The 72089-nt window shown below is 42.0% G+C and overlaps 3 protein-coding genes across 12 annotated transcripts in view; 1 reads left to right on the top strand and 2 right to left on the bottom strand.

Annotated features, from left to right (window-relative positions):
• Positions 1-15966: 15966 nt before the first annotated feature.
• On the bottom strand, positions 15967-61703 carry gatad2b (GATA zinc finger domain containing 2B). Of its 7 annotated transcripts, none has more exons than XM_034601170.1 (12): positions 61537-61703; positions 32262-32566; positions 32078-32225; positions 30118-30247; positions 29478-29609; positions 26152-26280; positions 24415-24585; positions 22538-22901; positions 20063-20265; positions 19206-19337; positions 18872-19079; positions 15967-17799 (listed from the first exon to the last, which is right to left on the bottom strand). In XM_034601170.1, exons 2-12 carry the CDS (start codon positions 32563-32565, stop codon positions 17663-17665), a joined length of 2058 nt encoding a protein of 685 aa, XP_034457061.1. In that variant the 5' UTR covers position 32566; positions 61537-61703; the 3' UTR covers positions 15967-17662. The 7 variants fall into 7 exon arrangements, with proteins under 7 accessions (XP_034457061.1, XP_034457063.1, XP_034457062.1 ...); XM_034601172.1 differs by having other exon boundaries at positions 32078-32171; positions 32253-32566; positions 61537-61702; XM_034601171.1 differs by having other exon boundaries at positions 32078-32189; positions 61537-61702.
• Positions 61704-68278: 6575 nt separating this feature from the next.
• On the top strand, positions 68279-69282 carry LOC117770693 (endonuclease domain-containing 1 protein-like). The gene is made up of 2 exons (XM_034600345.1): positions 68279-68521; positions 68683-69282. Exons 1-2 carry the CDS (start codon positions 68279-68281, stop codon positions 69280-69282), a joined length of 843 nt encoding a protein of 280 aa, XP_034456236.1.
• A 1181-nt stretch (positions 69283-70463) lies between these two features.
• Positions 70464-72089, bottom strand: part of pus7 (pseudouridine synthase 7) — an 8801-nt gene continuing 7175 nt past the window's right edge. For all 4 annotated transcript variants that reach the window (XM_034601174.1, XM_034601175.1, XM_034601176.1 and 1 more), the window contains one exon: positions 70464-70978. In XM_034601174.1, the coding sequence (XP_034457065.1) occupies positions 70842-70978 (137 nt within the window). In that variant the 3' untranslated portion in view covers positions 70464-70841. The remainder of the gene's footprint in view (positions 70979-72089) is intronic.

Raw genomic sequence — 72089 nt, 5'->3', positions numbered from 1 at the left:
AGCACGCACGCACACGCACGCACACACACACACACACACACACACACCCTATTGGCTGAAGTGTGCTGCCATACATAATCTGACTGGCTGAGGTACTTGTACATGCATGGAGCATGCAGACAGGCCATGTCTATGGAAGAAGAATTCAGTTTTTTGTTTGAGATGTCAAACCCGATCAACTCTCTCCACACTGTTGCAGAGGCTAGTCTCACTTTTGGTATTTCACTGTGATTTCTGCAAAAACATTTCTGTGTCTGCTGCAAATATGTCGCTAATAAATCTGCTAACTCAATTTCTTTGTTCCATATGTCGAACAGCAAAGTTACTTTTATTTGGAATAATAATTTCAGTTACCCAGTGACCACCGTAAAAGTTATTAACATTCATCACAGCAAAGACTTACTCCCACTGCATGGTCACAAATCCAGTGTGGGAACGGCCTGAAGGTCCCTTTCTGAAGACCTCTGCATGAAGCCATAAAGGGATCAAATCAAATTCAAAAGATACGTAATCAAATTAAAAGATCAGTCCTAAAACATAGACGATGCCCTCTTGCACTGGAAGCAGTGTCCATCCCACTCTTGATGTAGTGGTTAGGCACCAAAATATGACTTGATGCACACATTTTCTTCTTCATGTTTGGAGAGGATGAATGAAGTGTGATACCAAGAGAATAATCTGTGAAGATTAGGTTTTTAATCTACACTGAATTCGAGTTGTTGTCCTGCACATACTGCTCACATGGCGGAGAAGCATAATAAATGATGTGTGAACAAAGTAAAACTCAGTCCAGGTGAATGGAAAATTTCAGCAAAAATATAATTCAGATTTAGAAAAGATTAATCAGATACAAATTCAGATACAATACAGAGATGAACACACATCCTCGTCACCTCACACACATCTTCTCCACCACACACACATGTTCTCCACCACCACACACATGTTCTCCACCACACACACATGTTCTCCACCACCACACACATGTTCTCCACCACCACACACATCCTCTCCACCTTGACACACATCCTCTTCACCACCACACACATGTTTTCCACCACCACACACATGTTCTCCACCACACACATCTTCTCCACCACACACACATGTTCTCCACCACCACACACACATGTTCTCCACCACCACACACATGTTCTCCACCTTGACACACATCCTCTTCACCACCACACACATGTTTTCCACCACCACACACATGTTCTCCACCACACACATCTTCTCCACCACACACACATGTTCTCCACCACCACACACACATGTTCTCCACCACCACACACATCTTCTCCACCACCACACACATGTTCTCCACCACCACACACATCTTCTCCACCACACACATGTTCTCCACCACCACACACATCCTCTCCACCTTCACACACACATGTTCTCCACCACCACACACATCTTCTCCACCACCACACACATGTTCTCCACCACCACACACATCTTCTCCACCACACACATGTTCTCCACCACCACACACATCCTCTCCACCTTCACACACATGTTCTCCACCACCACACACATCTTCTCCACCACACACACATGTTCTCCACCACACACACATATTCTCCACCACCACACACACATGTTCTCCACCACCCCACACACATGTTCTCCACCACCACACACATCTTCTCCACCACACACACATGTTCTCCACCACCACACACACATGTTCTCCACCACACACACATATTCTCCACCACCACACACACATGTTCTCCACCACCACACACATATTCTCCACCACCACACACACATGTTCTCCACCACCACACACATATTCTCCACCACCACACACACATATTCTCCACCACCACACACACATGTTCTCCACCACCACACACATATTCTCCACCACCACACACACATGTTCTCCACCACACACACATGTTCTCCACCACCACACACACATGTTCTCCACCTTGACACACATCCTCTTCACCACCACACACATGTTTTCCACCACCACACACATGTTCTCCACCACACACACATCTTCTCCACCACACACACATGTTCTCCACCACCACACACACATGTTCTCCACCACCACACACATCTTCTCCACCACCACACACATGTTCTCCACCACCACACACATCTTCTCCACCACACACATGTTCTCCACCACCACACACATCCTCTCCACCTTCACACACACATGTTCTCCACCACCACACACATCTTCTCCACCACACACATGTTCTCCACCTTGACACACATCCTCTTCACCACCACACACATGTTTTCCACCACCACACACATGTTCTCCACCACACACACATGTTCTCCACCACCACACACACATGTTCTCCACCACCACACACATCTTCTCCACCACCACACACATGTTCTCCACCACCACACACATCTTCTCCACCACACACATGTTCTCCACCACCACACACATCCTCTCCACCTTCACACACACATGTTCTCCACCACCACACACATCTTCTCCACCACACACATGTTCTCCACCACCACACACATCCTCTCCACCTTCACACACATGTTCTCCACCACCACACACATCTTCTCCACCACACACACATGTTCTCCACCACCACACACACATGTTCTCCACCACACACACATATTCTCCACCACCACACACACATGTTCTCCACCACCCCACACACATGTTCTCCACCACCACACACATGTTCTCCACCACACACACATCTTCTCCACCACACACACATGTTCTCCACCACCACACACACATGTTCTCCACCACACACACATATTCTCCACCACCACACACACATGTTCTCCACCACCACACACATATTCTCCACCACCACACACACATATTCTCCACCACCACACACACATGTTCTCCACCACCACACACATATTCTCCACCACCACACACACATATTCTCCACCACCACACACACATGTTCTCCACCACACACACATGTTCTCCACCACCACACACACATGTTCTCCACCACACACACATATTCTCCACCACCACACACACATGTTCTCCACCACCACACACATATTCTCCACCACCACACACACATGTTCTCCACCACCACACACATATTCTCCACCACCACACACACATATTCTCCACCACCACACACACATGTTCTCCACCACACACACATATTCTCCACCACCACACACACATATTCTCCACCACCACACACACATGTTCTCCACCGCACACACATGTTCTCCACCACCACACACACATGTTCTCCACCATCACACACATGTTCTCCACCACACACACATATTCTCCACCACCACACACACATGTTCTCCACCACCACACACATCCTCTCCACCTTCACACACATCCTCTCCACCTTGACACACATCCTCTTCACCACCACACACATCCTCACCTCTGTATACAGCTTCACCACCTGTATACACAGGTTCTCCACCCCAACAGTCATAGCTTCATAGCTTCCTTGACTGGGACATTAGCCAACCTGCAGTTCGGTGAGTGCGTGTGTGTGTCCTTGTAGGGGCATGTGAGAACAACACAGAGACAGAGGGAGGAGTGGAATGTCTGAGAGAGGGAATATAAATGGTAATGCTCTGTATTTAAATAACACTTTTCTAGTCTTAGTGACCTCTCCAAGCGCTTTACAGTGCAAGCCACATTCACCCATTCACAGAGCGCTACCTATCCGACACAGTCCACACATCCGTCAAGGGCAATTTGGTGTTCAGTATCTTGCTCAAGGACACTTCAGATTGCAAACTGGAGGAGCTGGTTATCAAACTCCAACCATCTGATCAGAAGACAACCCACTCTACCGCTTGCGCAATAGCCACACCACAATGTGGAATTTTTTTGCACACTAAGCTAAAAAAAACTGCAAAACCAGCTTCATGAGGACAGTACTTCCTCCCTGCAACCACCCAGTCAGCTGTGTGGCTATGTGTGAAAATCTCTGAATGATTTGACAGGCAAAAAAACAAGAGAAAAAGGAAGTAAGGAAAAGGAAGTAAGGAAAAGGGATATAACTCCTAAAACCATTAGGGTGAAAGAGGTGTTGGTTTGTTAAGCTAGGCAGGTTTCATGAAATCTTAAAAGTTTAAAAAATATTTCCCAGTTTGTAATAGTTGGCATGCACTGACCTACATGTGTGGAGTTATTGAGATGAGAAATGGTTTGTTAGTGACTGCTCAGTGCTGCTCTTTGTATTTTCTAGATTCTTCTTGTTCTGGGTTTGTACCCTCATGGTTGAATTCACTTATTGTAAGTCGCTTGTAAAAAAGCGTCAGCTAAATGAAATGTAATGCTCTGTTTTCAGGGAAGTTGTGCTCCTTGAAGAAACACCTTTTAAAGGTCCCACTGACACTGCCTGAAATGACTGAGTGAATAAATCTCCCCTCATCAGCAGCATAAACATCACTATTTTATTTCCATGTTGTTTTGCAGGCAGCTCCTCCAGCTGTTGGGCTTGTCCTTGAGGCAGACTTGGGTAAACAGTCATGTAACTTCATGTTTAACAATGTTCCACAGAGTGCACGCCCCACCCACTGTCACGTTTTGTACCGTAGAGCACGTCTGTCCTCCCTCATGTTGTTTACGATCTCATTTCACAGGTCACATGACTGTCTTTGTGTTGTGTAACCTGCTGCAGAGGTGCCACTGTTTGTGTTGCTGCATGCCTGCAAAGAGGCCAGAGACTTCAATGAGACAAATGCTTTAAGAGCCATGATAGCGGTGGCTGTGGCTCAGAGGGTACAGCGATCATCCTCTGACCAGAAGGTTGGCAGTTTGATCAGTCTTCCCCATACAGCATGCCGATGTGTCCTTGGCAAGATACTGAATTCTAAAAGGGCACAAGAATAACTCTCATGACTGAATGATACTGTATAACTCAGTGTTCCACAGAGTCCAACATCTGTAAAGATCCTTAAAACTAAGTGCATGTCTGAACTTGACAATCACAACTTACTAACACACAAGATATGTGCCTTGTGAGTAGAGTGCATGAAGAAATCACCAGGAAGAAAACATGAATGCTTTCAGTGCTGGGGGTAGTGGTGCACTAAGCCTCGTGTGGCTTAAGTGAGTATTACAACAACAAAACTGAAAGAACAGAAAAGAATCAGCTGGCTTCTCAAGTGTTGATGACCTTAACGTGTTGTTAGGAATAGTCCATTAGTCTTCTCTAAAAATTAAAGTTCAATTAAATGAGACATAGTTACAGGAAAGATCGGACATTCCTTCCTCCTCTCGGTGTGTGTTCAGTGAGTCTCCAAAGAGGAAGCACTCTCGGCTGGGCGCTGTCTTAATCACTGGTCACATGATGCGTTGTGGACAGAATTACACAAACACAAATATTTCAAGAGAAATGACTGTATAACTGCGTGTGACACAAACGACTCTGCATGATTACCAGTTGTCACTTTAGGTCCAATAAATAGGAGACCAATTTTGCGATGATTTTTTTAAATGAAGAAAAGAAAAGAAGAATCAACAAGGTCTGTAAAAAAAAAAAAAAAAGCAAGGAGAACACTGGGAAAATACAGTTAAAAAGAGTAGGAAGGAACCCAGGGCCCAACTGCACCAGCGTAAGGTCATACAATCTCTCTGAGGATTTCATCCCGGTACCGAACAGCAGTCAGGAAACCATTTGCTATGACATGGAGGTCTGTGCGACCCTCCAAATATATGCCTCCCCAGACCATCACTAACCCAGCACCAAACCGGTCATGCTGGATGATGTTACAAGCAGCATATCGTTCACCACAGAATCTCCAGGCTCTTTCACGTCTGTCACATGTGCACAATGTGAACCTGCTCTCATCTGTGAAGAGAACTGAGCGCCAGTGACGGACCTGCCAAATCTGGTGTTCTCTGGAGAACTCCAATTGAGCTACACAGTGCTGGATGTCGGGCCCCCATGCTTCAGATGTTGTACTTGGGATCTCCTGGAGCCACTCTCCCAGTTTGGGTGTCACAGCCCCTAATGCTCCTACTACCACAGGGATCACATAGCATTTCACCTTCCACATCTGTTCTAGCTGTTCTTTCAGTCCAGTTCAAGCTGCCAGAAATTCAGGTGTCATTTTTGTACTAAAACGAGTATTTTTAATAATTGGAAATCACACAATTTTACTGACTATCAACATTATATTACTTATTACTGATGGGGGAAAAGGTAGAGCAGAGCGTTTACTAATTGAAGGGTGTGATGGAAATCTGAAAATACAAGAGGCTGGAACACCAAATTTGTCTTTGTGTATTTTAATAGGGGCTTTCTGCAGAAAGGATCAACACAGAGAGTCACAGGGATCTCAGAGTGAAGATGGAGAACAGTCAAATGCAAGGATCTTATATAGGAGAACTAAGGCTGTTTGTCTGAGCCAGTTCAGACTGGTTCTGTAGGAGCAGTTTGAGACAGGAATCAAAACACAGAAAACTGATTTACATATGTTTCCTTTGGAGATAAAGCAGACATAAATTCAGTTCTTTGGAGAGTACACAAGTTATAAAAAGGTCATAAAGGTTTCAGGTCATAAAAGTTCAGATCATAGACAGTTCAGGTCATAAAAGTATTAAGACAGGTTATATATGTATTAGATTTAGGTCTGCAAAAACTTACTTTTCAACTACAAAAATAGGTTTCAACCACACTTAGTTATTAGTGACCCACTACAAGGGTCGGTGGTTTCGTTTCTATCTCATTTACTCATCAGATCCCCAAATTGTGTCGGCAGTGTGTAAAAGATATTTTACTGATACTATAAAGTGCACTTTGAGTGATCAATAAGACTAGAAAAGTGCTATATAAATGCAGTCCAGTTACCATATATTAATAATTCTGGAGAGAATGTTAAAATTTAGCAGACAGTTATCCAAAACCAACCATGAAACAATGGAAAGAATTATACGTTTGCTGTGACCAAACTTTTATTCGAAGGGACTCTATTCATTTAACAGTGTCCATGTTGATGGAAGGACTGATTACAGCCTCTACAGAGCGACAGTATTCACTGGCTCTATTATTGTATTGGCTGTGTACAGACTCTTCTGCTGACATTAACTGCATGTGTTGTGCACCACTTTGCAGGTCAGACACCTGCTCCACTGAAGCTGGAGCTTCACAGTTGCCAGGATTGCGACTGTGGGCAGGACCTCCTCTTTACCTCTGCCTACCCCATGGTGATGCTGGGCACTGTGCCTGGCCTGGCTGGATGGGTGCAGATAGGGAGCGCATATTAGTAGCGGGGAGGGCCACCACTGGCGAGTGGAGAGGCAGGGGTTTGACCTGCCTCTCCACCCTCCTCTTGTGCCGTTGCAAAAGGGTGATGTGGCTGTCCCATTAGTCAGAAGGCTGATTTGTAATATTTTTCAAAATGTTTCCTTGTGTACGATAAGATTCCATCTTGACACTGCGCCAGTCCCAGTCCTCTTGGGTTTTAGGAGGATGATCACAGAGCCTGGCAAATATGTTCTCATTAAGGTGGTAGCAATCTGGCCACAGGGTAAGCGGGACAATGGTGGGAAGTACATGCCTCCTCACACCCCTGGCCCTTGGAGGGAACTCCATTCTTAGGAAACTTGAACTTCCCTGTGACCAGCCTACTCTGGTGTCTGGCACCGAATACCAGTCTCTGCTCATCATAGTCCAGTTGGTTCTGCCACAGAGCCACAATGCTCCTCACCTAAGCAAAGAGAGAACACAGAAGTGCATCAGTCAAAAACATGAGCGGGAGTGAACACGTATGACAGGGCACAGAGGGAAATTAGCATGACAATATATGTCCCTGACCTGCTGGATGGTGAGGGCCAGAGAGAGAAGGTTCCTTAGCTCTGCCAAGCTGTCAACTCTGTCCCAGTCATCAATGAGCTTTGACACAGTATGATCAGGTGTTTGTCTGCATTGAAGCCCTTGACCTTTACTTCCTTGTCCTTATCCACAGTCTCCAGCATGTCATCTGTCTCCTCTGAGACAGGATTCGGCATTTCAATAATCATGTCCTGTCTCAAGAAGATGCAGAGAAACTAGTTCACTCCTTTGTTACATCCAGACTTGATTATTGTAATTCCTTATTATCAGGCTCCAGCAGTAAGTCGTTAAAGACTCTGCAGCTTGTCCAAAATGCTGCAGCACGTGTCCTGACAAGAACAAAGAAAAGAGATCACATTTCTCCTGTATTAGCTTCACTACACTGGCTTCCGGTTAAATCTAGAATAGAATTAAAAATTATCCTCCTCACCTTCAAGGCCCTTAATAATATGGCACCATCATACCTTAAATAGCTCATAGTACCATATCACCCCACTAGAGCACTGAGCTCCCAGAATTCAGGTTTACTTGTCGTGCTATCTGATCGTGATAGTAACGGCGGATCCTGTATCATGTTGGCATCTGATTGTGGATAGTGGTGGTGGACCATGGTCATGTTGGTAGCTTGATGGTGGATCCTGATGGCGGCAGTGGATCATGATGATGGATTGTGGAGGCATCCGATCTTGATGGTGGATCATGATCGTGGTGGCTGCTGACCATGGACTATGATTACAACAGGACTGCTTGATATACAATATTTCTCCTCAGATACCATTACTGACAATAATCCATCAATTCATTGACCTTCCATTATGCTACAAAGTGTTTATTCTAATCAAGGCTGCAAATACCCTTATCTTTCTGATGTTCTCCTTTACACGTGGCATCTATTGCAGGGAGAGAGAGAGTCCTGGGAGAGGGATCCCTCACATGTGGCTCTCTCTGAGGTTTCTACGTTCTTTTTACCCTGTTAACAGTATTTTTTAGTAGTTTGTCCTTACTCTAGTTGAGGGTTAAGGGCAGAGGATGTCACACCATGTTAAAGCCCTATGAGACAAATTGTGATTTGTGAATATGGGCTATACAAATACAATTTGATTGACTGATTCACCTTCAGGTGCTATCCAGTCTGACTCAGCAGGTAGTCAAAACCATGCAGCTCTCCTATGAAAATGCCAATCACAAGTTAGCGGTTTAGTTATTAGTTGTATTCAAAGCATTCCATACAGTTTGCTTTGGCAATGGCAATAGTAAAACTAGAGTCTTATTTGGCTTATTATATAGACATACCAGTGTATGTGGCAGGTGGCCTGAATGTCACCCAGCTAAGCATCTTCAGGCTGCTGGTGGTCACATAGAGGGCCACATCCCTGGAGAGACACTGGTTGTTACTCATCTCACTCAGGAACCAGAGAGAAGCTGTAGCTGCAGCAGTCTGACCAGGGTCCTAGGCTACAGGCTGCAGGCCAGCCCACTGCAGCTGCCTTGGGGCTGGTTTATGGTCATAAATGTCACTAGCTAAGTAGCTAGATACACACACAAGTTTTGCTGTCATTAGCAATAGCAGTTACAATATGTACAGTAGCTGTATACTAGCGATTGCGAGCTTTGCAGACTTAAGTTAAGACGTCATATGACACTCGAACCATCTGATCAAATAAATGTATCATGCAAATTTAAATATTGCTTATGTAAAAGATATTTAACCTCATGTTGATATTTTCTAGATCAAGTTCAGCACATGACACTAAGGTCTTTACTGTTTTAAATTAATGAAAAGATACCTGCTTTCCAAAATGGCCCAAATCTCCTTCAGGACAAGAGAAGACATTATACAAATCTTTCTGAGGGACTAAAAGAGGAAAGCTGAAGCTAAACTGATGTGCTGGCTTTTCAAAAGGTCAAAAGATCAACGTCACGTGACCTCTCATTATTGTGAATGCGATATGTCAGGAATGCCCAAAGACAATTTCATTGTGTTCGCTCAGTGTTGTGTGTGTCTGAGTGTTGACCATTCCGCTCATGTCCAAGGCTGCTGATGAATCCTCAGGGTTCCTGACACAACAGACCCTAAAAGGTTAATGAAGTCACACTTTGAAGCAAATGTTTCAACCTTTATTAAACATAGCTTGCAAGAGATAAATATTACAAAGTTATTTCCTCCAAAATTAGCTTATTTTTTCAATCAATGCATAATTGTCAATCAACTGGCAGTATTCAAACAGCATTATTTTCTTTTACTCTTTTGAAGACCGTTAAATATCAAGTATGTGCAAAAGGTCAGGATTGATGTAAGCAAAACGAAAAAGGACTTCAATTAATATCTGGTCAATTTCATCTTCTGTTTCTACTTCCCAGATGTTTATTTCAACACTGTCATCATTAGACAAAAAGAAACGCTTCTACTGGTAAATCCAAAAATTGATAAAACTGATTTTGCAATTAAATGTTCCCCTGCATTAGCTATAACAACGTATAGAATATAAAGCCAAACAGTAGAGGACCATACATGTTGTATGCTGGTGTTGGCAGGAAAAGTGATCACTGATTCAGGGTCTGTTCTTCTCAGCTCGAGCAGTAGCTGATCTTATAAAGTCAGTCCAGGTTTGATGTCAGAGCTTTGCATGGACACATACCTGAAACATTTAGTGGCAAAGTTCTGTATAAAAGTTACGCTTCTTTGTATTACCTCCAGAAATGCCTTCTTCTTAGTGAGGACAACATGAAAACTATGGTGAAAAGCTGGTATCCTCTCAAAAGCCAATTTACTGAACATTTATCACCAGGACCATTCAGGAAGTCATTGATATTTTGTATGCTCCAGTCATTTCATCAGGACTTTGGAATTCAATAATTGGTTTATCACAATCACAAGGCAATTTACATGTATGAGCATACAGATGATGTTTTCTACTTTCATTTGTCCAAGTTCTGAGATCATAGCACTGAAGGATTACAGGGATCAATGTCATTGTTGACCTGAGTCACTGTGAACCAATGATATTCCTATCTGCCAATGACATCATCGTCATGACAACTGTGCCCAGTGTGTTCTATGGATTCTTCAGAGCAGCAGGACACTGGACACCTAACTGTGACTTTCTAAATGTCATATTTCATTACAGTGAGCAGCACAAATGATTCAGCCTCCACTGTCCAGTTCAGCTGTTAGAAATGTCTCTGTGGTTCAAAGGAAGCCAAAGACTGCCCGGATGTGTGGACATGTGCAAGTGGTCAGCTGTTATGTCATATAGTAAAAAAACACCAGTCTGCTTCTTTTAGTGAGAGGCCGGTATCAGAAAAGTGATGCAACAGCCCGATCCTGGATCAAACAATTACATAAGGGGGGGTCCATTGAATTCAACACACAGTGAAGCATCAAAGTGCTTTTATCTAGAGCAGGTTCAGGAAACCATTCTAAAATAAACAAAGTAATGTTGAGGTGTGTAGTGTGATGGCAGAACCTTTTTGTCTGAACCAATGAGCACTTTCCTGCAAACTCTAACTAGTCCAAAACCGAAGCAATGCATCCAGGGAGATCGTTTCAACAAGCAGGGGAGGGGAAAAAAAGTATCCCAAACATTTTGCACATTAGTTACACAATAATACACAGTGATCACAAAACGAAATGACAAGCTTCACAATATTCATGGCTTTTTGTTTGCTTTTCTACACAATATACAACCATTTAATTTCTTTTTTCAGTACAAGGGAGGAAAAAAATGCTTATGTACAATAAGTCATTATTACTTCAAACCTAGCAAATATCGTGTCATTTATTTCATAGTCAATACATTTGTTTATTTTTTTTTTTAAAACGGCAATATAAAGAAAAGAGAACTTATTTGAGACGCCAGAAAAGAATGACTTTTGAAATCTAAAAATTGACGTTTGAAAAGAATCTGCAGTTCAAATACAAAGGTGTGAGGATGCATCTGCAAAAGAGCAAGAGAGAGACAGGAGCTTTTTTTTTTTTTATCTTCGGCTTCAGCTTGGCAGCTAAAGGAGATGCATGTCAAAAACATAAAGTAAAAATTTGTCCCAGATGTTAAAAATTCATGAAAATATATCTCTACATCCAATTTCAACTCTTCCACCAGAGGGAAAACTGATTCCTGTTTTTTATATGATGAACAAAAATGAACTTCAGTTTGCATCTGTGAATCTAGCCCTAGGTAGTTTCATAGTCGTGGCCAAAGTCTTCTTTTCACTGGGCAGGAGAACACGATCAACCAGAACACACCTAACAGTCTGGCTGGAAGAGTTCACAGCAAACTAACCAACCAACTTACAGTTCAACCGACAACCTCCTTCAATGACTTTCCTGGACACAGTCAGATACGCCTGAAGAGACTGGCTTGGACACAAGGTAATGACATACTGTGGTACGGTCTTGGGTTTGTCCAAAATGGTCTCGGAACCTGTGCCTCCCTGACCTTTGGCCATATGATGTGTTTTTCCCCATGAAGGCTCAAACTATCAAATACTCTGCTGCAGCACCAGCTACAAAAACAACTGCACACTTCATCCGATTTTTCTGTTAAAATGACAGCTTCCCTGCAACAAGGTTAATGTCATGATTTTGCTCACTATCTGAAGACCTGATACTAACTTCAGTATCATATTTTAGCTGAAGATAGGAGCCGTCAATGAAAGGCGACACAGAGCAATAAGTGGAACAGGAGTGAATACAGAGGTGGCCTGTGTTAGCTACTTTAGCTAACTAGCTGCTGGGCTAATTCAACAATGATATGAACACTACTGCTGCTAGCTTCTACTACTGTACATACACAAGACTTGCCAGGACACACACATACACATGCACGCACATTTGTCTTTTTATGGTTGTGAGGGCACTAATTGACTTAAGACATTCCTTTGTACCTTACCCTAACCTTACCCATCACAACTAAAAGCCTAATTCCAACCATTACCCTAACCTAAACATGATTCTAATAAGAACCTTTAAACCCTCCTAACGCTCGGTCCTCACAAGTCAAAATGCCCTCACATTGCTGCTTTTGGTCCTCACAACCATAGAAAGACATGCACATATACACACACACTCCTCCATATGAAGTGCATTACTTTCCCTTTCCATTTTATTTTTTGTGAGAAGCTAAAATGTTTACTTGCTTTGAGAAAGAGCCAGTTTAAGTTGAATATCATTTGTTTTGTAGGTACAGTATTTGCTCAACAACCGAAGAAGTGAACAGAATCCAATTCTGGTGTCTGATAAAATGTGAGTATGAGTTCAAAATGAAGTGACTGTAATGTAGCCAGTCGTATGATTAGAAAGCCAACAAGCAGATATTTTCCAAGTACTAAAGTCGACTGCACAGAAACCTGAGCTGGAATTCAACATGGCTACCAGAAAACCGCATTAGCCCACCTGTACTACTCTGTAACAGTGGCAGTCTCAGGTCAATGATGGATCTGTGTATGTTTCATCAGTATATGTGCACCAGCCTAAATCAAGTCTGACATTGACTGGATGTCATGCTAAAATAAGTCACTAAAAAGATTTAGTGGATAAAGGGTGAAAGTGTGAGACCTTTTCTTCACCTTCTGTTTGATAGCCCACTCAACGCTGTCAACTGGCTGGTTCTCCTGCCTCTAACCCCAAACTAACTTCATAGCCCCTCAGCTCTCCTGTAAGGAGTCACCATGTCAATGAGTAACATTGCACACTGACTGAAACACTGCTTGGAATGATTGATTTGCTACTGCAAACTTAAGAGATCAGCACTTCAGGGCCTTGTACTACAAAGCAGGCTCAACATACCCAGGATATCTTTGTTATCTGGCTCCACGAAGCTCAAAAATGTCTTTCTCACTCAGCAGTCACATGACGGTGGTTATCAACTCGGTAAGTCAACCCAGGGTTTCCTGAGCACCTTCACATATAAGGGGCAGTGTTTGCAGGACATGACCAATGACAAGTCTATTGGCAGCAGAGCGGCAAACACAGAGGAAGGAACAATATTAGACAAATATTAATTAGTTTAACACATTATCCAGGATTAAAAGAAACAGCTCCAGCTGCCAAATGCAGGAAGGACAGCAGACACAATATCACCAACTGTGTGAATGTGTAATTTAATGTGCTGATAACATCAATGTTCAGTCATTACAGCACAAGTAGATCTGGATATCATTTTCATGCTTGTATTTTTTAGCCTTATTCTCTTAACTGCTACCCCAGAGGTGTCAGGTGAAAATAAATATGAGAACATAAATTTAAGTGGTAAGTGGGCTTACTTTCAAATCTTATTGGTACAAGTTTTAGTGCTTCAGTCAGTCTCTGATGTAGGATGATGTCAGTGCACAAAAGCACAGTGAAATGTCTTTGACATTGCTTCAGCCAAGAGGAAAAAAATTTATGAAAAAGACAGGAGAGGGCCCTTGTACACAGGAGAACACTCCTGCGGAAGTGCTGGTCCTCTGTAATAATGAGGATTTCTCATCAAAATAATATTCAGGTAAATTCAGAGGTTTATTCGTGTCTGAACACGCTGCCCCACTTAGAGACCCCTTTACTATAAGCCAACAAAGTTCCATTGCATCAAGAGAAATGATTGGTCAGAAGATGCTGCCTTATCTTCAGAGTAAGTACGGTGTATAAGTTACAATGCTGATATATGTCAGAAATAATGATCCAGCTTTGTATTGTTGAAAAACAAGGCTTAAACCTGAAGCAATCTTGCTAACCACGAATCCTGCTCCGTAGTACAGACGTCTGAGGTAACCAGTGATGGGTTGTTTCTTTTTACATCAGAGTTCAGCCAATATGGAGACTGACAGCCACTACCAGGAACTGCAAATGTAGACTTGACTGGGACATATGCTTTTGTTAAGCTAGTGCAGCAGAACCCTCAAAAGAAGATCAAGATGTATTACTGTGTGAACTCCACGGGTCTGAACTGTCTGGGTCTCAAGGCTCACTAAGTGACACAGTCCATGACTGAGGAAACTCATGGGACATTGTTGCCTCCAAATGAAATATTTACACAACTGAACAGATTCAACAGTTCAGTGAATTAAATGTGCAAAGCAAGACAAATATCATTGTAGGATTCTCTGTAGCAGTGAAAAGCTAAGAGCCTGCATGTCATAGGCATCACTTGAGTGGCCAACATCTGAGAAGAAAAATCCACACTAGTCTTAATCACCAGATGTAAAGATGATACTGGTTTGTGTTCCTGCAGCAGTGTGTGTCGGTAAGTCACTGAGTGAATGTCTGTGCTAAATATGTTTGGGCAATTATGGCTCCATTTGTGAGCTCAGCACTCTGTTGATCCATGATCTGGTCAAACAGCTGGAAAACAAGAGCAAACAGATGAACTCTAAAAAAGACCTTTGAACATGCAACAGCTGCTGAAAAACGGGTACAAATGTGTTTTTTACATTTGGCTTGCATTAAGAGCATCATTTAACCGTATCATTGGTAACATTCAGAGTGCTGGGGACACTAAAAAGCCTGGAGCAAACAACAGGTTCCACTGTAGTCACATTGAGTATAGGAAAAAGTAGGGAGTGGGATTTATTGAGCCATTCTAACCTCACACGTGTAAAGTTTGAACTCCCCACAGGAGAGACATTTTCTCATCCTAACTTTTATGTGAATGTCTCATCGCTCTCCCATGAGTTCTGGGTTTCACACGGCAAATCTGTCAAGGTTCTGAGTCCTGTATCTTGATTCAGGACCTGGTTTCGGTCTGTGAGTCAGTGTTGCAATATCAAACTGGATCGAAGCAGATCCCCCATCAGTTGAGGATTTGGTCCAAAGTCATGTAGTTCAAACTGAAGAATTAAGAGGTGGGATTGCTTTAAAGTTTCAGTTACTGCTGGGTTTATCAGACAGTGAGTCAGTGGGACTGATGCTGGTATATGTACTCAGGTACTCATGTACTCTGGTGTACTCCAGCCAGCAGCAGCTTATATGTACAGCGTACACAGTCTGGCTCTAACCGAGCACACCGTGAAAGTGGAAACTGAAACATTTAGCATTGTAAATTAGAATTGAACTTTTCATCAGCCATTAAAACGCTACTTGGTGACATGCCCCCTTACTCTGGTCGGCCATCAGCCAGCTTCCAGAATTTAGCCACTCTCAACTGTGACATTCTGTTCCTTTTTTCTTTAAAAAAAGTTTTTCCAATTGGAAATAAGCAAAGTGCTCCTCTGGAGTGAGGGAACTTGTGTGCAGAGCATGCACACAATGATTGATCCATGTCTCTCCCATAAAAGATATAATCCTCAACCTTTTTTTTTTTTTAATCTGAAGCTAGGTATCTATACATAATCCATACAGATATTTCAATAGTTTCTGTTTTTAGCTATGTTGATTATTATCGTCTCCAGGGGCTAATACCTCTCAGGTTCGCCACCAATTCATTAAGAGACGCCGAAAAAAAAGAAACAAACAAAAATCCAGATAAACTAATCAAAATAAAGCACAGAAAGTTTGGGGGTGGGGGGCAACAATCAGAAAATCTAAAAACCCAAATAGAAGAAGCAAAGGAACCCAGATTGTAGGTTTCTAGGTATAGAATCTGAGGATTGGACACACAAATTGTAATTCCACCTTCAGATTTGAGTTTGTTTCACTTTCTCAAAGAACATGTGATGCAAAGAGGAGTTGCTGGGTACAAAAGCTTCAGTCTGTGCACAGGATGAACAATGGTTGTGAGGGGGGCATGGTAGAGGTCAGTGGGAGGTAGTGAGATGGGATGGAACCAGGAGGGACAGTCAACTTGCTCCTCTCTGACAGACCATTGCCCCCTGTGAAGTGAATATTGGCTTAACTTGTAGACAACATCCTCCCGTCCCCTGTCAGCTCCCTCCTCATTAGAGTCTATATGGACTGCTGGTCCGCTGATGGTGTCTGGCAGTCCTGATAAATACAACTGCAGGAAATCCTGGTTACATCCATCTGGTAACTGTTCAAATTTGTAACAAGAAGCTGACATCTGAAGTGAAGAAACAGATGAAGATCTCTTGATGAGGAATGTGGGAGCCGAATACCAAAGGAAAATCTTCTCCAAATGCTTTTCACATAAGATTCTCTTTTGTACATATGTGCACCTCTGATGCTGCCCTGAACGCCAGGTTGGACTTGAACTGTGTGACAACCTTTGAATCAGACCCTTTTAACGTGATGATACAAGTGTAGATGCTCTGATTTGACTTTTCAGCCCCCCTCACATTTTTCATTTCTAGAACAGGCCCTTTCAAGAGCAGTCACTAACTTAATTTTGTCTGTTTTTGTTCCTATCAGTATTTTCAACTTAGCGAGCTTAAGTTGTTAAACTTTATGTTGCATAGCAACCAGAATGCACCCTGTTGATCTTCTGTTACTAGCAATAGTCACATCTAAGCATTATAATTAAAAGGAGAAAAGAAATCCTAAGTGACTGTGGCCTAAAGCGACCCTACAATGGTTCACCGTCACTCCCCAAAGTGAAGAAGAGACAGCAGAGAAACAAAAAATGGACCAAACACTTGGAAAGAAAAAAGCATAATGAGTAATAGTAACTGAAGCAAAAACGGTAGTTGCAGGTATAATAATAATAATAATAATAGTGCTACCAACAGCGATAATAATGGGAATTATAATTGTTAAACAACGCTGACGAAGAAGATTTTTACTATCATAAGAACATTGGAGATGCACTGACAGTTTAGTGTCTTTGTCCGACTTGGTGGGTTTTCATGGGTTGGTTTAAGGTAGGCACACGGACAGGCACTGCATGCGGTGGGGTTGGGGGATGTTGGTTGATCTGGGAGTGCTTCAGTATGGGGGTAGAGGGGCAGGATGGGTGTGACATCAGAGGGGCAGGAGGGCTGGTCTGGGCTCATTTCTGTCCGGTGATGGACTGCGATATGGATCGAGGTGGGATCATGTCCAACAGGTACTCTCTCTGCCGGTCTGCTAAGCTGGAGCTCTTATGCGCTCCAACTGCCGCTGGGTTCAGATAGGCAATATTTAACCCTGTGGGGAGATGACACACATATTAAGAGACAGCTGTGACGACTATCAACTGCTTACTTCAGCTTTAGTGGTAAGGGTTTTATTTCCATCCACCCACATTTTCTATAAAATTGGTTTTATATTGAACTCCAGATATTTATGACTCTTATGGAATACATTGCCAGATGATTTTTTTTCTTATGTTATGTTCATTACTAAATATTTTCCTTATGTATGCTTCTCCAATATTCCCTGTAATGTTTGTTTTCTATTATATTGTACAATTTTAATATCCTCATGATGTTGATAAAAGTTCTAGCAATATAATTAGACATCAAACAGGCAATCAGAATTTAGCTTCTTACATTGGTTGATTCGGTGGCTCAAATTGTAATGCTGTGTCAAGGTTTGTGCAGGCAAAGTTGAGTGCGTACAGAGGGGGGAGTGTAAGAGGGAGAAAGACTATGTGAGGTTGTGTGTAGCTGTCTGACAGCACACACAACCAGGGTTTGTGTGAGTGCACATGAGTAAAACTGTCTTTTCTATTGTTTATTATTGAAAAGTAATATGGATAATGGTTAACATGCAAATGCATTTTTTGATTATAGAAAATGTCTGTTTTGCTTCCATATAATTCATGTCCAAATTATAATTTATATGCTAGCAAAATATATTTTTCATTCCATATGGAGCATTCTGCTGTATATGTTATCAGTCTATGTGAAAATAGGTTCACCTGAGTGTCTTATCTTAGCATATCTTAGTATTCCTGAGTGTAAACCATCAGCTGATATTGACACATGCTGATGATGTGCAGGCATATTGTTCACCATTTCAGTTTATTGTGTTAGCATGATAACATTTAACACTAAACACATGTGCATGTAAACATCATTAGTTCTGTAGGTCATAAACCAATGTGTAGGTGTTTTATTTTTATAAAACCAAACCCTAAAGGTCCTGACTTAACAGGTTTCACTTCATATTGTAATGAATATTAGTTTTTGAGATTAGAAGATTGATCAGGATCAGGACAACAACTCTTGACTGGGACATCCTTGGTGAGCATTAGATAAATGTGTACAGTAGATACCTGGGATGTTGTAGATCTGGCGACGGCTGTCATGCTGCAGTCTATTGCTGCTACTGCTGCTGCTTCCACCGCTTCCACAGTGCTTGGCACTAGTCATTCCCATGAGGCTGCTGGCCACTGACAGCTGGGAGGCCTGAGCGAAGTTTGATAGAACACCTCGCGCCGAGTTGGACAGACCTCTCTGCATTGAGGCCTGAGGCTGGGGAGCCTGAGGGAAGTACAGCCATGCCATAAACTTTACCAGCACTAATTACACAATTACATTACAGTGGCATATTACTCAGTTCATTATCATGCAAGAGAGAGATTTTTTGGATTCAGTTAAAAAACATACTTGGGCAGGAAACATGTGTACCTGGCGAAGGGCATGATGTCGGATCATGGTGTCAGTCTTAGAGGCGTTGGGGCCTGTAGGAACTGAGCTGGGAGAGAGGGCTGCCTGCTGTTGCAGCCTCTGTTCAATCTCCTGCGTACACACACACGCGCACAAACACACTTAGGACTTTCAAATGGATCATTACATTCATGATATGCATTAATTCATCTATTCTCTGTGGCCATTTGTGTTTTGAAAGCAACTTACTGTGGCTTGGAAATGCCTTCACCTTTTTCACTTGTCGCACAGTACATTGCAGATTTTGTTTAAATGGCCAAAACAGCCATTTTTTTCAATCTACACTCAATAACCCACAGTGACAGTGAAAACTGTGCCTGGAAAAAAACATTCTAGAAATGTATTGAAGAAAATCAAACCATGAAATCTTTCTCATAGCATGTGGAGATTTGTCTACAACTTGTTTATAGAGTGCACTACCTCTGGCAAACAAAATTTATTGGATATTGTTTAGAGAAACACACATCTGTGTATATAAAGTCCCATAAGTCACACTGCATGTCAGGACAAAAAACAAGTGTCCAAAAGAGAGAGTCCAAGAGAACTGTTTACACACATCACAGTGGTCTGTGCTCTGAATACATTTGTTATTTCAGAATTAATTGTTAATACATATCGCATAATATTTTCTGAATGCACTGTATCCTCAAAGGCACTCATGTGCGGTTTATAATAAAACTCAGATTGAGACTTGACTGTAGGGCTGGCTAGTAAAATGATAATGTCTTCAATATAATGTGGTATAATATGAGAAAGAGAATACGGCCGGCGTGATGGAGAGGCACAGTGGTGCTGACCTGCTCCTGCTGCAGGGCCTTCACGAACGCGTTCTTCAGCCTGTTGGTGTGCTCCGCCTTCAGAGCTTTCTTCTGATTGGACGTCATGCACTGCTCACAGAGGATTCGCCCACTCTTCTCTTGCTTCCAGTGAGGGGTGAAGTCAGTTCTGCACTGAGCACAGAAGAAGGGCTCCATGCGGGCCAGTGTCCCTCTGAGTTTACCTACAGAGAAGATTCAGCCATCAGAAGTGCTTACAGCCACAGTGACAATGTGAAGCCCCACACACAGGAGCTGCTTTCAGACATGCAATGAACTCTGCATATCCTCCATATTTTCTCCAAAGGAGTAGCATGTGTGAATGCAAAAGAGAGAGAGGGTCTGGATTATCTGCGGACCTTCTCCGCCTGGCCCCTTAGTATAAAGTCCACAGAAAGTCAGTATAATGTGACGTGAGAACACAGAAGGAGATCCCTCACGAGTGAGTGGGGGGGATTGATGATGCTTCTAACACGCGAAAAATACAAAAAAAATATATACAAAAAGAAATCAAATATTTCCCAGTGAAAAGGCGGTGACACACACAAAGAAGACACAGACGAAAATGTCCAGAGACACACTGGTGATAAGAGCCAACAACGGTGTTTGTGTGTTGTCAAGAAAATCACGTGATCTCTGCTGCGGAATTAATATGTCAACTCCTGCCTCTGTCTGCTCCATTCTGCACCACCACTCGCCTGAATAATGTGGAGGATTTGTGGCTGTTCTGAACATGTCTGTGCAGAGAACCTACCGCTGTGTCGGGCATGTGTAAAAGGCAAACTGCGGTTTAAGTCTCCGGACTATACCCGCAGGTCATATGTTGTACGATGTAAGCGTACAGGGGTCACTTTTTCACAACAGTGTTTTCCAACAATGACAGGCACATTTTCTTCCTTTCTTCTACCAAACTATGAAAGGTAAGGGTCTGACATTTACCCTTGAATAGAAGGTTAAGACCTCAAACACCACCAAACCTACTACAGCTGATTCTTTTTCAGAAACACTCTTTACTTTTGGAAACAGCAGCAAGACTGATTTGTACAAATTAACGAAAAATCTTCAGTAATCTTAGTATTCTTAGTAGTTTTAGTTTCATATTTAGAAAAATTTGGAAACCATTGATAAGAAAAGATTTGTTGAAGGGTTGGTAAGATAGTTCTGAAGCACTTTTTATCTTAATTGTTGAAATCCTCTTCATGTCCCTATAGTGATCAATAAATAGAAATGTCTGCAAAAAAAAAGTAACATGTCTGTGGCCGTCGCAGTGACGCAGAGACGATGGCCAGAAGATTTCAATCAATTATCAATCGAATTATATTTGTATAGCCCATATTCACAAATAACAATTTGTCTCATAGGGTTTAACATGGTGCGACATCCTCTGCCCTTCAGATCATTGACCAAAAATTCCCAATTTTCTGCAGGTGATTGAGTTCATGCTTTAATTTCCTGGCTCATGACCCCGCTAGTCAACGTCCAGACAAGACAGGAGCGCTCATACTAGTGCTGTGTCTTTCGCAAATGTTTTTTTCAAAAGAACAAATAATTTTGGACATTTTAAGGATACACTCACTGAAGGGAGCCCGGTAGTAGTTTGCCTGATGGAGTCCTGCAATATTAAAAAGTGTCTCAGAACTGTGACTTATCAAATTAAATTGTCCGTTCTCAATTTGCTAGTTAACAAGCTTTAGTGTCTCTGGTGAGCGACTGAGACTGTCTGATCTGGTGATTCTGTCTTTTGCACTTGTCTTTTCAGTGTACTCACCCTAGTGATTCAAAACAAAGAAAAGATCTGTGATGTCCATAACCTACTCATATGTCATGTGCACTTGTGCCATGGTAGAACACACAGTTGTTGTGAACATCAGGTGGATGTGCCTTGACTCAGCGAGTGGCTACTCTACATGCCAGAGAAGGCATGTCAAATTATTTTAGCATAATGTGAATCCTATAATGTTATATTTACAGCAATGTTTTTAAACTCTTTCTTTATGTCAGTGACAGTCCAACCCACAGGTGACTGCACTGCTTTATCAGTCTCTTAATTGCACTGCTGATGCTGAAACTTAAATGACATACTTTTCTGTCTGGATCTCTAAACTTGGAGGGTTCTTCTTTTCCTCATATGTCATTTTCATGAATAAACACTTCTGACCTCAATAATACCATATAAGACATAATAGCTTTATATGGAATTATTGGGGCGTTAATCATGCTAATTTGCTATCCTGGTGCATGTTCGCACAAGTATGCACAGGTGACTTTAATCATGTTTACTCAGGTCATTTACACACTTCTCTGAGTTTAGAAGGGTTTTCTGAATATGACATGTCATGTTCGTACAAACTAACCCTGTGAAGAAATGTAAGATAAAACAAAAAGGTTCTTGTCAAGTAGTCAATCTACTGTATGACCTCACAGTTTATGTTATGCTTCTGAGTGTCAGCTGCTCACCCTGACTGTCAAGCACACTCTGCACCACCTCCTCCAGGCCCACCATGTAGATGAACTCGCTGTTGGCGGCAGAGGGTAGGAAGTGGAGAAGCGGGGCAGGGGGTTTGGGTGGTGGGATCTCCAACAGGGTTTTCTCCAGCTGCTTCCTGAGGGCCAGTTTGGCTGCTGCCTGGCTGCTGGCCTGGTCGGCCATGGAGCTCACCCCTCCGCTGGCTGAACCGGACATGGTTGATGGGCTAACAGCCGAAGCTCCGCCCAGGCCACCCGCCACCCCGCCGGCCGCTGCTGCTGCTTGCATGTGGGCCAGGTTCATGTACATGGCACTGGAGCCTGAGCGCTGAGAAGCTGCCACTTGCTGGCTTGCCTGAAGGGACACACATTCTGCAGTGTTCAGCAAAGCCGTCATCATATCATTATTTAAAGTCAGATTTCTAAGTTTTGAATGTTATCACAAGCTGCCACACAGTTTAACAAAGTCAGAAAAATGTCATTACAATTTCAAAAGACCAGAGTACTTCAGTTCACATCTGACATTAGAATGTGTCTCCACATGTGTCTCCAGTGTTTCATAACAAATACAAATAACAAAGCACCACATGACACCAAATAAAATGTGCAACATTAACATAGTAGAAGGAAGGCTTTAGCTTCCTAAATATTCCAGAATATCTTTATAATGCTGAAGACGGCAAATTAAGTAGCAGTTTTTTCCAACGTTCAGTTCCCCCTGACAGCTAAGTAGACTAACTTACTCAAGGCTAGAGTACATTGATTCAACCCCAGACAAATACAAATAGTTATGTCACAGTCACACTGGAAACTCCAACAGCAGGAGGAAATAAACTGGTTAAAACATCAGTGTTTTCTCGTCTAGTAAGAAACCAAAGAAAAAACATGTCTGTTTCACTCATTTCATTTCAGCTCAGTGTGAGAGCAGTTTGTAGTCAATCTAAGTCAAGTTTATCTCTGTTCTGTGTGTAGTTGTGTGTAACGTAGACACACAGGGAGCAGAGGAGAGACAGGTCGACAACTTGTTACGTTAAGTGCAGTCATCGGGACAAAATATCAGCATATGTTAAATGCAAGCAATTTGGTGACAGTGGATGCTAACAGTTGCTAGCTATGGTCAGCGCAGTAGCCGCTCTCCTGCTGTTCCCCTCCCCAGTGCACCCGCCCCTCTAAAGCACACCTCTGACAACTGAAATAAATCTGTAGCTCTGACACTGCTTGCTGTTCTTTCGGCAACACATGACAAATTCATGTTGCTTTCTGTGCCTTTGTCTTGAAGACTTGATAACTTTGGTTGATGCTGGAAAGTATGAACCAAATCACCACGGTAATTAAAGATTTTATCAGTATAACAAACTGTCTGGAATCTTACCACACTACACTGCAAAACCGTGTTTCATCTGTACTGTGGACACTCGGATACCTAATTCAGCATGGCTGCTGTGGGCCTGAATGTACTGCTCTCTAACTGTTTCTGAATTGTGTTACTTCAAATCAAAACCACAATACTCACCACTAATCTATTGATTTTCTTCCTATCTATATTTGAGAGCAGGGTCTTTTGAGAACACAATTTATATATTTCACATTCAGGTCAACATCAGCCCTGGGATTGTAACACTCAAAGGAGTCTAGCTGAAGCTCAGGATTTGTGCAGCTCAGTATTTGAGTGCAGACAAACGGTTTAGCGCAGGGACAGAGAAAACCTGTATGAGCAGCTGTTTGAGAGGGCAGAGGTTTGAGGGAAAATCATGAAGAAATGCTCATAACATTGAAAACCATGCCCTGTTCTGCAGTAGTACATTACAGTGTGTGACATTAGTAAGTGCAATGCAGGGCAGTGAGCCTGACTTGGTTTGAATCCATACCTGCTGGTAGCTGACAGCATTGGCCATGCTGCCAGAGATGGAACGTGACATCCCAGGCTTGGAGGGGATCCTCTGGCCTTGCAGTTGGGACGGGTTGGGGGCTATCACTCGCTGGGACATTAGCATTGGTGGCAGGTTGGCATTGGCTGCTGACCTGATGACAGTATGACCCTACAGAAAGGAACAAATCTGTCATCATGCAGCAGTGCTTTGCATGTTATTTCATTCAGATTTAATGTGAATTTGTTGATGACAGGTTTTTTTATTGTGTGCACAAGATGCATCTTTCCTGACTCTGGGGGGTTCTATGTTAATCCCCTCTTTCCAAGCTGGTGTCCATCATCAGCAACAGATTGTTTTTGCAGTCCATCAATAACAAAGGAGTGATTAATCATTACCATTTTTTCTTTCTACAAAAGACCTAGGCTCTGTTCTTCACACACAGATTTAATGTTATCAGGCTAACAAGATCCTGTTAATTCTCATTTGGGTTATTTGGTTCTTAAAACGCAGATCCCCAATCTGTTGATTTGTTACTATATGATAGTTATTGTGACTAACATCAACAGCTGACTAACATCAACAGCTATTACTTTGAGTAGAACAGAGTTGACACATTCATAAGAACTTGTGATTAGCAGAATCCACAATATCCAATTGATGACATATGGAGGTCCAGCACTTCAGTTTCAATGTACCTCAGTAGAGTACATTCAAGGTCCAGTTTATCAGAGTCACCAAGTTTAAACTAACACATTGTAAATCCTGCACTGAACGAGGCTCTAATGTGAGTTTGTAATGTGTTACACTAATAGATGATTGAAATATTTTAGTCTACCATCAGTAATAAAAACCAGGTGATCAAAAATATTGGAAATGTAGACAAACCCACTGATTATTGTTTAGAGAGACATGATACACAGTGGAGCCAGCAGAGGGCAGCAGCTGCTTGATGGCTACAAACCAGCCAAACATCATCAATGCTACAAAACAAGCTGATGAGACCAACCACGCAAGATAGAGATGTGCTGCATATTTAATACCATCTCAACATGTAATGGAGGAGCTCAGCTACGTCATTATGAACAAAAGCCCCCATCAGGAGACAGTCGAACAATCAGAGCAGGACCTTCTACCAACCACTTATTCCCTCAACTAACCCAGGTCTAATGTTAGTCTACACCTGATTTTACCTTGATGCCACAGAGCACATCTGTCTCTCCCCCAAATAATCCTAAAAAGAAATCATTCATTTTCTGTTCGTCCAAATGGAATGCCAGGGTTGTTACAAAAAGTCAGGACCAAAACTCAGTCAAATACAAATTAAATACTCAAGAGACTGACAAAGAAAGTCATCTTCTATAACCATGTTTCAGAAATCCTTCATTGATGTAAAACCAAATTTCAATTCAATGAGGGGACCCACCAGAGGCCATTTTTGTTTTTAAGAGTGGTCCGGGCTCGACCAGCACAGTCCCAGAAATGCTGATTTCAGTCCCTTTAAAATAAAAAGTAATGGAGCTCTACTTAAAGACAAAGTCTGATCATACAATATAAATCCAAAACAGCAAATTGTTAGGTGACTACACATAACAATATACACATTATTCTACTCAAGAGCTCTGTATTTCTGTTCTGTGTCATTGTCACATTGATATCCAGTTTACTCCTTATACTTTACCATCTTTGAAGAAGATAGTCATCACAAAAAATGTATGAATATGAACACACACAGACCTGTGCAGTACGGAGGTTCTGGGGCTCAGGGTTGTGCAGGCCCGGCCTCATGGGCAGCTTCCCCATGCCAGGAGAGCTGTGGATGGCAGGAGGCTGAACAGAGGACGCAGCGTTCTGGACCACCGGGACCTGCCAACATCACAACATTAACAGTGCAATAAAACAGACTTCTGAGACACTAACATGAGTGGTTGTGTTACAAGAGGTTTTACTTTAAATTCCATAGTATTTTTCAGATCATATTGTAGAAGACATTTACAATTTGATCACAATAACAGCCAGTCTGAAACAATCAGAACAATTATTTTACTTGCTAGTGAGTAATTTATTATCATTTATATTTAATAACGATCACACCAGCTGCATTCAGACATACACTGAACTTCGGACATTTTCTTGTATAAACACAAATGTCTGAGTCAGTTGCTCTTGACATTTTCTGCAACTATTCCTACCAGCCCCCTAGGAGAATGTCAGGAAAATGTCCGCAAAATGAACACTAACACTGGGCATGTGGATTACACTTCAGACACTTGATGGATGCTAAACTAAAAAATAAACAAATGAAAGAATACAAATATCTCGAGACGAAAAAGAGGTGCCATGCACATAGAGGATGATGAAGATGTTAACTTGGAAAGATGAGATTCGAGAGCTTTTGGTGATAAGGGCTGACACCAGTTTTGATGTGCTGTAGACTAAAGCGGGTGATGACAGCAGAATTAATACATCATGTCCTGCCTCCTGCATAGTCTACCCAGATTAAACCCATAGTCACCCCTCCACTCTGTGGGACGTTTTCGTGTGTGTTATGAACGTATCTGACACGGACTGCGTTCTTCATATGTGAAAGGCAAACTCAGGACAACCTGAGAACCCAGAGTTCATGTCTGAAAATGGCTGTGCACTCACTTGGCAGTTCAAAAGTCAGTCGAATCCAACAGTCCTGCACTAAATCGTCCTCTATGAAGTTTACAATGTTCCGTTTGAGTTGAGGTGTGGATTATTTTGAGGCTGCAGTTTGTGTTGCTGTAAAACTGCAGTGCATTATACAGAGGTGTTTCTGTTATTTAGCCTACCCTGACATGGGCTGGACAAAAACAACAACACCTCTCTGTATATGCAATACTGTTCAAGTAGTAATCTAAATGTTGAGATCCATTTTTTTTTCATATAGTATCAATATCAATGTGCAAACACGTCATACTAGCTTAAGTTATGCCAGGATCAGTCCACACAATATTAAGTCTATACACATGGTCGATGTGTCAGAGTAGGAGTGACTCAAAGAGTCATTCATTCCTGCTGTGACTTCAATAAAATGCAGTGCACCCTGCAGGGCCTTGACCCATCAGAGGTTGCTGTGACTTGAGGTACCGACATCACGGTTACACTTGACAGCACCAACATCATCATTCCTCTATAACAACAGATGCGTACCCTGTTTTCCTACTGGTCAATGTCATGAAAAACATAAGAAGACAGAAGACAGATAAGTTTGTCTTTTTATCAGGATGTCATGAGACACACCACACAGGATGAAAGCTGCAACAATGACTCCACTCTCATAGGCCCATCCAGGCTCGTAGTCTGTGTATATTTCAAGTACACAGGAGAGTTTGCTTTTAAGGCCGTAAAGCTTGCCAGGTGTCCAGGTAATTTGAATACCAACGCAGGTCGTCCACACAATATCTTGGTGGTCTCACCTTCAGCTCATACTAGCTTTCTTTAAATTTGACCTATATACACAAATTGACCAAAAGACACTTTTATGAGAATTTAACTCATCTGTGAGCATACCTCGCTCAGAACAAGACCAGTTCATACATGTTTGTTAATGGCAAGCTGCTGACTCTTAAGGGCTGGTTGCCAATGACACCAACTTAGAGGCATTTTCTATGCTTTGAAATTGTATATATTTTAGTCAGATCAATAGAAACAAACTGATGCCTAGAACATAAAATTATTGATATGTGTATATCAATTTCCACTAGTGAAGCATCAGGGGTGGTATTGCCACAAGCTGTTTTCAGACATGACCCATGGATAAAGTCCAGAGAATGAGGTTCGGACTTTACCCACATGCACAACACAGCGGGAGGTTCTCTGCAAAGACGTTTTCACAACAGCAACAAATCCTCCACATTATGCAGGCGAGAGGTGGTACAGCCGGGTGCAGAAGACAGAGGCAGGAAGTGACCTAATAATTCCAGTGCAGAGATCACCTGATTTTCTTGACAACACACAGACACCAGTGTCTGCTCTTATCGCCACAAACTCTCTGGACATCCACAGAAAGGCCACAGATAATCTGCAGGCTCTCTCTCTCTGACATTTGCATTCACACATACACCTCCTCTGGAGAAAGTGCGGAGAGTCTCCGGAGTTCAGTGCATGTCTGAAAGCAGCTACAGTGTAGTGTAGTACTGATACCATGTTAAAACTAATCCTGCATTCAATTTTTTTATGAGGTAAAAGTATACAAGTTAGCCCCAACATACACTGAGTGTGCCAAAAGTAATAGCAGTCGTACTGATACATCAAAATGCAGGCTTTCATTTTTCAGATACCTCACACCTGAAGTAGAGTTAAACTAATAACTAATTTCTTTTCAGAATTTTGATACATCCCCTTCATGAAATAGATCATAACCACTGCTCTTCTGTGAACTGTTAAATGCTAATATACTGACTCTGATTTTTAGTGTATATTTTACAGATATAGATATTGAAACTATGGTAAACGTGTGTGGAGGTGAGGGGGCTGGGAGAGCACCTTCACCGGAAGGAGAGGAGCAGTCAGTGCAGGTGAGAGCTGTTAGCTGATTGATCCTCAGGTTTAAAAGGGAGCAGCAGAGCTGCCTCAGAGGGTCAGAGACGCACTGAGGACACTCAGGGCCGAGACAGTCACGGAGAGACAATACTGAGCTGAAAAGCCGAGGTGCCAGCTGAAAGAGCTGGCAAGTTTAGGTTCGTGTAGATTCATGTTTGTTCCTGCTGTGTGGATCTAATAAAGTCATGCTGAAAAGCAACAGAACTGTCTCTGGCTGTGTGTGGGAGAACCCCGTGGCATTTACAAAAACCCAAGAAGGCTACTACAGTCTAACCAACAAAAATCAGAGCAATTCTCTGGCTAACCGTTAGCTAACTTGAAGGCAAAGTGCAGTGCTGTAATCTAGGAATATAAGTCCCTGTCTTATAGTACTGAAGAAAATATACTTATTTGCATTTAAACACTATATAGTGAGTGTCGCTCAGTGTGCTGAGTGATACTGGCTGTGGATCTGTGATGGTCAATGTAAGAGAGGAATCAGTAGTAGCGCTGACCTTCTGCACCACGTTCTCCTTCTGCATCTGACTCTGTCTGAGCTTCTTCAGCAGCACCAGCCGAGCCTCCTCCAGACGCAGCTCCTCTCTCAGAGCTTTGATCATCTGCTGCCTCTCCTCTCCGGTCTTCCCCTGGAACAAACAAACCAATCAACACACACATGCAAAATCAGTGACACATGGTATCCAAATGGAAAATTTAAGGCAGCGTATTACACACCTTTGAGCTGAGCAGTAGGCCAAAGTAAAACAGTTAAGAGGATGAAACGCAGCCATGCCGTGTGTCATTAATATGTAGGGAAGCCCTGCAGTGAATGGATTCATTCATTATGTTGATCAATTCAGAGATGTTCATTTTTCTTAGTATATTTTGACCTTTTTTGCCTTAATTAAGATGGAGACAGTAAAGGAGAGACAGGAAACAGGGTGAGAGAGTAAGGGAATAACATGCAGTAAATGGTCCAGCTGACCGAAGTCCAACCGAGGACCTGCTGCTCAAGGCATATATTCCTATGTGGTATGCTCCTTACCATTCACCTATTGGGTTGCCCACAGAGACTTTCATCAGTCCAGTCTCTGACATGGGAGAGTATATCTTTAAGCTGTGCATTGGTGCAGTGACTGCTGTTGACAGTTTTACCTTAAACATGTCCAGGTTGGCCTGGTGTAGGCGCTCCTCAGGACGAGGTGTTGTTCTGGGACTGGACGCTTCATTGTCTGATAGGATAATAACATCTGGAGATGGAGTTCGTCTGTCATGCTCCACATCACTTCATGGGAAAACAAGAAAAAGAAAATGATTTTCATTTTGTTGAACATCTTAAGTGCACTTTCATCATCACTGATGTCAATCACTCAAACATTGAGTGTGAACATCTGGGGCTGACTGGAGAGTTGATCAGCCACTTGCTCAGTTTAGGACTTGAAAGATTTGTGTGACACTTCCCACTCAGTGGTATCTTATCTGCCTTGGACCAGCTCTTAGTTATGCTGCTATAGGCCAAGACTACAGGGTAGTCCCAGTAGTCTAAATGGTTTCCCTCCTATTCTCTTTCTCTCTAATCATTCATTTACATCTATGAATATCACTCGTATTATTTTCATTATACCAGTAACACAACTGGTCTCTCCACACCCCCCCGTCTCTTCTCTACCCTCTATTCCACCATCCTCTCCTCTCTTACCCATTGTTCTCCACTCACGCCAACCGGTCGAGGCAGATGCCACAGTGACACTGGTTCTGTTAGAGGTTTCATCCAGTTATTAAGGGAGTTTTTCATTCCACAGTCGCCAAAGTGCTTCCTTGTTGTGGGAACTGTTTGGTTCCTCTATTTGCTATGTAAAGTGTTTATGTTTATGATTTGGTGCTGTATAAATACATTTTTTATTAAATTTGTTTTATGTTTAAATACTCTAAACATACACCTTTCCACTTATGTTAGATAATGTCTTTTCTCCTGAATGTTGTTAATGTTATTTTATTGATGTACATGACACCTAGTGCACTTCTGTTCCTGCTGGGAGAGGGATCCCTCAGGCCACATCGATACTACTACGTATTTGTGGAAAATGGTGAAAACTGTGTTTTCAAACTAAAACTACCTCTGTCTACACAAGTGTGCTCTGTATCAGTTTAATCCCTGTCCATTCTAACACGCCTGAAAATACATATCATATGAGCCCTCATGTAAACTGGGCATGTGTGTACTGGTGTTAACAGGAAGGCAAGCGTGTCCCACTACAGGTCCCGCTGGACACAGGAATTTCCGCAGATTGCTCGAATAATAGCTCATCTCCTACACATGTAGAATTTAACTGCACAACAGCTGTTAGCAAAGACAACGGGGTCAGCAACACTTGTTATTGATTATCCATGTTGGGTTCCAAACTGGTTGCTAAGGCTAATACTGGCTGTTTTCTTCCAGAAGAGGGTATTGTGATAAGAGACTGACCCAATCAGCAAGCTGTTGTGAGTGTCTTTGTTTACAAACATATCAGTTTCTGCCCTTCTGTACTTATACTGAGAGGCAGCCCTGGAGTTTTCAAACTTCTCTGTTTTAGCGGCTTTAAAACTCTGGAGTAGTGTAGACGTCAGGCACATCTGTAGCAGAGTTGATGCATTTTCAAACGACAAAGTAATGTGGATACAGCCTCACTTGCGGCTCTCTGAGATTTCATCGTTTCTTCCCTGCTAAAAGTTTTTTTTTGGTAGATTTTCTTTACTCTAATTGAGGGTTAAGGGCAGAGGATGTCACACGTCAGACCCAATGAGGAGAATCTTGATTTGAAAATTCTAAATAAAATGTGTTTGATTGATTTATTTATCAAGCTTTAGTGAGAAAACTTCAACTGTCTAAAGATCACCTCAAACATTTTGTCATCTCATAAAACAAATGACCTCTAAAATCAAGTTTTCAAATCATCAAGATTTCTTAATTCCCATTACCTCCCAATCCCAGATTACCAACAGATATCTTTTTTCCGCACTGTACAAACTAGTGTTTCAGAGGGTTCAAAAGGTTCCTTTATTCAGATTTCTCTTAGAACCGCCCCCCCTCCTACCCATTGTGCTTCTTTATGTGTAAATACTGCATTCTCACCATCTTCTCCCAGCACTCATATCCACTGGCTCATCAAGGATGTTCTCCTTCCCATTCTTACTGGGTCCAACATGGCTGCCAAGGCCACCATGACCTCCATGGCCACCATGGCCTCCATGGCCACCATGGCCACCATGGCCACCATGGCCTCCATGGCCACCATGGCCACCATGGCCTCCATGGCCTCCATGGCCTCCCAGCCTTAGACTCCCATTGAGTTTCTCTTCATAAGCAGCACCCATTAGGCTCTGGTGGTGGAGGGAGCTGGCTCCAGGGCCCTTCCCATCTCCCAGGGGCCCTGCGACCTCCAGGGCTGCTAGGTCAGCTAGGTCCTTGCGTTTTAGCAGTGCCAGCATCTTGAGGCGCTCCATGGCCTCGTGACCCTCCATTTTGAGGCGCTTAGCCAGCGCCTCCTCTCGCTCGCTGGGGGACTCCAGGCCTCGCTTCAGCAGGTTGAGCCGCAGCGCCTCCTCAGACATCCGCTCCATCCTGAAGGAGAATGCACAAGGGTTAGAGCCAAGTCAAACACAGAGCTAGTTTAACACCAAACACACTATTCAGTTTTTTACTTTGTGGAATGGTCAAATGGTCAAATGGTTTCAAAACCTCATGCCTTTCCAAAATGACAATCTGACATCATACCCAGCCCAGTCTTTGATATGTCAGCTGTGTAGAGGTGTGGTGAGGTGAGTTTTGTAAAAACTACTTCTACAATATTATAGTAAATGGTCTGTATTTATACAGTGCTTGATGACCACACAAAGCACTTTATACTACAGTTTTGCCATCCACACACATTCATACAGTGCTTCTATGTACAGCACCTTCTCTATCACACATTCAAACAGTGCTGGCACAGCCATAACGAGCAATTTGGGGTTCAGTATCATGCCCAATGACACTTCAGCATGCGAAATAGGGGAGATGGGTATCGAGCCGCCAACTTTCTGGTCAGAGGTCGACCCGCTCTACCTCCTGAGCCACAGCCATCATTGTTACTTAAAGCTACAGTATGTAGCATTTTTCGAGATTTTCTAGTTGAAATGTGCTCTAACTCTTAACCTGGAGAGGTACAGTCAGACATTTTGGTTACCCAGTCGGATTGAAAACCTGGTGCTTCTGATCTACTCATCCCAAACTGAGGCTTCTGGCTACTATTAACTGGTGGAAGACGTCACCATGTCTGAGTCACAAGCTATCAAGCATCCGATACCTACATTAGCTAATACAGCGAACACAAGGAGGTAGGTGAAGGGCTAGGTTGAGCTTTATTGACCAAAGTGCTAAACAGACATTAAATTATGGAATTACTTGATTGATGATTACCAAAGCCGATTGTAATGCAGGTTATTGATACAACTGATCAGCCAGACCACCACCTCTGGAGATAATAACCAGGTGTAATATGCACTGGAGACAAATCCCCACAAAATGGCTTTAGTCCAAACATGAACAAGAATGACGAGATGCAGACAGCAATATTTAATCTGTTCAAAGTATGTGCGTAAGTGGACATGTTCACACAGCATATATGGTCTACATTAATCAATATAACCACAGTGGCCAGAGAATCAGTGCAATGACACACCAGGATGCAACAGGGATAAAGAATTAATCAGACAATTTGAGCAGCTATAAGCTCATTCAGATGGAAGTAGGTTAAACACAGCAGTCTAAGAATAGCCTGACTCTCTCTACTTGATGGGGACAAATACATTTGAGAAATGTTTAATATCTGTGTGCGTGTTGCCACGTGATTAATACCAGCAAGGAAGGATGACTAACTAGATCTTATGAGCACTTAGTCTTAGCATCTTAGTCATGTGACCAGCTTTAGCATGGGTGCTCACAGAGAAGTACAAATTCTGCAGCTGAGCACAAGTTGTACAAGGAAGTGACAAAGCACAAACGCTCTAGGTACTTCCTGCAGGTCCTCTCTCAAATACAGTCCCTCTGTAAACTCTGCTGGAGATGTTACAGAGCACTAAGTGTAAGCACAGTGTGTGTATGGAGTCTCATCTATACTCAGCCTGCCATTACTCCTGATGCTTGGGTTCTGCACTTTTTGGTTGTTGTTCACTGCTTTGTACAACATTAAATCTCACTATATAACTTTCCCTAATACAAGGGTGGACAAAATAACAGGAAACTCAAAAGAGTCTATTAGAGCAACCCTGTAATTAATACTGTACTATATTTACAATTTTAAGTGGTTGTTGGAAGAGTGGTGTCACCACCCAATCACAGCAACATTGTAGCCGTTTGCCAGCTTCTGAGTGCCGGATTCACTCAATTGTCTGTCTAAGATCAGGGCTTCTTTCATTTCTAAATGAGTTAAGGGTTCAGTGTGTAAGATTTAGGTGAAAGGGATCTATCGGCAGAAATTTAATATGAAATAATCCTAGTGATGTTTTCACTAGTGTGTGATCATTTAAAAATTATACGAATTGTTGTTTTCTTTACTGTAAAATTGGATGTTTCTTGTAGTAGTCCAAACTGGACAAAATTACCACCTTTTGAGTTTTTATGACAACTGAAGGCTACCACAGGTTCTCTTTCATGTTTGGAGGGGGAGGGTGAAGTGAGGGTATTCAGTTACAACATGCAAATTCACCACTAAATTCTACTCACCGAACCTTTAAGGTAAATCCACACTACTAAGTTTTTGTTTCTAAACACATCACTTCAGCTATGGATACATCTACTTCCCACACTGGAGTCAATTCACATACAACAACTACATGGGCAGAAATAATATTCACACATGACTCTTCCAAACCAGCAAGGTAGCAGCAGCTAACAGCTGTTAGCCAGTAAACACACAAGTAGTCCTCCCCTTAGTCTTCAGTGAAGATCAATCGAAAAACAAGAAAACAGAGTAAGACAGTGTCACGGATGGCTACCATGTTCTCCTATTCTTCTTCTATCTTTTTGGGGGGGGGGGGGGGGGTTTTGGACCTGCGCAAATGAGCTGGACAGAGTGATCAGATCAGATCTCAATGTGGACACTGGAGACATTAATAACAGGTAATGCCATGTAATCAGTTTAAAACACATTTTCATGCTATGTCTAAATGGAGTCCTCTGAATGTGGACTGAGCGATTGGATCCCAAATATGTCCTAAATGCGTCTTGGGTGTGTTTACACCTGTACTTAGAGCTGTCCGCCATCAGAGACAGATGTTATTGTTAAATGGTAAATGGACTGCATTTATATAGCACTTTCCTAGTCTCATCGACCACCCAAAGCACTTTACACTACATGTCACATTCACACACACATTAATATATTGCTGTTCTATCACACACAACACTGTGACACTGTCTGTGAAGCTGTTGGGGGCAATTTAGGGTTCCCACACATATCTTTTCTTCAGCCTGACTCAGCATTGGTGCTCAACAACACTATTTGCCATGTCCCCTCCTCTACTCTGTCTACACTTATAACTGTTGTCCTGAACACACCACAAACACAATAATTTGGTTTGAAGATGACACAACATTGACCTATTCAAAAGGGCACAAGACAGCTTACAAGGGTGGAAACTGGAAATGTGATGCTATCAAAAGACTCGGACACACCACAAGAACCTCTGTCCTCTGAACAGCAGTGGAGAGGACATGCACAGGTTCACATCTGCACTATGGGGCTGCTCGATTATTGCAAAAATCATAATCACGATAAATTTTGGTGAATATTGAACACGATTACTCATTAATTTTGCAAACATCACGCATTTATTGAACTTTAAAGAAAAATAAATCATTTCGGCGCCCAGGTTAACTGATTGGAGGTTACACTGCCTGAGTGAACAGGCAGTGTAAACGCAAAAAGAAAGATAAATCATTTTATGTCAATAACTTTGTTTTTATAATCGTTGGAAGTCATAGTCGTAATTGAAATACAATTAATCGCCCAGCCCTACCTTCACTGCTAAAAAATGCACAACAATGGCTCTCTCAATGGGAATTTAAGAAAACCCTTCTGTCCATGAGGTTACTTGTGCCATTCTACCACTACTACATAGAGAGCTTACTAATGTACTGTATCCCAGTGTGGTATGCTTGTTCAAAATCTGAACAGACAGCTCTCCAGAGTCATAAACACTGTCCAGGACATAATTGGCCACTCCCTGCCCTCACTGGATGACGTCTTCAGATCATTCTGCCTCCAGAGCTGGCAGCATTTAGAGAGACACAACTCTCCCCTGCCACTATGTCTTCAGCCAGTTGCTAATTAACTACAGGACCATGGGGCATCTTATTTTAAATAGTAAGGATGTAGAGTTAATGTAAGTGCAGCTCCCAGTGATCTAAATAGAGCTCAATGGCATGGTTTCGTAAGTAAAAATCCCAATCATTTTCTGAATGGAGATTTTGATTATCAGCCATTATATTGAAACCATCCAAGGTAGACTTGCCACAAGCTATGCGATTGTGAAACAACGTTATAAGCTCATGTAGGAGCTACAAGTCTGTATGATATCAACTGTGTTTTAAGAAAAACTTGTTTTATTCACAATGCCCAGGAGAAGTACTACACTACCCACAATCCCCAGGTGTAAAAGCGACATCTCTAATTGGTGGAGGTCGCTGTTGCCATGGAAATGTTTTATCACAACCACATAAATCGTGTGGCCTATGATTGCATTGTCCAGCGTGCCATCACCTTTACCACAGAGTAACTATGATTTCCCTATTTAACTTACTGTTGCCTTTCACAAATGAGGAAAAGAGTCTAAAGGAGTGAACATCACAACAAGTCAGGCCATGTATTGGAAGGTAGTGTATAGCTGTTTCCAGACATGACCTGCAGGTAAAATCCGGAGAATTGGCTACGGAGTTTACCCACAGTTTGCCTCACACACATGCACAACACAGCGGTAGGTTCTCTGCACAGACACGTTCATAACAGCAACAAAAGCACTGCATCATTCAGGCGAGAGGTGGAGAAGCCGGGTGCAGCAGACAGAGGCGGGAGTGACCGCAAACTCTTGACATCTTCATCGGTGTGTGTGTCACCGCTTTTTCACCGGGAGACATTTGTTTTCCTTTTGTTTGTCTTTTCATTTTTGCGTCTGTCATGCATCAGAAGCGCCATCAACCACCCCCAATCGCTCATGGTGAATTCAGCGGGGGGTCCTCTACTGTGTTAGCACATCAACTTCTCCTGGATTTCTATGGACTTTTTACTAGGAGGCCAGGCGGATCAAGTCCGAGAAACTACAGAGCGTCTCACTCGAATTTTGCATTCACACATGCACCTCCTCCAGAGAAAATACAGAGGATCTGCGGAGTTCAGTGCATGCCTGAAAGCAGCTTAAGTTTTTTTCAACTTTTTACATTGGTTGCACCGGTGCGCCTAACCAGCACATAATTTAGGTGCACCCAAGATTTTGCAATGCGCCTTGTGGCACTGGGTATCGCCACTGATTTCCCAAATTGATTCGAGGTCACGATTCGATTTGATCTCCAATTCAATTCAATATTGCTTGGATATAAAACAAATCAGACTGAAGCTACTGAAGCTGTAAACTGTGATAGAAAACCTCTAACTTGGTGCATTATTAAAAAAAATTCAGGTAGGCCTGTCTCTCTGGCTCCTTACGGAGTGAGGACATTTTTGGAAAGTGAGGACATTTTGGACGGTCCTCACTTTTTCAAAGGCTTGTTTGAGGGATAAGACATCAGGTTAGGGTTAGAATTTGTCTGAGGTTAGGGGCTGGCAAATGCATTATGCAGATTAGTGTCCTCAATAAAATAGAAGTACTCAATGTGTTTAAATACGCGTCTCATACCTCTTAAGTACTGTTCAGGTCCTAATAACTTGCAATCAGTGTTGGTGTTTATTGTTAGTGTATAAAGTGAGCCAGGTCAGCAGGGGTGGGAAAGGGACACATTCACACAGGTGACCCTCAGCCTCACTGTCCGTGTGTGGGGGTGGGGCCAGTCCAGGGCCTGAGTGTGTTAACTCGGCAGAAGAGATGAGAAGAGGAACCGACACGACTTGATCAAATACAGAGACACACCAGCTAAATGTTTGGCGCACCAGTGCGACCAAGGACATTTTTTGTCACACTTGACAGATTCTTGTTTGCATGTTTTGAAGCCCTGGGTCAGCTTGTGGGTTCTGTCAGGGCTAGGATGAAAGATAAGACATACAGGGTTGTGGTGAGTTTTGCAGAATGGGTAACTAGCTAGTCAACACTAGGTTACTTAACTATTCACTATATGAAATGCTTTATACAAGACACAAACTAACTAACAACAATATATTGCAACACTATATTAACAACAAGGTTAATTGAAGATGAAGAGCACTGGAAGTCATTGGAAAGGGATAATTCTTGATGGTTTATGTGATGCGTAGTTCCTTCGTTCACTCTTATGTACACACTCTTTACCCTTTTTCCATTTTCAAATTTTGTTTTACCCCAATTCAAATGTTTTACTGTCAAGATTCATCTCGTAGCTGATAGGCCTCTTAAAATTCCTTTTATAAGGATTTTCAGAAATGTCAATTGGGTGGAAAATGTATTTCTGGAACCAGAGCCATTCTTAAATTGGGCAGTTACACTCTATTGGCCCCAAATATTGCTGAACCAATAATGACTTACACAAGAATTGCAATACAAGTTTCAACAGTCTGAAAAAAAATGGTGGTCTGTGAATAACATTCACTGGCATTGTTTGTGCTGTCAAAAACACACATCAAACTTCTTAAACACCACAAGATCTACACATGTTTAAAGACTGGGACCAGTGGTGGGAACTAAATCTGCAGGCTACTCCTCCTTTGTGAATGACGGTACATCCTGCGTGTGTTCAGACAACATGCAAATGGATGCTTCTAGCACTGCACAATGGCATCAACAACACCACCTGGTTTAACGCTAAAAATGACAAAAACTAAATCCTTTTTGGTGGAGTGTCAGTGACTGTTCAGGCAGGGACTTAATTGGCCGGTTATCTCTTCATCAGCTTTCTATTAGCAGATTATTCCTGCTGTTGTCCTTCTATCGTATCCCCTCATCTTCTGTAACATGGTGCTCTAATCGGTTCTTTCTGTCCTCCTTTAACGTCCGTTATCCTCCTCTCATCTACAGCAGCCTCTTTAACACAGGGAGGAGTCTTAATGATCGCACAATACGACCCGACCTGCCACTTCTTCTTCTCTAATTAATTTGTGACGCAGCAGCGGGGCCCAGTCGTCGCCTCCATTTGCTGAGAAAAAACACAAGCAGCTTCTGCAACCTCTCTGCCAAGCCTCCACCTTTAATGAGACACAGAGTGCTGCTGAGAATGGAGCTGATGAGCCAATCAGGGTTGGCCGTGTGCTGCGCGTCACAAACTGGCACCCCGCACCCTCCCCCTATCCCCTCAACCCCCCCACTCCCCGGCCACTGCCGCCGACTGCCTTTACATAATATAATGACTGTTTCAGTCAGCTGCTACATAAGCCACACACTCTTTCTCTTTAACCCCCCCACCCCATATTCCCATAATCCCTCCTACCACCTCCCACCCACTCCACCCCTCTAGCTTTGGGCACTCTGCCAGGCCAAAGCAATAATGGAAAAGAAAGGAAAAGGAGACATGGCGATGGAGAGATGGAGACTGGGTGGAGGTTGATAGAGGGTGAATGCCGCTCCACCTAAAGAAATGATCACACTTCATAAAACCAACATCAAGACAATGTTGGACATGTAGACATCTTATGAAAGACCCTTTCGGCTGGTAACAAAGTAAGAGCACCGAAGAAGTAGCCCACTATCATAAAACAGTAAATAGATTGTGTCCAGACATCCATCTACAGCACAGCATTCCAACAGAAGGCAGGATTTTGTAACCCCCTCTCCTGCTCCAGCTGTACAGTACCACAAAGAAAATCCTCCCTGCTCCTCTACCCTCCCCCAGTTCCTCAAACCTTCCGTCTTTTCCTCCCCCCCTCTTTGACTGTAAAAATAAACACATGCTTACTTTCAGGGGCCCCTTAAATGTAGCCAGAGCTGTGGGCTTCATTTGTTCATATTACACTGGCCAATCAGGAGTGGATATGAAGTGTGTGTAGGCATGTGTGCAGGAGCATGTCTGTGTGTATGTGGGGTAATAAAGGAGTGACACAGCCAAGACACACTGAAAGCAGAGGGAGTTTTTTTCTTTATCTTGTGCTATCCTTGCTGAAGTCTTTGTGTGTTGGCTGTGTCCGTGTGTGTGTGTAAGGCTAGAAAAGAGGCAGGGATGGCAGCTCTCTCCTGACATAATGCCAACTCTTAATTCCCTCCTCCCATCCCCCTCTCTCTCACACACACACACACACACACACACACACACACACACACACACACACACACACACACACACACACACACACACACACACACACACACACACACACACACACACACTTCTTTATGCACAGAGCTGTCGATCAGATGGCTGCAGCTAAAATGTCCTCCTCAGAATAAATGCAGTGGCGTTCCTCACACTCGCACTGCAAGTCAACAGCAAAGAGCACCCTCCTGTCCTGGTCTGTCCCTTTCTGTCCTGTGTGGCTCAACACCAGGTGAACAGGGTTTGCCAAACCGGCCCAATGCCAGCTGACTGAGTGTAATAGTAATAAGGCCATTTGCAACTGTACTGTGGAATCTGCTGCTCATTTCATGCATGATCTGCATCATGACAATCCATTTGGCCGAAGCAATTCAATTCCTCCCAGTCTGCCCTGTGTCTCTCAACCACCTTCTCCCCCTCATGGACTTTTTACACACGACCAGGGAAGCATTCTCCTGTTCATTTTTCAACTGTTTAGTTCATCGATGTCAGGCTTATCGCTGAGGTGCAGGAGCCAGATGTGTCAGGTCTGACATCCCATCTCTACCCGAAGACAAAACAAGAAAAAAAAGCTGCAAATACTGATCCAGGGCTGCAATATCACTAAACACCTCCAGTGTTGTCATTAATCCTACCTTCAAAATGGTGGTGATGGGTATAAAATGGTGGCATTGACACAAAATTGGCATGATTTTGGGGGCCAATAATGATATTAGGGAGTAAAACAATTCCAATACAGATATATTGGATTATGTTTGAGAGTCAGGACTCTTAAAGTGGATTCATAAGGACATTAAGTGCTATTATCATGACAGAGGAGGTAAAAGTCTTGTAAAATGAATTTAGGTGTAGGATTTGATTAATGCCAAAACCAAATTGCTTGTTCATTGGGGGACATGTTGGGTTTCTCTATAATTTTAAGGTCTGGACCTTACTGTGTAATGTGCCTCGAGATAATGTATATTATGATTTGGCTCTATACAAATACAATTGAATTATGATTACACTTAAAACAACCCTGTGTTAAAACGGCAGGAGGGTGTGTTGTATATGTTGTACCTGTGAGACACTGAAATAGGTTCCAAGAAGATTTGGAGCTACAGATTGATGTGTTTAAAAGCTTATTAGAAGCCAGACCACTGTACAGCACCGTGTCAAATGTTGCACTGCAGCAAAAGTTGAGCCTTTGTGCCACACTATACAAGTAAAGGTTATTATTACAATATTATTAAAAATATCTTAAATGTTAAGATATCATTTAAGTCAGTACTCTAGTGATTAACTATTGTGTTTTTCATTTAGTATTTAAAAGGTTTAAATGATCCCGACTTTTGGCCTGCAGTGTAGGTCAAACTCCAACCCCGCTGGATCTGCATTTGCTACAGTGCAACAAAATGTGTCTTTTCAGGCAAATTATCAGCAAATAGTGAAAAATGCCCTTTAGAATTTCACGAAAAGCAATTTTTAAATGTCATTTACCTGCCACTTTTATCCAAAGCAACTTCCGGTTAGTGCATTCAACATCCATGAGGGGCCATTCAGCATCTTGCCCAAGGACACTTCGGCATTGGCTGGGATTCGAGCTACCAACCTTCTGGTTGAAGGACGGCCACACCCTTCCTCAGCCACAGCCGCCCCCTGCATCATTTGATGCAAATAATGTTTTTGCTGCATGTTCTGCAGAAACCAGACCAATCAGTCTAATTTCCATCCATTTCAAAACTGGTCAAGCCATTCACAACCTTTTATTCAAAATGAGGGAGGTTTGACTGAGACCACCTCAGAAGCATTTTCATTAACAACCAAGATGGCTGCAACTTATGTGGAGAGGTCTGTTGAATCTATTATAGACAGTAACAAACTAGACACTATATTTTAATTAAACAACTGCTGTAAACTGTAGTCTAGTTACATTTTTAAGTCGCTCTGTGCTAGGTCACATTTCAATGATCTGATTGGTTGTAGATCTGTTCCGACTCCAGATAACACCCCTTGAAAATCTATCTAATCTAAAATGAACTGAGAGGTTTCAGAGCCATTCTGAAATGAGGCATGGTTATGTGACGCCAGTTTCTCTGACTTATAAAACCATAATTCGAACACACGTCCGACTTGCTCATCTTAGAAGCTTACAGTGCTGTAACTTACAAACCAAACCCAGTTTGCATGTTACACCTACATCTGGGTGACTGCTGTTAACTGTGATTAATGTGGGACAGGTTTACCATGAAACCAGTAACCCTTTAATTCCTGTGCATTTTAGGATTAGTCCATGTACTGTACATATATAAATATTATAACTGAGATACACAAAAATCTTGTCTAATCTAATAATTCATGGGTAAAAGAAAAAGGAAGAAACTGTACAACTACAAGAGAGAGTTAAAAGGCTGTTTGTTGCTCTGCTTTACTGGTGCAATCAGAACGTGACAGTTAAGCACTAAAGTTTGAATTGAAGCTGGGAACAAAATGGCTGCCGTGTCATAATCCGAGCAAGATCCGGTAAGACACATGATACCTGCAGCCAACATTGACAGTCTGTATCATGTAACATATAGCATGACTGCATCCATCAGTATATAGGTCATGTTAACTGTGGAAATGCTGAGCTTTAGGCTATGTGTACAGTGGGGCTTTGTGCTGAGGTCACACAGGGTGAGCAGCAGGAAGATCTGTACTCTCAACATACACAGCATCCGGCTGTGCTGCTCCATCACTGCTTCAATGCCCACTGGAGACCTTTTAGAATGGCGTGTCTGCTTTCCGGCAGATGTGTTTATTATATAGTTTAGACCACAGCTTAAGAGTTGTTTTTGCCAACATCTTTGGTGTTTTACAGCAAAACAAAGAGGTGGCAGACACCCAGCCTCCAGGACATTTGATCTGGCCGACGACACGGCAAGTCATGAATACAAAAAAGTATCTCAGTAATTCCCCAAAATCTCATGACAGCATTTAATTTTTATGAATAAGACATTCTCAATTTGTTGCTTCTAAATGAGAACAACTACAGTATATATTGACTTCAGCTGCATAACAAAACAACACAGTGACCACAGGGAGCAGGAGGTGAACAAAAGTCTGGGCCATCTCCCCAACATTTATCACATTAACTGCAGAGATGGAACATTTGTTAATGCTGAAATTGTGCAGAAAAGTCCATCTCTGTTGTGGACTATATGTGGTTCACAAGAGTCACATGGAAGTGTATTACATTACAAATACAACTACAACCAATTTTAACCAGCTCCCAAATAGTCTGTCGCCTCACTGACCGTCCATTCACTTGGAATTAGTGTCGGACATTTTACAACCATAGAAAACAAAAAGCAAAAGTCACCTACACACAACAACCAGCACAGTAATAGTTGCATTGGTGGGAGTGTGTGTATACCATACAGTAAGTGTTGCATATATGTGGGAGATGCAGACATGAAACTATAGCGGGCCAAATGAAAATTAATAACTATTTACCTAAGCGAAAGAATAAGAATTGATAAATCAGACCAAATATTAACTTTTGTGGTGATTAGTATAATCTATCTATCTACTGATTCCAGAAATCACTGTCCCTCTGTGCCTTGCATATTTTGAGAACCATTTTATCGGCTTCACACTCGTGTGTATTGTCCAGGGCCCAAGGAAGTGCAGTGTTGTTTTGGTGTGATTTGGACACAATATATTTTATTGGTGTCTTGAATGACACTGTTGCCGAGAACGTGCCGTTGTCATGATCGACTACGTCACGTTGATGAGTCCCAGCCACTGCTGCTACAGAGCACTGGTCGGCTGTTTTTATTTTAAATAACGTGTTTTCAAATTGCACCAAATTCAACACTGCACTTCAGTGCAAAAGTGAACATTATTAAATAAAATGTAAACACTTCTTGGTTATAAAACTGTATGTACTGTAACTACTAAATGAAGAGATCCACTCTAATGATCACGCGGAGCAATACAACATACAAAAAGTGAGTCTGCTCACTTACTCTTCTCCTCTGTTTGTGTTGACAAGACATCAGCCTGACATCTGCAGACAGCATTTACTGCCCAGCAGGGACACACTGGATAAATTAGTATTCACATACTGTTCAGTCGACTTCCACGGCCTTGCATCTCGTAACCACATATAATATCAACAAACATGAACAGATTTTTTTTCAGTCTATCAACAGAATCAGCTGACCATTCTGAGACACGGCAGTCCTGTAAAATGAGGAAGGTCTACATAGACTGTCACTGGACTGTGGTGACTCACATAATCAGCCATGATCTCTTTTAACTTAAAATAACATTTAAGGCTAATTAATTTTCTGAAACAGGTAGCCCATAAGTATGTTTTAATGCAAAAAGGTGCAAATTCAAATATCGATCTTTAAATACTCATTAGTAGCAAGCAGCCAGACTGTACTGCGACACTATGGAGGTGGAGTATTTTTTGGCACCAGCTCTTCATCTTCCATGCTGCCAACTTATGTGGAATAGTTTTTTTAAATACATCAAGCATGAAAGAGACCCTCTGATAGAGACATGTGATATAATTTGGCCAATCAGCACAGCCATCTAACCATTCTGTTGGTTTGTGAACATAGCATGGATAAACATCAATATGGTAGCAGACCATGATACAATGGTAATATCTCACCATCTCTTTGATTCACAAGCTAACCCTACCCTAGTTTGTGGACATCTTCAAAATCCATCAAAATATAGATTCGTAAGATTGCCCATCCCGATCTTGTTTATTTAAAATAATGCACTCCATTCAATTAAACAGCTATGCAAAACTGGACTGAAATCCAATATTTTGCAATAACGAAATATTATAAACCTTTTATTATTATTGGTTGGTCTTTAAGTATGTATTGTGTGGTTTATTTGAATGATAACAGAACAGAAGTCAACAATACATATTTTTCATCCCGTTTTTTTGGTGCAGAGGGCACATTTGCCTCTGTCACACAAAAGTGTCCAACGAACGCGTCTCAGCAGGAGGTGATGCTATAATACAGAAATAGAAAGTTAATTTTCTGCATTTAAGACATGGGTGTGGCAGTATTTCAGCTTTCCTGCAAAAATGTAAAGAAAATAATGAAAGACTTGCTGACAAGGCAAAGAATGTCTGTGAGTAGTGCTAGACTGCAAAGATGACAGCTAACTCATTACATTACATGTCATTTAGCTGACGCTTTTACCCAAAGCGACTTACAATTAGTGCATTCAACATCTATGAGGGGCCACATTAGCACTCATCCCCAACACTGCCATAAAGACCTATCAAAGAGAAAGGACTGAAAAACACAAATAGCACTGTTCAAATCATTGACACTCCTCTTCCAAAAATCAGTGTGCGAGATAAAGAATAACAAAAGCAACTGGCTACTTTAATAACTGAACCACAGGCCTTAACTATAGTCCAAGGTGAGGGTTTTTGAAAGTAGCCTCCACTGCTGGAGCAAAATTGCCAAGTTCCATCAAGAGAAGGTTTGTCTGCTGTTGTCATACAAAATGTCTACAGGAATCCCAGACTTGATGTTGTGGAAAGTGCATTTCATTAACAACAGACAGGTGAAACACCCATGCTACTCAGTGCTACTCTCAGCAAGCACTTTATTACTAACACCTGTGTATTGGAAATTGTTGCTGATCTAACCACAACCCTTCAGGAAATTACCAACTAGGAGCGGCTGCCATTCACACACACACATTCATACTGAATATGCGTGTGAATAGGTGAATGGCATGTAGGATAATGTGGTGGATACCCTTAGAGAAGAGCTATATAAATACAGTAAATTTACCAGAGGTAGCTTCCATCTGGTTTCTTTAGCCAGTGCTAGAAATGATGTAGAGATGTCCAGGAACAACCACTCCCTGTGCCAAGACAGAAGGCAGTGGCTGATGCATCTCTACAGTGTGCATGGGCACAAAACACACACACACAGTAAAGGATGTTGATGACTGGGCTGCTGGGAATATGACCAAAATTTGCATATGGCTAGTTTTTGACACTAATGAGGCCAATCAGAATGGAGCCCATAGCAACAGAGTTGTAATTGGTCATGTGGAGCGGTTGTAGGATGCAGATTTAGAGCCAATGAGAGCTGAGAGGAGGACGCTGGTGGCGCTTTGTTTTTGGATGAAGTGACTGGTGTGTTGACTTAGTACAGAGGGCTCATTCACCAAGACTGCAGTGTGATAATTACACACACCTCCACCTCGTGCCTGGATAGACAGCAGTAAGGCAACACACCTTCAACCTAGTGCTCAGACACAACACGGCTCTTTATTAAACAAGACAACAGCTCATTGTGGGCGTTGCTATGACAACCAGTCGTCTATTTTTATGCCATGCCACTAATCAATTCCTGTTCTGCTGTCGCCTGAGGGGTGGGGGTGTGCATGTGCGTGTGAGGGTGGAGAGTACTGATGAATGGGGAGGGGGGCAGTGGTAGAGGGCAAAGGGGAGGGGGAGGAGGAGGAGGGTTTAGTGTGCCGTTGGAGACAAAGAGCATCGCAGAGGAAGTGAAAGAAAGAAACCGTGTGGAGGATTCATCTCATACCAATACACTCCATACCACAGAGGTCGCCATCTACATTACTGAGAATGTTTCACATCATGCGTCTGTTAACCAGGCAGCACAGATCTGATCTGGTGATCATCTTGATAACTGTTTTTTCACTAATGCCAAACATTCACTGGCTGCAGCCTCTACATCATGACAACTGTTCCTCATTATTGTGGACTGGTTGTCAGACTCAAGAAGCTTCATGACATTTCACTTCAATTTGCCATTACCTTTGACATTTGATTGACAAAAATGGATCCAGTACTTAAAACATAAATTTGTAATTTAACTATGTTAGTTGCTGCTAGAGGTTTACCAAGCTGATCCAAACAATCAGTGTTGGAGCTAATCTTGGCATATTTCAACAGATTGCATAAGTTGAAATAAAGAAAAATCTAAATACAATCCATTCCTTACTGAAATCTGGTGCATTCCGTTACTGCACTGCAGTCTGCTGCGTTTCTTTACTGCTTTCTAATGTGTTCCTTTTCTGCACTGTTACGTTCCTTTACTGCACTGTACTCTGCTGCATGTCTTTACTGTGTTGAGTAAAGGTAAAACAGGTGAAGCTCTCCTACTAAGCTGTCAGTGCTCATGAGTGATTTCAAGCTGTTGTAGCCAACTTAATCAATCTACCAACAATCTACACTAGCATTTTACAGTATATAGACACCTTCACTTTTTGCACCCTTGGTGCGTAATTTTATTAATAGCATTAACACATCTGATATCAGTTATTATTATCATCATCATTCAGATCTGAAAACTTGTCATGGGTGAAAAGGGTGACAAAAATACAAACTGTGGTTGGCATCTGGTTTTTGCTCATTACAGCTACTGCCCTGCTTCATGACCTCAACCAAGTAAACCATTTGAAATCAAAAACGTATACCATGCCCCGGCTAAACTTAATAGTTATTGTATGTGCATCTAAATTGCTCAATATGTAGAGTCAATATTTTTAATTAATTATTTACTTAATAGTATTGCAATTGCATTATTCCAGATTGATATAATCATTGCTTTAAAATGACATTCTTATGAGGAGAGCCATCACACTCATGTATTGTCTGGAACCTTGCAAACCTGGAAGTGGCTGGAAAGCAAAAAAGACAGACAGACTAAAGCTGATAGTTAAAGGGATAGTTCACCCAAAAATGAAAATTCATTCATTATCTACTCACCACTATGCTGATGGAGGGTTGGGTGAAGTGAGTGAGTCCTCAAAACACTTTCGTAGTTTCAGGGGTAAACAGCGTTGCAGCCAAACCCAATACAATTGAAGTTAATGGAAACCACTTATTCAAACGGAAAAAAAAACAATGGAAAAAAAACATAAAATGCCTCCATACTGCTCCTGATTTGATTGGAGGAGGACACGAGTCAGGGGTAGTGTTCTAAAAGTGCTTTCTCACAGTTATTGTTTCTCTTGAACTTATAAATAGTGTCTGTTGTGACTCGAGGATATGCAAAAAAAATACAAATAAATTAACTAAAACTGGCATTTTTGCTACACTCAACAAACCACCATGACAATGTTTAAACATTATTTTCATAATAAATAATAAATAGCTACAGCTTTCAGTCTCTGTAAGCTTTGTCCAACTGGATTTGGACAGTTTCATTCCATCAATTCACAGGTTGTAGACCAATACATTTCAACACACATCTCATTTCTTTGAGATGCAAACAGGAAAAAATTTGCCAAATTTGGAGCCACAGCACACGGACCTTAATATTTTGGGTAAATTAGATATTCAGATCTCCGGAGTCTGCCTTTCACACATGCTCAACACAGCGGGAGCTTTTCTGCGCAGAGAAGTTCACAACAGCTTCAAATCCTCCGCATTATTCAGGTGAGAGGTGGAGCAGCTAAGTGCAGCAGGCCGAGGCAGCAAGTGACATATAAACTCTGCTGCTTATATCACATGATTTTGTTTACAGCACCCAGACACCGTCGTCAGCTTTTATCACCACAAACTCTCTTGGGAGATATTTGTTTTCTTTATGTTTTTTGATTTCATTGACTTCTCCTGGATTTCTATGGACTTTATACTAGGAGGCCAGGCGGAGCCATCTGCGGAGTCCACTGCAGTCCAGTGCATGTCTGAAAGCAGCTTGTGTCAGCCTGCTCAGCCAGCAAGCACCTCCAGTCCCTCCAGCAGAGGCAGGGACATTGACCTGCGAGACACCAGTTAGGTGTTTTGCACTGAATGCACTTTAGTTCTCACATTTTACCCCTTTTGCTGCTCTGACAGCTTTTATTTGTATTTTTCTTTAACAAAGGCTTGAAGATTTCCTATAAATACCACATCACAAGTAGCGGATCAAATGCATGTAATGTTATGTTTAAGTTCAGTTATCACTTAAGAGTAATTCACCATCAAATCATCACACTTTTGGCCCGTACTGTAACAGATATTGATGACATTTTTCACACTGATTTGTTCACATAAAAAAAATCGATTGAATCAAAATTGTATGTGTCTCGGATGCTAACTAAGGGAGATAGGTCCTAATGAAGTTTTTACTTTTTGGGGGCCTCTGCGACTTTCTCTGGCCAAATCTCTCTTAATATACCGTAGGGGTGTAATGGTACATGTATCCGAACCGGAAATTTCCGCGACAGCGAGTCCAAGTGCAGAACTTGTTTGTTTGCATCTCAAATTCTGAGGGACAACTTTAGCGAAGGACCAGATGTGCTGTAGGCTCGTGGTCATAGCGAACGCAGACAAATAGGAGTGTGAAGACCCTCCCTCATCATTTAAGTCTGCTGTGTGGGAACACTTCAGTGTTGGGTTAGGGTTAACCTTAACTAAATACAAACTATGTTTGAATGTTGAGGTGGTAATAAACCTCAAAGAAGCAGTGGCCATTCTTAATTTCAGCTCCTTCTGAGAATTTGATGCAGCAATTGTCCCTTTACTCATATTTTTACTTCTAAGAGAATTAAGATAATTTGTTATCTAATCATTTGACCCACTTTTTGCTAGGCAATAAAACAAAATCAACAGTGGCAATAGCAATATAACAAGAGTATAATGTATATCGATATGGTAAATGGCCTGTATTTATACAGTGCTTCACCACCTAGTCTTGATGACCACTCAAAGCGCTTTACAATACTATTTTGCCCTTCACCCATTCGCACACACATTAATACAGTGCATCTATGTGCAGCACTTTATCTATCATAGACCACTCACACACTGCCAGCACAGCCGGTTCAGTATCTTGCCAAAGGGCACTTCAGCACGCAGGATGTGGGGTATGGGGATCAAACCACTGACATACTGATACCATCTCCTGAGCAACAGCTGCCTCGTTTATGTATTGTGCAAGCACAGTGAGGAGGTATATCACATAATTGGCCCATTTACTATTTTTTTATGTTGGTGTTTATCAAGTGTTTGTCATTCTCTACCATAAAGAAGGGTTCAAACCACAACCTTCCCTCAGGAGCAAACACATCTCTCTTTCAACCTAAAAGAAATCATAACATGACACTTATTGTGATAGTTAGCAATACTGGCTGAAATAAAAGTTTTTATCTTGATATAATTTTTGTCATATCGTCCAGCCCTACTTTTTAGCATATTGAAATCGAAAACCTGAATCAATGAGAACCGAAATTGATAAGCTGAATAACAATCGATAAAATTACAACGAAACCCAACCCTACCTATAAATGATGACTTTTTCTTTGTATAAAAACAAGTGGCAGGCACGTTTCGTTGGCTGTCATAAAAAATCGTGGAATGAGGAACAATTGGACTTCCAATTAAGTCTATTACGATGTGGGGAAACCAGTTAAACTGATAAGATTGGTTAAAACAGAGTAACCTGTGTTTGTGGATTAATAGCGTCAAATCATATCGGTTGATCATGAAGCAGTCAGGTGGACCACTGTGATCCTTTGTGTTGTAGAAGTCTGTCAGTGTTTCCTTTATAAAACGCCACCATCAGGAAAAAAGGAAAATGGTGTTATTTAGTTCCCTGAGGTAAAATGAGACAAACTATTTACAGGAGGGCAAGGCAGATGATTCCTTCTTGTCAGGCGACAGAGGTGTGTGTTTTCTTGTCGCTGTTTAACTCCTGCTGCAAATTAGTCTCGTGTTCCTTTAACAAAGGCACAGACGTAATTTTCTTCTCTCTCCATTTTTTTAATGCACTTATTTTAACCCAGGGAACAGAGCGCAGTCAAAACGCACTGAGCCAGTCTGAGCCGGTTTGTAACCTCAGGGTATGGAATTATCTCTTAATATGTAGCCGTTAGTGGTCAAGACGTCACACAGTAAGACAGTCAGAGAGAGCGAGCCAGGGTGGGAGGAGCAAGCACGGTGTTTTCAGAGCAGAAAGAGGAAAATCTCTTTCTTCAGGAGCTGGCACTTTGACAAGAAAAGAGTGAGAGCAGAACTTCAGACCACAGGGTGGGGCATGCACTGTTTCACCAGCCAAATGAGAGGAAAAAAGAAGAAAGAAAAAAAGCAGCGGGAACATGAGACATTTAGTCAGAGCGAGGCACACAAAGGTAGACAGACATTTTAAAATGGGGCTGAACATGGCAGCCAGGAGGAGTATCAACACACGGCACAGACAGAAATATGCCACAGACAATAAGAAGAACCAGATGATCACATACATGTTAAAACACAACATTCATCTGCACAGTATATTACATATACTAATCCCTGACAGACACCATCAGTGAATTACACAAACCTAGAGTAGAGACCAAATTCACCATCCCATTACACTGCATTATGGAGTAGCTGAAGGGCCACTGCATCTTTGTTGGATGCTAGTGCTGGTTTGCAGACAATGTGGAGCAAATGTGACAATATGCCTGTACAATAAGACCATATATATCGTGTGACAACAAACATCTATCGTTTCGTATTATGTTCTACCTTTAATTTCACTGTTCTACACATCACTTTCTTTAACAAATTTTTTTCAATCATTCTTTGCGTTCTTCCACACAACACTGATGCAGGCAGGGAATCTGCATGAAGCGAACAAAAACAAACAGGGAGGAGTGTGAATGTGACACACAACGAGGTCATTCAGAACAGAAGGACTCGGACCAGTGCGGACAGAACAAGGAGCTTGTACCTAAAGGAAGGGTGACTTTGATTATACGGAGAGGATTTGGGTCTGAAAAGACTGACACTGACCCGAAAATGACCACAGACCAGTCCGCACAAAAGCCTTGAAATACCACTGACCTCTTTTAGCACCTACACAAGAATCATGTCAGTACAGAGTCAACAGATGATACACAAAAGTAAAGTTGAGCAGTCAAAACAAAGCCCAGACTCAGACGCTGTAGAGGCTTTTAGTTGAGGCACAACATATGACAAAGACAAATGAAGAAAGACACATGGATACGAGTCATAATCTCTATTTTTATACAGACATGATATTTTGGTCATATCACACAGGCCAAATATCAGTTATTTTTAGGTACACAGTACTACAGATCTGTGACTAAAAACAATTAAATGAATGGAAAAATGTGGACAGAGGTGGATAGTAACGACTTACAGTTTGTCTTTTTTATTAACTTTGAGCAAATTGTACCATTTGAGTAAGGGTTGGGAAGACTGCAGGAAAATCAATCAATCAATCAATCAAATGTTATTTGTATAGCCCATATTCACAAATCACAATTTGTCTCATAGGGCTTTAACAGGGTGTGACATCCTCTGCCCTTAACCCTCAACAAGAGTAAGGGAAAACTACTAACTGAAACTAACTAAAATGTTTTGTTCATTTATGCTCATTGTTTTATGAGGTTCATTATTGGTGCCTTTTATCTTATCACAACCTCATTACTCTGTTCATAGCAGAGGAATGACTGAGGCCACAGCAGGAGATTTGCAATAGACAAAACATCCTTGGCCTCACTCTGTTCCTCTTCTACTGTTGTAGTTTGGCTTTCAGAAAGCTAATATTAACAGACCACATCCAAGGGTGCAGCAAGCACCGGCTGTCAGCACTGTTCTGAGGTCAGTACATGAGAGAACTATGCTGACAGAGAGCAGTAAGTGTGTCGCTTGTGTTTAATACTATATACAAATGCACACACACACAGTATATGATGCTTCAACACTACTACAGACAACTTTTATTTCCAGTTTATATGACTGAGACAATGTTTCAACCACAGATGGTCTTCCTTAGGTCAGAAAAGAACATACACATAATCAACTGATGATGAAACATCCCACCTAACCTCCTCATGAGCCTAAATGACAGTCTGATATTAGTCCTTTTCTTCAACAACATGGTGCTTACTCCTGGTCTTGATTCTTGTTTAAGTAAAAGAATGTTTGAACAGACATACCCCCCGTGATATGTTACAATCATGGACGCTACATTAATGTGTATCACACCGTTATGTAGGTGTCAGGTACTGAACTCACTTTCATGTGATGCAAAATGCAAAGCTGGCCAGGGCAACATCTAACCTGAAAATCAGAAGCCAGCACCACAGCAACTAAATCTTCAGTAGACCATGAAACATAATGTGGGGCAGCCTTCAGGTAGCTAATTATCTAGTTGAATTAAGTGGTTGTTGGAGATAACTGGGCTTTTTTAACCTTCTTGGTTGACATTAGCTTTCATTAACCCTGAGCCACTGGCTGTGTATGAAATTTCTTATCAACATGCTATTTAGTATGCGAGTTATTTTAGCAAGTCTGAAACCCTAGTATCGAACAAATATTATGGCATACTATGGCAAAACATTACAATTTGCACTATGCAACCTCTACAGCGGGTAGAGCGGGTCGTACTCTAGATACTGAACCCCAAATTGCCCTTCATGTGCCAGTCTCATAGAAGAAGTGCTGCCCATAGATGCACTGTCTGTGTGTGTGTGTGTGTGTGTGTGTGTGTGTGTGTGTGTGTGTGTGTGTGTGTGTGTGTGTGTGTGAGAATGGCAAAACCTGTTCTGTAAAGTGTTTTGAGTGGTCATCAAGACTAGAAAAGCAGTATATAAATACAGGCCATTTACCATTACATTAGATCAAAGTGTTACATTTAAGTCCTGAAAAAGGTACCAGTACTAAATTCCTGCTTCCAATGCTGCTTTGACTCAAATGTGAATGACACCCAATCCTAATGTTGTACCATCTATTGTTTTATGATTTTCTGTGTTTTATTCAGAACAACATGTTGCCTGTACACTACCCAACACAATAACACTAGCCCATTTTAGTATTAATCTTAGAATACTGATTAAAATCTGCACCTTTCAGAAAAACATCACCTGTGTTTGGTAAGGATCAAATTAAAATAGTAATTTGTATCCCTGCAGAAACACCCTAGGTGACATTTCTAGTCCCTGATCCTGGAAGTGCCCTTCAATGTAAAAGGGAGGATTTGGAGAATTGCATTCAGACAAGTTGACTGAGGTGACCTTGTGCAGCACCTGGCTAAATGCAGCAGCACAGCAATGCAGCAATGATGTGCACACTGCTTATTCACTGGCTGGATTAGTCACAGCTGCACTGCCTCTGACTGCTGGGCCACTTCTACAACCGAGACAAATGAAACTCTTCCTTCAACCACACATACCACTCCCCTGCTTTACACATTCCTTCAAATTACACAAATCAATTAGTGCCAAAGTAAAGTTATTACCCACACAGTCCCAAGATTATTGTCTAACACAAAGGTATGTTTGCAGTTTCCAAATTAACTGTGACACACTATGCCTGCAGACGGGTTACAGACAAAATTATGATGGAATTCAACACATTCCTACATAATCATGAGCATAAACATAAGAAACTAGAATAAAAAATAAAACGATTACCTATTAGGCTACATCCATGCTACAACGTTTTCATCTAAAAATGTATAAACTCTGCAACGGATACACCTGGTGTCCACACGACTGGAGTTTTAGAGCTGCTAAAACATAGAAGTTTGGAAACGCTGCTGGCCGACACTGTGGGGCAGCATTTTAGTCTGGACAGGCAGAAACTGCGATTTTTGTAAACAATCACATGAGACACTAAAACGCTTGCTGAATGGTTATTTTTGGTCACGACTTAGCCTTCACCGATTCGCCAGGCTCCCATCACATGACCCCCTTCCAGAAGTAAACAACCAACATCAGTGAAGAACTCAACATGGATAATCAGTGTGTTGCTGACTCTGTTGTCTTTGTTAAATTCTGCATTTTACAATGATACAGCTACTTACATGCATAGGACACAAGCCAATATTTGAGCAATTCCTGTGTACATCGGCACACTAATGTCTTCCAGTCTACATCGGCATGCGTATGCCCAGTGTATGCGAGTGGTCATGTGATAGGCATTTTCATGTATGTAGTAGTCTCATGGATGTAGCCTTTGCAAGGGGTGGCCTGATTAAGGGTTTTTGGCCTCAGTCTTAATCTGAATCTTTTGATATTATGTATATGCTGATACAGAGTCCAATGAGTCCACTTATATTTAGAAGCAGATCTGCAGTATTAAATGTGTTTCTGACACACTGAAATAAAGACTGTAGCCTACAGACTTTGGCCCATGTTTTTTAAGAGCTTCTTGATCAAAAATACTGAAGGTCCTGACTGTAAGACTGTAAAGCTTATCGTTTTAAATTATAACTTTAGAACTGAAATGGTCCGACATGACAGGACAGGTGAGAAGATGACAGCCTGTTTTAGGAGCTTAAGAAACAAGAGACCACTCATTAGTATTTCTATAAATAGAAATAAAAAGATTTTTCAGCACATTCAATTATTTTGTGTTATACAATCAAGTGTCACCCCAGTCTATCATATTGAACATGTGCTATAATCAATATGTAGCAAGGGATCAAACGGCTGTTTGTGATGTAAAAGGTGAAACTCGTAGCAATGAATCTCAGATGAATTATTATCTACATTTAGCCTCTTTTAGCTAGGTGTAGTTAAACAGCCCACAAAATCTGCTTCCAGCTGAAAATAAGCTACAGGTTACAGACGCTGATGAAGCCACTTTCCAGTACGATACCTGCTCAGCAGGCAGTCAGAGAGAGCAGCTGGTGAACATGGTGGAGCATTTAGCAGCCAAAGAGACAAGAGTACAGCCATCATTAACATTATTAGTAACAACTGTGCTTTTGAGACAAAATGTCGACGGTGAAAAAGACCTATAAAAGGTAGGCAACTTTAAACTGTCGAATGACTGTCTGATGCATCACTTATTGTGTAGCGGCTACAGCTTCCTATAGCCTTAAGGCCATTTCCGCTGCACTCCTCAGCGTCCAACAGGCCATCAAGGTAAGTGACACTTTAAGTTGTTATCAGCCCAATTATTCAGGGACAGTTATCTCTGTCCAGGCAAGTGTTTTAGCTCCATATCAGAAATAACCCCTGTCCATACTAACACATTCACATACACTGGGCATATGTGCTATCAGTGTAAACAGGAAGCAGACAGTCTACTCTACACATGGTTGCTTAGTTGCACAAAATACGATGTATAATAGACAGCAATGGTGAAAAGTAAGAGCGGGGATTGCTTTTCTTGGACTGACGATGTGGCGCAATGCTTGTAATTGGTTATCCATGTTCTGTTCACCACTGGTAGTTGACTCGTGACTGATAAGATCCCAACAGGAAGTGAGTGTGGGTGTCTATGTCATTATTTCCATCCTTCCTTATGTCATTGTTTGTTTTAAAATGTGTTTCCAATTGTCTGATTTTGGAAACACTAGTCCAGAGTAGTGTGGATGCAAGGCGTACACAAAGGAAAAGTGATGCATTTTTAAAAGTAGAACCTATTAGCTTGGCCATAGCCTCAGGCAAATGTTACACACACACACACACACACACACACACACACACACACACACACACACACACACACACACACACACACACACACACACACACACACACACACACACACACACACACACACACACACACACACACACACACACACACAGTATGAATGGGGCTTACAACACATACATCTAGATAGCTCCTCTTTCAAGTCAGTTGTTCACATGTAGAAGTTGTGTGACGAATGAAAAAAAACCTTTCTAATCACATCTGGCTAATCACTGCAGCCAACCATCAGACTGTCATGTGACTGTGACCTTGGAAGGGAGGTTCCAGATGCTGTCTGGTGATCTGACAAGTACTTGGTTCTGAGCTTACTGAGGGCTTAACATTAGGCCTACTCTGGCCTCTGACCATTATGCTTTTTTCCCCTCAGCACAATGAAAAACCATGAATCACAAAATATTACATTTTAGCTTAAGTTTACTTATTTTACAAATGTGCATATTGTACATAAAAAATGAAGTGTAAAAAACACAAACAGATACAGTATATGTTCGTTTCCACCATAATGCTCACTTCTGAAGTCTATTGCAAACATTAGCTTTAAGCTTGGTATACACCTCTGTATGGTACACGTGGCTGGTTCACATCACAAGCCAAGGGGACTTTATCTCTGATCTACCATGTGCACCATCAACCATTTATAACATACTGTTCTGGCAGTGAAAAAGTGCTGTCCATCTGTGTCTTACATACCAAACTCTATTTCACCTGATCCTGCAGCTCTTTCTGAGTTTCGTTGTGACTGATGCCATAAACAGTGAATAACCGCTGAATGCTACATCTTACAAAAATTTCTCTGTCATTTTCTCTGATCTAACTTGAATTCTGTTGAACCTCTATTTGAATAATAACATTATAACAACAACACCATAATATTATCAATACACTGATTAATAACCTGACCTGCAGCCTTCACTGACTTACTGGAAATGAAACCTGCTAACTCATGGGCAACTACATTGTGAACAAAATGACGTAACAACGTTCAATGGAAACCAAAATCATCAACCCATTGAGGGCTGGATTCAAAACCACACCGAAAGTCAAAGTAAAATGTTTTAATCATGGGCTGATCCAACTTGCGTGAATTTCATCACGGCAACTCATAATGGGACTCAGTAGTGTGTATGGCCTAGCATTGTCCTGCACCAGGAGGAACCCATGGCCCACTGCACCAGCGTAAGGTCATACAATCTCTCTGAGGATTTCATCCCGGGACCTAACAGCAGTCAGGAAACCATTTGCTATGACATGGAGGTCTGTGCGACCCTCCAAAGATCAATCAATCAATAAAATTGTATTTGTATAGCCCATATTCACAAATCACAATTTGTCTCATAGGGCTTTAACAAGGTGTGACATCCTCTGCCCTTAACCCTCAACAAGAGTAAGGAAAAAAAACAAAACCTTTTAACGGGATAAAAAGAACGTAGAAACCTCAGAGAGAGCCACATGTGAGGGATCCCTCTCCCAGGACGGACAGAAGTGCAATAGATGCCACGTGTAAAGGAGAACATCAGAAAGATAAGGGTATTTACAGCATTGATTAGAAGAAACACTTTGTAGCATAATGGAAGGTCAATGAATTGATGGATTATTGTCAGTAATGGTCGAGTATCTGAGGAGAAATATTGTATATCAAGCAGTCTTGTTGTAATCATAGTCCATGGTCAGCAGCCACCACGATCATGATCCACCATCAAGATCGGATGCCACTATAGTCCACAATCAGGATCCACCATCACGATCGGATGCCACTATAGTCCACAATCACTGTCCCCTGCCGCCATCAGGATCCACCATCAGCTGCCACCTCGATCGTGGTCCACCACCACTATCAGATGCCAACACGATACAGGAACCGCCATTATTATCACAAACAAATAAACTTTAGGAGTCTCAGGGGTAAATAGTGTTGCAGCAGAATCCAATACAATTGAAGTAACTACTGACCAAAGCTTCAGACGTAATGAAACAGAAAAAACATAACATGCCTGCATACTGCTATTGTGTTGTCATCCAAGTGTCTGCATGCCCCGACATTCATATTTGACTCGAAAAGAGGTCATGTACACAATGTTTCAAGCGTAAAAGTCCACCAGAGGTCGGACGGTAGCATTTCCAACGGTCCCTGAATGCACCTCGTCAGAAGATATCAGCGGACAATTAGGCTAAAACATGGTGTAAATGACAGTTTCTAGTCGAATATGAATGTCGGGGCTTGCAGACACTAAGATGACACCACAGGAGCAGTATGGAGGCATGTTATGTTTTTTCTGTTGTTTTATTACGTCTGAAGCTTTGGTCACTAATAACTTCAATTGTATTAGATTCTGCTGTTACACCGTTTACCCCTGAAACTCCAAAAGTGTTTTTTGGACTCAAACACTTCACCCACCCCTGCATCGGCATAGTGGTGAGTAGATGAGTGAATTTTCCTTTCTGGGTGAACTATCCCTTTAAGGATGGGAGTCTCAGAGACAGCTGCCAGTGATGAGTAAATAATAAGTATATAGTGTTATAAGCTATAGTGTGCAACACATCTACATTATAGAAATGAGAAGTAGCATTAACAGCCTGATCCTGATAGTGGTGGTGGCGGATCATGATGGTGGATTGTGGAGGCATCGGATTGTGGTGGGGGATCCTGATCGTGGTGGCAACTGATCATGGACTATGATTACAACAAGACTGCCTGATATACAATATGCCTACTCACATACCATTACTGACAACAACTCCTTAATTCAGTTCTCATTGCTGCTCCCTTCATCTCTATCAGACATTTTCTAATATATAAATACTTTAAACATTGATACACTTCTCCATTATGTAACAAACGGTTTCTTCTAGTCAATGCTGTAAAATTATTTTGTTGATGTGTTCAGTTACATGCAGCATCTATTGCACTTCTGTTTGTCCTGGGAGAGGGATCCCTCACATGTGGCTAGGTTTTTTTAGTAGTTTTTTCTTACTCTTGTAAGAAAAAGAGGGTTAAGGACAGAGGATGTCACACCTTGTTAAAGCCCTATGAGACAAATTGTGATTTGTGAATATGGGCCTTACAAATACAATTTGATATATTGATTGATTGATTAAAATCCAGTCTCCTGATACAAACTAAATCAAATATTCAAACCATGACCAGTTAAAGGGGCTTAAAAACATGGACAACTAATTGCATTGACTGTATATTAATCAAAATTGATGTTGCAGCACTCTACACGCACTGTAAAATCTGTCATACAGTACGATAGGCTTCATCTGTATGCTGCTGGGGCTGCCAGGGGACTCTGGGCTGGAAATAGGAAATGGAAGGACTCCACCATTGAGAATACTACAGTTCATTCACACTCTTCAACTGCAAGGACCTTTCATTCATATGGACCCACTTTTACTATGGGAGTAGAGGGCTGAGTTTGTCAAGGTCTGCCAACTTTTATCTCACAACCAGAGGCTGTGGGGCTGCTGTACCTCCACGCTCACATCTGTGAAGTGAGCACTGTGTCCTGAAGGAGACCCCACTAGAAACAACCAGCTGGTTGAAAGTGATACACTGCTGAGCAGAGTGAAAGTGACTACGCTGCTGTCTGTCAACTTTCCCAGTGACAAAAATACTCGTTTTTATAAAGGCAACTTTTCCTTACCTGCAGTTGCTGTGTATGACACTACGTCAATATATCAAACTGAAGCAGTGGCAGGACCAGCTCCTGTTAATGGCTTGCAATGGAGGACGGTATAATCTGACGTTCTCTCTTCACCTCATTGAACCTATCTCCACCTCAAAGACGGTACACGCTGCACAGCAGGACGGCAGAGACAGTGATAGCAGTCAGATGTGAATCCATCTGCCCGTGACTCATGTAAATGTGGAGGAGCAGTGCAGCAGCAGACACAAAATGAGCTCCTCTACACTGCAGAATAATAGGCAGCACACATTAAATATTGATTCCCGTTTTGTCTCTAACGTCATCCAGACATCTACCTCCGTTAATCCGCCGCGCAGCCTGAATAAAGCCTTGCCCTTACAGTAACGTGTTGGTTGTGCTGTCAGGCGCCAGGCAGCCATTTAGGTGCATATGAAGCCAGTTGAGTCTCTACGTAAATGGCTGATGCATTTCAAAATTTTCTTCCTAATTGCTGGGAGCCATCAGCAGCCCCGGCCTCCTCCTAACGCCTTTTAATCCGCCACCTCACACAGCTTTAGCCCGTTACACCCGTCCGAACATCCCATCTCATCCCGGTGCCCTTTAAACGAGCATTAACACGTATTTGGAGAAGGTAGCCTCTTTCTCCAGTCTGTTAACCCCTAGAGACTCTGGATCAAACAATGAAACCGACTGGAGGCATTCAGCTCAACGCTCCCATCACACCGTAATTCAAACATCCCCGGTAACAGCTCGGTTATTATCGAAACACGGAGCACCGGGGAGGATTTGGATGGACCTAAACGGTTCTACTGCGTTTCCAGACATTTAAGTGTGGATGGACAGTTCGAGGCGACGGCTGCTGGTCGCCGACATGTCAGTCTGCATCAATAAATAGCGAAGAGAAGCCGCTCTATTGTCTATCGGCACATCAGCGTATCCATCGGCTGCACAGCGGCACTACTCGCCGTGCTGCCGCCATAGGAACCCCGTCGCTGCCACTTCAAAACATCCCCAACCGGAGCCAGGCCCCGCGAACATCCTCGGACTCACCTGTGTCTCCTTTCGCCTCAGTGTGTACCGTCTCCGGGTTCACGGTCCGGTCCTGACAGCGCTGTAGCGTCTCCTCACCACCAGTCCCCGGCACCGGCAGGCAGCACTAAACCGCTGATTGGGCCTCGACACACAGTCACCCCGTCGGTGCAGCCAGACACGCGGCTCATTGGTCCAGCAGTCGCTCCGTGTAAAGGAGACAGGCGACTGATTGGCCATTTGTTTCCCCAGCAGACCCAGACACACAGCTGATTGGTCGTACGGCATGCATTAGTTGACGCACTCAGACAGCTGATTGGTCGCTGGTTTCCGCGGTGGAGACAACGAGTGATTGGTTGCTGCTAGTGTTGTTGTCTGTGTCTGGATGGAGCCATGTTCCCTCCGATGGGGCTAAAGAAACAATGTGGAGGTCTGCACCCACTCACTAACTGCTTGTTAGAAGATGTCCACTCAACCACGTAGATTGTACCTGGCTGAGTTTCTTGACCGGTATCAGGAAGAGAAACCCGGTTTCTTGTTTGAACGGCGCTCTAACAGCTCCCCGTGAACGCATGTACATGACAAAGACCCAGCAAAGCTAACAGCTGTGACAGGAAACGTCATCGGTCTCACTAAACTGAGGCTGCCCAAAGCATTAGACCTGTGTCTCCACCGTCTGCCACCGTGTTCTGACAGACATGCAACATAGCTGCAGCGCCATGCTCTGTAACTATGGCACACTTCCCAAATGAGGAGAGGAAGGGGACACATGGACAAAACTGGAGGTGTTTAAATGTTAAACATCTGTCAGGTAGAAATAGGTTTTCACAGAGTTGCGGCCCTCCGTGCACGGACAACATGGAGTCATCACAAACAAGATGCCAGACATCCTGAACTACTTTGCATACTGGAAATAATAAATAATCCATCATATACTTTACAATGGTTATTTTTTCTGTACGTGATCCTTTTGCTTTCCAGCATATGCTGCGTGTCATGTGATTCATACGAGCTTTTATTTGTAGGATAAAATTCTTCCACAGCTTATTTTGGGAATGGGAAGTAGCGTTTGTTGACCATATGATAAACCACAGTAGAAGCTGTAGGACTCATCTAGAGGCACAGTGCGGCCATGATACACATTTGGATATCCTTGGTTACTGGCAATGAATGAAGTTAGATGTTGCTGGTAGCAGCTGTTCATAGCCACTACCATGCAGACTGAGCCCTCTAGTGGTCTCTATTTGAACTTCACTTAAAGTGTAGAGCTACAGTATGACTTGTGTTACTATTGTTCATTCAATGCTGTTAAATTGCAATGATATTTTGATCTGATCTTTTGCACTCTCAGGGGGCTTTTGATCATTTTTTATCAATCATCAATACTATTAAGAGAACCCACAAATTATATATTGTATAATATATGATTTATTAACAATAACGATTCTGTTACAAAGATTGTAACAACATTTAGGGATTAAAGGAACAGCACTAGCTGGTTTAGACTTGAGCATCTTAAGTTTATGCAACTTTATATCTAATCTCTGCCAAATTCCAAAGGCAAATACTTTTTACTATGCTCTACAATGGTCTGACAGCTGCAGCTACAAATTACTTTAACAGATTAGAATTTTAAAAAACTTATATAAACAGCATCAGCTCCTCCTCGTCTCCACTGTTACTCGTTTTTTAAAAGTTATGTTTCTTGACCACAGTAGTCACTAAAATGGAAGGATAGATACGGGAAGTGTTTGTTTCCACAAGAGTAGAGGTCACGCTGTTGTTATGGAAACAGATGTTTTGTAAGCGCAATGTCTTTTCACTCACTAAAACATACTGAAGAATGAAAGAGTAAATACAAGTGATAGATTGCGGAGAATAGAGCAGGCTGAGCATCACTGTGGGAAACAACAGGGTGACACTTTCACTGCAGAGAGGACAGACTCTGACAGACTACATCAAGAGTTTTAAAAATTCGCATTAATAAAATAATTGTTAGGGTCTGCAAACAGACATGTGAACCTGTGCCAAAGCCCCATAACATCAATTTCAACATATTGACTCTACATGATATTTAAATAAAATGATGTGTTACATGTTAAAGTTTGAGAAGAGGGGGGGATTTAAATGCCCTCTTACAAAAAAGAGAAAGCTTGTATATTTTTGCTCTTCAGACCCTAGCTCTAAAAGGTCTGAACCAAGAACATGAAATTAAACATTTTTTCTCTAAAAATAAGTAGGAGCACTGGCTGAATGTTCAAGCATTTATGTACTGGCATATGTCTATCAATCAATCATCAAATTATATTTGTATAGTCCATATTCACAAATCACAATTTGTCTCATAGGGCTTTAACAAGGTGTGACATCCTCTGCCCTTAACCCTCAACAAGAGTAAGGAAAAACTACAAAAAAAACCCTTTTAACAGGGTAAAAAGAAGGTAGAAACCTCAGAGAGAGCCACATGTGAGGGATCCCTCTCCCAGGACGGACAGAAGTGCAATAGATGCCACGTGTAAAGGAGAACATCAGAAAGATAAGGGTATTTGGAGCATTGATTAGAAGAAACAGTTTGTAGCATAATTGAAGGTCAATGAATTGATGGATTATTGTCAATAATGGTATCTGAGTAGACATATTGTATATCAAGCAGTCCTGTTATAATCATAGTCCACGATCAGCAGCCACCACCATCAGGATCCACCATCACTGTTATGGACGTTTTCTGGAAGCTGGTGAAAGGAGAACTCAGGCAGCAGCTGATGTCTTATGCAGAAGAGTTTAATGTAGACTTGATGCATCAGAGACCAGAAGGTAGAACAATATACAAACACTAACAGAGTAACAGGAGCAATTGTCACCCCCAAGTCTGAAGATGTCTCCCACAGCATCTGCATATATCTCCCTCTACTTGCGTCACCCATGCTAACAGCACATCCACGAATGGCTAGAATTGCCGTCACTCTCTATGTTACATGTAGGTGTTCACATCCTATTGGATAGTTAAGCCTACAGTATGCATTCCTAAATCACATTGTGTCCTTATGTCTTGCTACTGATAAACTACGCAAAAGAGTTGTAGTTGGTGAGATTTGAAGTTGGTGCCTCTTTGTCTGGCGCATCTTAGTTAGAAATGAAAGTCCATGAGCGTAGACACTACAATGTACTGTTGGCTGGCCCTTTATCTATAACCTGACCTTGGGTACTGATAGAGAGAGAATGGAGCTATTCTCCTGTACAGATATAATATACACTATATACATTGTGTATAGTGGCATATACAGTAATGTGTGAGGATGGTCAAAAATTCCTCAACAATCACGATTGGATGCCACCATAGTCCACAATCATGATCCTCTGCCGCCATTAGGATCCACCATCAGCTGCCACCTTGATAATGGTCCACCACCATTATCAGATGCCAACACGATACAGGATCCGCCATTACTATCATGATCTCTGATTCGCGATCCACCATCATAATCCACGGTCTGGCCGCAGCCGCGGCCCTGGATCTGCGGACGATAAGGCAAAGGGACTCCGGGGAAGAAGTCAAGTCAGTAACATGTATTGATGAGACATTCATTTCTTTGATGTGATAACGATTGAGAAGAGGAAGGAGAAGCTGGAAAGAGAAGCTCCATGTGTCATGTGTCCCCCGACATTCTAGACCTATAGCAGCATAACTAAGAGCAGGTCTAAGACAAGCCTGGACCGGCTCTAACTATAAGCTTTATCGTAAAGGAAGGTTTTAATCCTACTCTTAAACGTACAGATGGTGTCTGCCTCCCGAACTGAAAGTGGGAGATGATTCCACAGGAGAGGAGCTTGATAGCTGAAAGCTCTGGCTCCTACTCTACTTTTAGAGACTTTAGGGACGACAAGTAAGCCTGAATTCTGGGAGTGCAGTGCTCTAGTGGGTTGAATGGTACTATCAGCTCTTTAAGATATAATGGTGCCATATTATTAAGGGCCTTGTAGGTGAGGAGGAGAATCTTAAATTCTATTCTAGATGTAACCGGAAGCCAGAGTAGTGAAGCTAATACAGGAGAAATGTGATCTCTTTCCCCGGTCTTTTCAGGACACGTGCTGCAGCATTTTGGACAAGCTGCAGAGTCTTATCTGAGTTTTATCTGAGTTTAATAAGAGAAAATTGCAGGTCATCCAGTTCTTTATGTCCTTGAAACATGCTTGAAGTTTAGTTCATTGATTCCACTGTTCTAGTAGGGGTTTCTAAACACACAGACATCTACTGAATCTTAAATAGTTACTGTTCAAGTGAATCAGCCCAGACAGATTTCTTAATACACTTTTTCATTTTGAGCATTTCTATATGCCACATCTCAACAAATATACATAGACGTCCATGTATTTAAAGCACCTTCACACCAGTGGCCCAACAACTAAAGCCCCCAGGACAGTCGTTTTTCACATTTTAACTTCTTAGGGGAAATCTTAGGTGTTAATTGTTAATGGATTGTTTGAACACTTTGATTAAATAGAATCTAAAATAATGGTTTAATTTGCTCTTCCTTAATTGACACTGTCACTCTCTTGTTACGTTTTGCTGCATCTATTAATTCAGCACAACTTTCAGCACAAAGTGTCTAAAGTTTTAAGTGAGTGTTTTTCGCAACCTCACATAATCAAACACCGACTACATTCAACAATACAAAGATGCTCTTATCTCAGCCCGGTCCACCTACTACTCACACCTCATACACTCTGGCTCCTCCAACCCCAAGGCTCTCTTCTCCACAACAAACAAACTTCTCAAACCCAGGGACAACACCTCCAAATCCTTCACAGTGAAGGTGTAAAGTGCAACTCTTTCCTTTCATCTTTCCAAACAAAAATAGACAACATTTACACCCTCTCCATTGCTCCACTAGGAGTAGGAATGAGAATCTCCACCTGTATCCTGGACCCCATCCCATCCAATCTAGTCAAGGACTGTCTCCCACCAATCTCACCACTCATCACAGTAATCATGAACTCGTCCTTCAGCTCCGGTTCAGTACCCTATACACTAAAACTGGCTGCTGTCACCCCCATCCTCAAAGAACCTGGACTTGACCCCGACACCATGAGCAATTTCCGGCCCATCTCCAATCTTCCCTTTCTGTCAAAAATATTAGGAACGTGTTGTCGCCTCACAACTCAAAGCCCACCTCATCTCCATCGATCTGTTCGAGCCATTTCAATCCGGTATCCACTCACAGCACAGCACAGAAACAGCCCTCCTCAAAGTCACAAACGACCTCCTCCTCTCCTCAGACTCTGGTCACCTCAACATCCTTGTTCTCCTTGACCTCACTGCAGCTTTCGACACCATCAACCACACCATTCTTCTTTCCTGCCTCGAATCCTCCCTCAACATCACCAGTACTGCTCTCTCCTAGCTTAAATCATATCTTACAAACCGACAACACTTCATCAGTATCAACAACTGCACCTCCTCCACTGCTCCTCTTTCCCAAGGCCTCCCCCAGGTTTCCGTGCTTGGTCCTCTCCTGTTCATCCTCTACTTGCTCCCTCTAGGTAATATCATACGTCAACATGGTCACCACTTCCACTGCTACGCCGATGACGTCCAGCTCTACATGTCCACTAAATTTATTACCTCTGCTACTCATTCCACTCTGAGCAACTGCCTCACTGACATTAAATCATGGATGCAAATCAACTTCCTCAAACTAAACTGTGACAAATCGGATGTGATCATCATCGGTCCCAAATCCCTCACCAAAACCAGTCACAACTTCTGCCTCACCATCGACCACTCCACTCTTTCTCCTTCCCCACACATCTGCAACCTCGGAGTCATGTTTGACAGCAACCTCTCCTTTGAACACCATGTTAACCAAATCACCAGAACTGCCTTTTTCCACCTAAAAAACATAGCCCGTATACACCCATCACTCTCCTGCTCTGCTGCTGAAACTTTGATCCATGCTTTCATCACCTCCAGAATCGACTATTGCAACTGTATTCTCTATGGCACATCATCCAAAAATACTAAATAAACTACAGTTCATTCAGAACACCCACTCCCTTGATCACATCACCCCTGTTCTCCAGAATCTCCACTGGCTCCCCGTCCCACAGTGCATCCAATACAAAGTCCTTCTCCTCACTCATAAAGCCCTCCATAACCAGGCCCCCTCCTACCTCACTGACTTGCTCCACCACCACACTCCATCCCGTCGGCTCCACTCCTCTGATGCTAACCTCCTGTCCCATCCACTCAGGACCAAGCACCGGGCCTGGGGCAACAGGGCCTTCTCCGTAGCTGCCCCCCTCCCTCTGGAACTCTCTCCCCAAACACATCCGAGACTGCACCAATCTAACAATGTCCAATTAAAAAAATCTAAACTCACCTTTTCAGAACTGCTTACAATGTGTGATGTATGTAGTGTGCTCTAAGTTTTTAGTATGTAGCTTCTTATGTAAATTTTAACGTATGTAAAGTGTCTTTGAGTACTGTGAAAAGCACTCTATAAGTAAAATTTATTATTATTATTATAATTCCCACCATAACGTGATGGCTTCTGGTTACTTGTCACTTTTCAAACAGAGTAATGGATTGGGCACTAAAGGAGATAAGCATTTGCATAATAAACCCGAGATGGTATGACGCACACAGAGCAGACAGAGTCCACACAGCACGACAGCTTTTCAGAGGGACTGAATGCACAGTGGTTCACGTCTCATCATGATTGTCGACAGAGCAGATCAAGCCCTCATCTATCTGCTAGTCGTGATGGCAGGAGCAGAGGTGCAGGAAAATCTATCTCCGGGGTGTAAACAGTTCCTGTACATGGGCACGCTGCCTCGAGGGCTTGAGGAGCAGTCGTTCAAAAAGATTTGCCAGTTCTATGAGGGAAAACCGCGATTTGTGACTCTGTACGACACCCTCAGCCACATCCCTGTTTATTCTGCGTACACCTTCAAGCGCTCGGATGGCTCCAAGAAGGCTGATGTGCCTTGGATGTATGAGCCACAGGTAGGAATGGTTTCTGGATTCAACGTTTAACCTACTTAGGAGAGTGTTTTTATGGGAAAACAGAGAGAATTGTTTCAGGAATTAGTCTTATTTGGTCTTGATATCTAGTTTAAGTATATATTATTTTGAGATTTAAATAATGACACTGTTTATCCTGGCAGCTGTCCACGGTGTCTGGCTCAATAGAGATGCAGCAGCTGTCTTCAGAAAATGCTCCAAAATCTTTAGAAGCTGCACAGGCTGTCCTCGATGACTACTCTGAGTCTGTGTTCTACGAGCGTGGACAACTGAATCCAGATGAGCACCAGGCCCACCCTGATGACAAAGCAGCCACCTACACTCTGACCAATGTGGTTCCTCAGGTAGCAGAGTTCAACATGGGCGCCTGGACAAAGCATGAGCACATCATTCGCAGGCGTCTCAACAACTACTGCCGAGGCACCGCCTATGTGGTCACCGGGGTCACCACCTCAGGTCACACAATACGCCGCCAGAACATCAAACGCCTGGGCATCCCCAGCTATTTCTGGTCGGCCTACTGTTGCATTGATTTCGACCACAATTCACCCTACTCCGAGCGCTCGAAGTTCCCTGCATTTGCAGCTCATGGTCTAAACGACAGGGAGAATAACAAGGTTCAGGAAATGACGGTGCAGCAGCTGGAGGACTTCCTGAAGAGGGTAACTTATGTTAGTGGCTCCTTCCAGATCTTCTATGACAACTGTGTGGCTCCTAATAGTGTTAACAGTGCCCTACACTGAAAGCATGAAGATGGACCATCAGATCAAGTATAGCTTCATTTTACATCAAAATCAGTAATGTGCAACATTTAGGAAGTGATTTGGAATAAATCCTTTGATTCAATATTCATTCAACTGTTGTTCTCCTTATTTGCACTCTATATTTCGTTTGAGAAGAAATATACTGTACTACTACTATTACAAAAAATCTCTTTTGAAAGCTCCATCTCTGCTGAGGATGACCGGAAACTGATGTGACTGGTCCTCAATGTTGACATAAAAAGTAAATATATTTAACCTCTTTGTTTAGAAAATGCTCCACATTGTTGACATCTATTAATTCAATTGTGTTGGATTTGATGGGACAAACTGAAAAAGATTTTATTATGCATGAACTTGCCATGAGTAACCCATGCATTCTCTGGCCTTCTCTTGTACTCTGCTGTACTGTTCATTCACTTTATCTTATGCTCACTTATCCTCTTTATGACTGGGAACGACACCTGTCTGTGTAGGCCTTTTGTTCAGCACAGACAGATTAGTCCTACAGTTTTACATTTTCACACAAACTGATACACTAAAGCTTTAAGCAACGCTTCTTTAACCCAATAAGGTAGGATGTTTCTGAGCTGATCAGAATATAAAAAAGCTCAATTTGGTTTCAGTGCTTGGTTACATTTGGATCACAAACTATGTCATGAAATGTGAATGCCAAAGCCAAATTAATTTAAGTGGCATGTAATAATAATAAAAACGTTTTTTTACCCAGTAGTCTTTAAGGTGACTTTGTTCATGTTATTCCTCAGAATCTAGTTGGAAATTTGTTTGTGATTTCAACATAAATGGTCATAGCAGGTCATAGATTAACATTACCATTCAAAACAGAACTGATCCAAAAGTAGGAAGGCAGACATAAACCCATAGTGAATAATATGATTAGTAATAGGGTTTTGGTTTGAGAGTGCAGGTGCTGGTCACCTCCCGAGTTCCCATTTTGACCAGCAGCAGACTGTTAAAGAACTCAAAATACATATCAGATCATCCACTGGGAAGACACTTGTTTCTTATGGCCAGTAGAGGGAGACAGGGTTTGCGTCATATTAATGGTCAAAAATGGGGGAGACACACCATGCTCTCTCGGTATGGAGTAAAAAATTCAACCAATCAAAGCCCCACATAAACAATGACTACACATGGTAAACTCAACATTTAAATGATTTTAATTTCTATCTTCAAGCTTTTTCATTGAGTTTAAAATAAAAAATTCTGATTTCTATACAAAGCTCAGATCACCCTGTGCAGCAAGAGTCCCTATGTGAGAGCACCCTGAAATCACAAGGGTTATTAAATCATTGTCAAATTATTCTCAATCATTGCAGCACAGAAAATATTTTAGAGCAAGTAAAAACATTATTTAAAAAAAAGGTTGAATAATAGTATTTGTTGCTCTACAAAGATACATAGATTCATGTAGAACCCGATCACTTGCTCATACACACACACTACACTTAAAGTAGCCACAGTAGACAGGTGCTTTGCAGCCAGAAGCAGTCTGCTTTATGTCAGAGTGTGTTTTGGTCTCAGTTGAACCAGGTTGTGTTGAGCTGCGTCTGTTTTTTGATGCTTGTGTCCAACTTGAGAACCTCCCGGATTGCCATTGTGGCATAGGTTGAAGGAGGCAGAGAGAACTCCATCCGCAGAGCCCGGTGCTTCCCCTCTGGTGGGTAAAGGAAAGTAATACCGTATTAGGCGATGTAGAGAGAGTACAATATCAGACAACTCGAGCTACAAACGTGAATTTCAGAAAACATTTAGGAAAAAACAACAATTCACAAAACAACATTTTAGATTACAGAAATGCTTTTTGTTTGCGGTTGGACAAATCCTTATTCCCGGACGACTGTTCAATATTAATAACAGTTCTTATGTACTGCAAGTCTCAGTTGGCAAAAGTAGCAATGATATTGTATAAACCCTGCCTCGTTTGTGAGGAGGAGAGGACCTGTTTACTCCTTATATGAAATGTGAACTGAATTTGAAAGAATTGAAGAAGAGTTTGAAATTCTAAGGGCATATTTTAATAAAGGACATTCGTATGATGTAATTCAATATGCTCTCAAGATTTCATAACATTAAAATGTCCCACGGACCCCTAAAAGACAGCTTAAAAGAAAATCAGACTCATGAGAGCAGACGTCAAAAAGACCATTTTATCAGAGCTGTGTCGACCTGGACAGATGTTTTGGTAAAGAGCTATGTGGTTGACTTTAAATCAGAAGCATGGCTTCTGTGTTTAATAGGAGAAAGTAATGTGAATACTTCATAAACTAAACCCTCATGGAATATTTTCATGAACACATTTATTTATCAGACACACATATTCATCTCTGGATCCAAATTATGACATGTACACAGGCATGACTTTACAGTAACAAATCCACTGTCTTCGGTTCTGTCCAACCACATCCTTTTCTGTACTCTGAAATGTTGTTGTGGTTTCCATACAGCTGTTGTGCATTCTGCAAAGCTGTTGTGTATCCTGCAGTTAACATCAAATGTTCCACATTTTCACTTTAAAAATTACTTAAAGGATTATAAGAATAGTCGCCAATTCAATTTCTGTTGATCAATTTCTCGTCAATTAATCTACACATTATTTGAGATCTAGAAAACTGACAGACCTTGTAAAAGCTGGTACTTTTAGTTTTTCTATTAAAAATAAAGATGTTCCAATACCAGCATCTGAAATGCCTCTGATAAAGCCCCCAAATCCCAGATCTGGCATTGGAGAGTATGCAAATTTGTGTACCATTTTCCCCCATTATCTT

Source organism: Hippoglossus hippoglossus, chromosome 11 (assembly GCF_009819705.1).
Source record: "Hippoglossus hippoglossus isolate fHipHip1 chromosome 11, fHipHip1.pri, whole genome shotgun sequence".
Lineage (NCBI taxonomy): Eukaryota > Metazoa > Chordata > Actinopteri > Pleuronectiformes > Pleuronectidae > Hippoglossus > Hippoglossus hippoglossus.
Note: the sequence above shows the minus strand (reverse complement) of the source record. Positions and strands in the feature narration are given on the sequence as shown.

Excerpts from the sequence above, each read along its gene's own strand:
- gatad2b (XM_034601166.1), bottom strand. The coding sequence starts at position 32,565 with ATGGAGCGGATGTCTGAGGAGGCGCTGCGGCTCAACCTGCTGAAGCGA. Across the intron at positions 26,281-29,477 it reads AGGAGAACGTGGTGCAGAAG|GTCCCGGTGGTCCAGAACGC; the intron begins GTCAGCGCTACT and ends TGATGTTGGCAG. Across the intron at positions 19,080-19,205 it reads TACACATGTTTCCTGCCCAA|GCTCCCCAGCCTCAGGCCTC; the intron begins GTATGTTTTTTA and ends TACTTCCCTCAG.
- LOC117770693 (XM_034600345.1), top strand. The coding sequence starts at position 68,279 with ATGGCAGGAGCAGAGGTGCAGGAAAATCTATCTCCGGGGTGTAAACAG. Across the intron at positions 68,522-68,682 it reads CTTGGATGTATGAGCCACAG|CTGTCCACGGTGTCTGGCTC; the intron begins GTAGGAATGGTT and ends TTATCCTGGCAG.